General features: G+C 53.0%; 13 protein-coding genes across 13 annotated transcripts; 8 read left to right on the forward strand and 5 right to left on the reverse strand.

Annotated features, from left to right (window-relative positions):
• Positions 1-510: 510 nt before the first annotated feature.
• MIND_01287900 (uncharacterized protein) lies at positions 511-1404 on the forward strand (the record flags this gene model as incomplete). Its single annotated transcript, XM_037369344.1, has 4 exons — positions 511-669; positions 715-946; positions 1000-1098; positions 1148-1404. 4 exons carry the CDS (start codon positions 511-513, stop codon positions 1402-1404), a joined length of 747 nt encoding a protein of 248 aa, XP_037214550.1.
• Positions 1405-4289: 2885 nt separating this feature from the next.
• On the forward strand, positions 4290-5288 carry MIND_01288000 (uncharacterized protein; the record flags this gene model as incomplete). Its single annotated transcript, XM_037369345.1, has 4 exons — positions 4290-4318; positions 4364-4477; positions 4523-4933; positions 4982-5288. 4 exons carry the CDS (start codon positions 4290-4292, stop codon positions 5286-5288), a joined length of 861 nt encoding a protein of 286 aa, XP_037214551.1.
• A 3353-nt stretch (positions 5289-8641) lies between these two features.
• On the forward strand, positions 8642-10002 carry MIND_01288100 (uncharacterized protein; the record flags this gene model as incomplete). Its single annotated transcript, XM_037369346.1, has 3 exons — positions 8642-8651; positions 8703-9814; positions 9865-10002. 3 exons carry the CDS (start codon positions 8642-8644, stop codon positions 10000-10002), a joined length of 1260 nt encoding a protein of 419 aa, XP_037214552.1.
• A 1286-nt stretch (positions 10003-11288) lies between these two features.
• Positions 11289-12704, reverse strand: MIND_01288200 (uncharacterized protein; the record flags this gene model as incomplete). The annotated part of the gene is made up of 7 exons (XM_037369347.1): positions 11289-11373; positions 11421-11575; positions 11622-11756; positions 11797-11844; positions 11892-11980; positions 12189-12526; positions 12571-12704. 7 exons carry the CDS (start codon positions 12702-12704, stop codon positions 11289-11291), a joined length of 984 nt encoding a protein of 327 aa, XP_037214553.1.
• A 766-nt stretch (positions 12705-13470) lies between these two features.
• Positions 13471-15234, forward strand: MIND_01288300 (MFS general substrate transporter; the record flags this gene model as incomplete). The annotated part of the gene is made up of 10 exons (XM_037369348.1): positions 13471-13529; positions 13577-13650; positions 13685-13733; positions 13782-13859; positions 13906-14340; positions 14387-14483; positions 14534-14735; positions 14786-14843; positions 14894-15011; positions 15070-15234. 10 exons carry the CDS (start codon positions 13471-13473, stop codon positions 15232-15234), a joined length of 1335 nt encoding a protein of 444 aa, XP_037214554.1.
• A 970-nt stretch (positions 15235-16204) lies between these two features.
• On the reverse strand, positions 16205-17429 carry MIND_01288400 (uncharacterized protein; the record flags this gene model as incomplete). The annotated part of the gene is made up of 3 exons (XM_037369349.1): positions 16205-17020; positions 17071-17152; positions 17203-17429. 3 exons carry the CDS (start codon positions 17427-17429, stop codon positions 16205-16207), a joined length of 1125 nt encoding a protein of 374 aa, XP_037214555.1.
• A 3313-nt stretch (positions 17430-20742) lies between these two features.
• Positions 20743-21990, reverse strand: MIND_01288500 (uncharacterized protein; the record flags this gene model as incomplete). Its single annotated transcript, XM_037369350.1, has 4 exons — positions 20743-21390; positions 21448-21564; positions 21618-21778; positions 21840-21990. 4 exons carry the CDS (start codon positions 21988-21990, stop codon positions 20743-20745), a joined length of 1077 nt encoding a protein of 358 aa, XP_037214556.1.
• Positions 21991-23102: 1112 nt separating this feature from the next.
• On the forward strand, positions 23103-25289 carry MIND_01288600 (Laccase 17; the record flags this gene model as incomplete). Its single annotated transcript, XM_037369351.1, has 11 exons — positions 23103-23441; positions 23489-23552; positions 23609-23635; positions 23696-23794; positions 23842-24005; positions 24056-24251; positions 24302-24394; positions 24442-24578; positions 24626-24697; positions 24747-25003; positions 25052-25289. 11 exons carry the CDS (start codon positions 23103-23105, stop codon positions 25287-25289), a joined length of 1686 nt encoding a protein of 561 aa, XP_037214557.1.
• Positions 25290-27196: 1907 nt separating this feature from the next.
• On the forward strand, positions 27197-27768 carry MIND_01288700 (uncharacterized protein; the record flags this gene model as incomplete). The annotated part of the gene is made up of 3 exons (XM_037369352.1): positions 27197-27217; positions 27269-27349; positions 27406-27768. The coding sequence occupies 3 exons, from the start codon at positions 27197-27199 to the stop codon at positions 27766-27768; spliced, it is 465 nt and encodes a 154-aa protein (XP_037214558.1).
• A 12762-nt stretch (positions 27769-40530) lies between these two features.
• Positions 40531-41664, forward strand: MIND_01288800 (uncharacterized protein; the record flags this gene model as incomplete). The annotated part of the gene is made up of 3 exons (XM_037369353.1): positions 40531-40956; positions 41012-41159; positions 41195-41664. 3 exons carry the CDS (start codon positions 40531-40533, stop codon positions 41662-41664), a joined length of 1044 nt encoding a protein of 347 aa, XP_037214559.1.
• A 13641-nt stretch (positions 41665-55305) lies between these two features.
• Positions 55306-56171, forward strand: MIND_01288900 (uncharacterized protein; the record flags this gene model as incomplete). Its single annotated transcript, XM_037369354.1, has 4 exons — positions 55306-55339; positions 55401-55707; positions 55765-55915; positions 55965-56171. The coding sequence occupies 4 exons, from the start codon at positions 55306-55308 to the stop codon at positions 56169-56171; spliced, it is 699 nt and encodes a 232-aa protein (XP_037214560.1).
• Positions 56172-56559: 388 nt separating this feature from the next.
• MIND_01289000 (Cytochrome P450) lies at positions 56560-56996 on the reverse strand (the record flags this gene model as incomplete). Its single annotated transcript, XM_037369355.1, has 3 exons — positions 56560-56659; positions 56708-56809; positions 56863-56996. The coding sequence occupies 3 exons, from the start codon at positions 56994-56996 to the stop codon at positions 56560-56562; spliced, it is 336 nt and encodes a 111-aa protein (XP_037214561.1).
• A 45-nt stretch (positions 56997-57041) lies between these two features.
• On the reverse strand, positions 57042-58609 carry MIND_01289100 (Cytochrome P450; the record flags this gene model as incomplete). The annotated part of the gene is made up of 9 exons (XM_037369356.1): positions 57042-57221; positions 57271-57344; positions 57405-57658; positions 57712-57775; positions 57828-57927; positions 57976-58073; positions 58130-58262; positions 58331-58431; positions 58486-58609. 9 exons carry the CDS (start codon positions 58607-58609, stop codon positions 57042-57044), a joined length of 1128 nt encoding a protein of 375 aa, XP_037214562.1.
• Positions 58610-68786: the final 10177 nt, after the last annotated feature.

Genomic DNA, 68786 nt, shown 5'->3' on the forward strand with positions numbered 1-68786 from the left:
TGGGCTCGGCGACGGCTCGACGTCGTTCTCGGTCACGTGCTTCCCACGTGTGCGTTCCTCCTACTGGGGCGCATGTTCCCCGTCGTCACGTGCTGCGTGTTGCGGGCCCGCAATGGCCCGACACCAGCGCCCGGAGCGGACGGGCCGGGTCTTATCCGTGACACGAAGGTTGCTTGTCCTGGCTGCTGGGGAACTTGTTGCGGGAGTGCGACTGGTTTGGTGCGCGCAGAGCACAAGAATAACTCCACAGCTTGCCGGTCCGAAGAGGACAGCTGGGCGAGAATCGTTGCCCCAAGAGTTTCCATTTCGTTAGGAGCTTTACTTGGAGGTCGACGTGCATCAAGAGCTGCGAGGACACGACTTCGTTTTGAGGGCGCTGCTTGGGAAGCCATGTACTTCCACTATTCACTCACAACTGACCTTTTATAGATCGTGTCGGTCAAAGCACAAACAATTGTCTCTTGCTCGTTGTACCATTGTGACCTATTCTGCAAACCATCTCTTGCCCCCATGTCTCCTCCACCAACACCCAAGGCATTTCTTCGCAGCATCATTCCTTCGCCACCACCAGAGTTTACTGCTTGTAAGGCGGACTACGAGCACCACCTCAACTTCAATCAAGGGCAAACGCAGAAAACCCGAGACAAGATTGGCCAGTACACCACCTTTGTAAGTCCATGTTGATTCGGAGACTTGTCCTCAACACTTCTCTAGTGTCCTGGTCGTGTTGGCTGTACTTCACGTGCAACAGCACTGTTTCCAAGTGACATCCGCCACGATCTCCATGAACTCGACAGCCAATATCGGTCACTATATCGAGATGTGGCACAACCTCAGTTTGACCACGAGGCATTTCGGAAACTCAAGAAATCAGGCGCTGCATTAAAGGAAACAATCAAGGAATGGCAAGCAAATCGTCAAGAGCCTCCCGTCGTCCGGGCTACAAGTACGTGCACCAATCTAGCCGCTCAAACTTTTGCCTCTGATGCACTTGCTCAGGAAAGCGAAAGTTTGACGATCTTACACCGAGTCAAAGCGCAGCAGTCTTAGAGCAAGATTGCTTTGACCCAACAGTGTTTATCATCAACCCCGCCCACTGTATGGGATTTTACGCTCTCACTTCATAAGTGCTTAACACGTTGTTCAGATCGTAGAATCGATGTCATTATCCTCGATGGCGGTCCCAGTCTATCAAAAAATTCCCTCGAGCTTCGCCATGCTGGGAACGTCTGCCTCGGAGATTTTCAATTTGCGCAGGAGTATTTGGACGGGCCAGTCTCTTATGATTGGTTCTGTGTCGTGGGGGGGGGGGAATTTATGCCAGGGGCCTTCACTACTCATATCAATCTGCTCGACCGAGGAGATCAACTTATTTGTCGCCCGCGCAGATGTTCTAAACGATGAGTGTGAACCCTCTCTCGTTGCCTACTGGCCTTATATCAATCACTTATTCCACTTGCAAGAGTAAAAGCCACCATTATCGATTTAACCTTAGAATAAGTTCTGTACCACATTGTAAATAACGCATAATTTCTTCTACTCGTTTAAATTGTCGTCGACATAAATAGGATTCATCTTATTCCCTGGCGGCAGCAGATTTAAGTCTGTTTATATCGTAAATGGACGCTGGTTGAAATGGGCATGCATACCATGAGCCATCCGAACTACGGAGCGCATTGCGCGATATAATTGCCATTCCAACCCGACACAGTTGCTCGCATCCACAGAGTGAGCGAAAGACCATAAACTGACCATAACGTGTCAGATTCATCAGTCGAAGATAAGCGTTCCCCTTCCATCGACGATGCAATGTGTCGTAAAATACATATTGTTGGTTTGGTCGACCATCTTGGGTTACAGCGCCAATGGCCTCGAGAAGCGGCCTCGGGAGGATACCCAGTCTGAAAGCCTTGAGGCAGCGCACTTGAACCGTCACTTCGATGGGTTCTACGTGATCTTCAAGATAGAAAGTGAGATAGCATTCACGAGCTGTAACATGGTCAGTTAGCGGAAACAAGCAACAAAAACCACTTGCTTTGAGTTGGCATAATCTCGTAGACATCACTGTCATACTCGTCCTTCACTGAAAGCTGGCATTAGCAATGAAGCGACAGAGATAGAGAAAAGTACAACCACTCACAAGCTTCAAGGGTGACCTCTTCATCGCCATATGGTGCTGCGTCAGAAACGACAGATATCATATCGGCATCATCTTCATTATTGAGGTTATTGTTCGGTTGGTCCATGCTTGATTCGTTTTTCCTGTTGGTATGTTCAGTTAGCTCTTATATACTGAGGCAACGCTTGGGCCTAATCTGCGCGCTTGGGTCTTGCCCTGAACTGGTCTAAACAATTGAGGTCGACGCTGCAGTTCCAAGCGATGGTGAGCCTATAAACGTGAGTACCACCCATCTATTTCCAACCACACCATGTCCGCTTTCGAAAACGCTTACCACTTTGACATCCTTCCCGAACTGATTGACCATCCCATGTATGCTGCTGCAAAGGCTGCTCACGAGACTTTGTCGCCTGCAGAGCAGCGCATCATCCAGGCACTCTCAGAGCTTCCCCAAGAGCCTATCGAGTTTCCAGAGTATCGCAAGCACTTCGTTGCGATATGGTGTCAGGTGTGTGAAGCGCTCTGACTTTTGGTATTGCTGAAGATTGTGATTAGGATGGCGAATTCCCAGCACGAATGCTACTCGAGATGGAGCCATGTGGAGTCCGCCTATCGTTCCACAGGAACACCGTAATATTGCTTGAGAAGGGCCTGCGTCAAGGGACAGCACTTCGACGATATGTTGATGGCAAGTGGGTGCCAGTGAGTTGGAACGAGCCGATGCGCGTGGTCAAGGGTGAAGCTTTAGGCTTGCGAGTCAGGGGGGTTACGCAGCTGAGCGACTGGTATAATAACATGTATGCGTTTGAGTAAATATCTGTACACACTTGCGTAGAAGTCACGCGCACGTGACTTCTACGCAAAAAAAGTTCTCCAATGACGACGACCATACTTGATGCTGGCCTGCGCTCATACCACGCCAGCGCCACACTGGTAGACGATGCAGAGTAGAGCTGTGATGGTGTATTGCAGATGATGCGCAGATACAAGGTGCGTGAAAGGCTACACATACCTTCCCATTTTTTCTGACTATATCCGTTGCAGGTGTTTTGTCGACTTGTTTCAGCCACTCCAAACAAGTCATGCACCGTTCTGCAACACATCCTCCAACTACGATCGTCCTCTTGGCTTTGCTGGACGAGCAAAAGTAGGACTTGGGTGCTTCTCCTCCGAAACAGCCATCTGCTGATGCAGCAAAGAGCTCCGCAATGGTCGCTCGTGTCGGAGGCCACAGTTGTGGATATATTGTGTGAGTTTCGTCAACCACCGCCCACTCCCAGTCCATATTCTATTTGTGAGGAACCAACCTGACTGTCCCCTACTTGAGAGGACCCACGTTCTGCGTGTGGTCATTCCTGGAGGATGACTGTGAGGACCCGGCTTCGAGGCCCGAAGTCCGTGGTCGCACAGTTTTGTGTTTTACTGCTGAAAACCGGGTGCGTTGATTGTTTCTGCTCGCAAACTCAAGCTTACTTCAGCGTTCTTATCGTCTAGATGGACACATCCACCCCCGCGACTCTGCGAGCAACCCTCACATTCGATTTCGCCCGACCCAGTCGATCTTTCCATACTGCATTCCACACTACGTCCATGCGGAGCTTCTGGCGTAGTGCTCGGCGGAGACGGAAGACAAGGAGACTCGACTTGTACCAATCACATATTTGCTCGCTCGGGCACCCTTCCGTCGGTGTCCGTTGCATTTTCCTCCGCTCTGGAAGACGGTCCACCAACCCCGAATGTCACGTGTCTCGATTGCTGGCGCGACCGTCACGCCCAATCCTTCATTTGCCACCTTACGCATGTCTCACCTCTCGACAGTCTGCAGTGCTTTCTGGTGCCTGGACCAGCTCAAGCACCTTGTCCCAAGCACCAGGTCAAGTACCTTGTCCCAAGCGCAAACTTGTTCCAAGCGCAAGCCTGAGTGAGCGATTGTCAATGGACGGTCAAACCTTTGTGCTCTCAGGGCACTATAAAGTCCCTCCCATGCTCTGGCCTCAACAATACCACCCATGTCTGCGAACGATACCAACGAGGACAGCCGCCCGCTCTACACCATCATCCGAAAGACGAAGGGCACAACCGACAGCGAGCGCCGCCTCCCGGGAGAGGGCCGACACCATCTTCAATTATGTCAAGAGCACTAGCTTCACTCAAGTAGTTGAATGGGAGAATGCGGGAAGTAAACATCCTAACCCTGCGGTATGTTTACTTCCCTCGTCGTAATCTCGGTCTAACATTATCCAGATTACCAAGAAGATGGATCGCAAAGATTATATCGACACGGTTATCTATCCCGACCTGGACTGCCGGTTCGAAATTAGCGGGCCAAACGGCTTTCGAATCTCAAACTTTCTCCAAGTAAGTGATGCCCGGTTGTCTTACTTCCCCCTTATCGCTTACTAGGCATTGCACAAAACTATCAACAACTTTATTCGAGAGGCTCGCAAGAACAACGGGTATCTCCCCGGGATGCAACCTGAAGTCGACGAGGGCCACACAACGACGCCTGCCTCAACGACTGTTGTTCCTCGTGTCAACCGTCTACCTGCCCGTATTTGCGCGTCCTGCTACGCGCCCGAAAATGAGTGTTCGCCGCATATTCGAGGAAGATCAAAAGACCGAAATTGAGAGGCTGACGAATGCGAAACTCGAGGGACAGGAGCGGGCGCACCGAGATGGAAAGGACTTGAAAGCACGGGCAGAGGCAGTGACAGAGCTATGGACTAATTGCGACAACAAAGAAGAATATGAGAAGCGTGCTGCTGAGGAGAATGCAGTGCGTGAAGCAGAGCTTACGCCCGAGCAACTAAGTCTGTGCGTTTTTTCTCCCTATTTCTTCAACAGCAACTAAGAAACATTCAGCAATCAATCGGAGTTTGGGCGTGAGCTCTCGACTGTTGTTGCCAGCTACTTTGGCAAGCATGGCAAGCAGATTGGTGATGCCATTTTTTGTTTGCGCGTTACGCGTTCGTGGACCCCAAGACTAACCAAATTGGATTCAAGAAGTGAGTGGCAATTCCTTCGTGTTAACACTATGCTTATGGGGACAAGAATTACGGTCAACGGCTTCAGCGACGAAAAGTTTGGCGGAACAACAGAGGAGTTCGAAGCTTGGAAGACTTATGCAATGCATACTCTACAACCTGGTAGGTTCCATTTTCGACTCTGACCATACAAATCAAATCATACTTACTAATTCGTAGCAGTCTCACCGGCCTTGACTCCACAAAGTTCGCCGCCGCTTCTACCACCCATGCAAGCAGTACCTCCCCCCACCTCCACCTCCCGTTTTACCCCCGCCTCCGCCTGCACCTCCTGTTGTCCCACCGCCTCTTCCTGTGCCTCCCGTTCTCCCCCCCGCCTCCACTTATCTTCCATGCTGTGCCGGCCGGGAGCACAAACAACCCTGCACGGGTTGTGCCAATTGTGGGAACGACACAACCAGTTCCGCCGCTGCCTCCCATTCAGCCAGAACTCGCCAATCCTAATGGTCTTCTGCCTCCCGTCATCAACCCTTTACCACTACCACCTACATCACCGTCCATTCTATCCAAGACACCCAACACTACCAAGGTTTTGAAGAAGCGTCCCGCGAAGGCGAAGAAATTACCCCCAGACCACCCAAAAAACCAAAGAAGGCTCCGACAAAGGCCAAGGCCCAGCCAGTGGCTCAGGCTATATCTCCTCGTAAAACTCGAAGTCGCGGCCCTGCGTTGGTGTCAACGAAACCAAAGAAGGATCCTTTACTTAGTTGGGGGGTAACTTTGACAAAGGATGGTGTATCGAGGAAATATTCAGGCCGAGAGTACGCAAACACATTTCCAGCCGAGTTTCGTGAGAGGTATCCGGAGGAGGTGCAATGGCTAGTTTGGCCTGACCTGGAGTAGATTACTTGCCATCTTGTGCTATATCGACCACAATTAACGACTTATTTCACCTTAATGTGCTCGTGCTTGGTCACGGGCGCAGATACTTCTTGTCTCAAACCTCGGTGGCAAGATCATACTCAAGTGAGTAGCTCAGCAATTCTGTTGTGCCTCCCTTTGCTCATTGTCATTGAGAAGGATTGTCTCTAGCATGCAGCTGGGCTTGAGCTGGCAGCTTGGAACGTTCATAATCCACGACATAATCTTCATGCTAATCTCGAGATAATCCGACATAATCTTCATAATAATCCACGACATAATCTTGACGGTAATCGTAATGCAGCATAATCCCCAATAATCCGAAATATAATCTCCGCACTAATCCTCCCTGCCAGCAGTCGTCAAAACCTTTCTCAGCCTTGATCTTCCGGGGATTAATCCTAGGTCAACCAGCTCAGTACACTGCAGATAGATTAATCCTTCCCTACATGTAGGTATAATCGTGTCGTAGAACATAGCTAGGATTATCCCTCTCTGCCTCGCAAAGATTAATCGCCATCACTGAGGAGACTGGGAGAGCTCTAGGGTGGAGCAAGAGGGATCCACTGGCAGTGCTTCTCCAAGCCTTGCGGACGAATATGCTATCCAGGATATAAAGCGGTCCATGCTCAAATCCTTGATCATTTCCTGGGTATTGATGGCAACTGGACGTATCTGCAGAATATCACAATTGAGGTCAAGGAAATGGAAATCATTCCAGTGGAACTTGAATATAGTAAGGTATAGCCAATATCGTGTTGGTGCCGCCGGATATATTTCAAGTGTTACGCAACGCAGTGAGCAGCACATCCAAAGAGTGAACATGCTGGACCTCTGATGGTGGAGCTTCAGCTAGGTTAACACATGAAGCGGCACACACACCATAGTTTTGAGGCCCATTCTTAGCGCAAAGTAGCAAGCAAGTATCTGTTTTCTGTAAAATGAAAAACAGTGGTCCAATTTGCAATTGAGCACCTTACATGGAAGCTTTGATCTTGGCATAGGATTAGTTAATATATCGACTAGCCATAGACATGCGACGCACAATATAGTATTCATAGTAAAGTGTAGCAAAGGTAGATCTTTCTTGAAACATTTGTTCCAGTGGAATGAGGTCTGGGAAATGGATCATCCGAAGGAACATCGCATCATGACAGTACCATACGCTTACTATCGTGAAATACCGCGACATAGTATGGCGCTTGAAACGGGGGAAAAATTCCCCCAGGAGAGAAACCTGTATCTGAGAACTTACCTGTTGCAATCCGAGAACTTTCGTCATTTTATATGACAATGTCTCGGAAGACTGAGTCCCGAGAACTTGAACCCTCCGACGGCTCGGCATTCTGAGACATGGGAGTGACTCCTGACAACTTGTTGCTTCCGACAACTCAGTAATGTCGAAGATTTGACCATAGGCGCTGGCATCGCAGAATAGACAAGGTATTTCTCAGCAGCCTCAGCCATGCCCGCACAGACCGCAAACGGCAGCGCGTCGAGGCTGGGTTGCGGCTGGCGGTACATGTACTGGCACAACAGCTCCAGTACGGCCGATTGCTCCGAGTCTCCGACAAGCCGTCCGTCTCCTCGACTTTGTTTGTCGCCGCCTCGAACATGTCGCCGAACACCTCTGAGTGCACCTCCAGGTTCTTGCGGTGGACCGTGAAGAGCACGGTTGTCCGCCGCGCAAAACGTCAGGTCAGCATCGGCCGAAGAGACTATTTTAAGTATTGTAGTCAAATGCATATGACAATGACGGGGGAGAGAAGAGAGGGTGGTTCAAAGGAGATCGCCGTGTTCGCTTGGGGCATCTTGGGACTTGAAGCTGAGGAGATGGTGGCCAAGATGAAAAACGTGGGCGGTGCCGCGGTATGACTCCCTCAGGCTGAGCATAGGGGGGAAGACTCAAGACTGAGCAGACACGCACCTTGCCAGCCCTCCCTTAACGAGTCCCGTCTACCACCGCTCCGGTCCTCCTCCCGGGATCTTGTCCATTCAGCCCCCTACACGTCGTCCAGTCAGCCTACAACGGTAGTAAACCTCAGAGACACAAGATACCTACTGGGCCTAAACCGACACAGTGTCGTATGCACTCTCCGCGGCTATGGCTTCCCGGTCACCAGAGCTGGGCCCTGGCTACAGCCACATTCTCGCTGTCGAGCTGAGGACGATGTGATGCGGAAATCACCCGCCCACAGAGGCTGTAGAGCGGCCACGAGTCCACAGCACGCCACCGCTTCGGAGGTGGTGCCGGCACTGAGAAGAAAATCGATTTCCTTTTTTGGGAACGGCTTGGTTGTTCCCGACCATCACCCAGGAGTATGCCATTTGGTGCGTCTGCCATCGATAAGACCTTTCCCGCGTCGCTCACAGTGTGCAGATGCTCTGTCGCAGGAGCTCGTCGACCTCATCGTTGACCATGTCGTGGTCAGCGCGACATTGAAAGCTTGCGGGCTTGCCGGCAAGAAGCTGCCGTGACACCACTTGCCGCCCGCAGAGGCTTCCAAGCGGCCACGACTCGACACGCCACCGTTTAGGAGGTGATGCCGGCAAGACTCGAATTAAATCGATTTCCTATCTAGCAACGACTTGGTTGCTCCCGACCATCACCAGGAGTATGGAATTTGGTGCGTCTGCCATCGATACTAGACCTTTCCTGCGTCCCTAACAGTGTGCAGATGCTCTGTCGCAAGAGCTCGTCGATCTCATCGTCGACCATGTCGTGGACAGCGCGACATTGAAATCCTGTGCGCTTGCCGCGAAGAAGCTGTGTCCCGCCGCCCAGCGCAACCTATTCTCCTCGCTACAGATCATGGCGCCCGTTAAGCCACCGATGGCGTCCTTGGGCTCGTTCCCCACAATCGCGCAACTCGACAGCATGCTTTCATCTGCGGCACATCTCCCGCCTTACGTCCGCTGTCTCACCTTGTGTGGCGACCCTGAGCGCCAGGTCGTCACGTGGATCCAGTCCGCCGCCCCCGCGGCCCTTATCGCTCGCTTCGACCATCTTACCACCCTGGTGATTGACTGCGAGGTGTTCCAGATGCATCCCACTGGGAATGCCTGGGCGGACCTCGTCCATCTGGCCACCAAGACCGCACTGGCGAGCCGGCTGGCGCTGCCCACTATGCGGACGCTGGCGCTCCGATATCTGCCCCTCGCTGAACTTGTCGAGCTGCTCCAGTTGATTCCAGAACCCTGGGAGCGTCTGTGCATCCAACGCCTGTTCGTCAAGATCCCGGGGCTGCCAATTCACGGGCGGCTTGATTCCCCGCAACTTGATATGCCTGCCAATCTACAAGGGCGCAAGCTTACGCTCGACTCACTCGTGCTGGATGGCCCTCTTGCCCACTTCCCACCGTGGACCTCCGACTTGATCGATGTCTCCGTTCTTCGTCAACTCCACATCGTCGTCCGCCTCGTAGCGGACGAGACATTCGCGCAATCCGTGTTCATGGAGCGTGCGACTGCGCTGGAGCATTTGCACATTGTCCTCAACCAAAATCTTCTCCGCTTCGACCTTGGGCGCCCGGACCTTTTGCCTCCCCTCGCCACCTCCCTCGGGATCGGCGGCCTGCCCAAGCTACGGACGCTCCGACTCCAGTTCGCGCTCTCGACCGAGCTGCGGCTCCTACACCAGGCGCTCGAGTGGGTCCGCAGCGTGCTCTCGTGCATCACACCCCCAGCTCCGTGCGCGGCGCATGCGCCACGTCCTCCTCGACATTACGGTAGCGCTCGCACTGGGGCGGCTCGGGCCAGAGGCACCCGGGTATCCCGACTTCCTCGTCAGGTCCGTCACGCCGTTTCTGTGGCCCTTTTCTCTCCTGGGCAGCACGGAAGGTACCCCTCGCCCCCACACTCACTGTCCGCCTCCACCTGGCTCCCGGCGCGCCGGAGGCTTTTGTTCTGGCCAGATCCGCCTTGCTGGACTTCTTCAAGGACCTGCCGCGGGATGTCGTCGTAGTCAAAGCGGCCTAATTGCGCCGCTGGACAGTTGAAACCGTGCTGCTCTACGGTCAATTTGTTTGTTCTGGAATCTGCATTACTCAACTCAGACTCAGGTTGTTCACGCTTGACGCCGCTTCTCAATCATCGACTTATGTAGTAACCTCCCCTGCCAATCCTGCTCTCCGAGTCGTTGACCGACTGCCATACTTGCTCCAGGGAGAATATATTATGGATATGAATAAATTGAGAAAATTTCGTATTTATAATCATAATTGAACAGCACTACCGCCGATTGCGCTACCTACTAGTAGTACTTAGTATCGATAGTATCCTCCATATGACTGTTCTGCAGCGACTCGCTCCGCGTGCTGTCGAGCAAAAAACTCCGCCACACGCGCCGCCGCCTCCGGGCTGCCGGACGCAACGGGCCGGGCGCCGGGGCTGCCGTCACAGTAGTACGACGGGATGACGCCGGCGCGGATCTGCTCCCAGTGCTCGTCGCACTGCCTGCCTCGGAGTCAGCCCGTGGATGCCCCTAGGAATCGCGACGCACTTGTCCATCTCCTCGGTCGGCGGCGGCTCCTCCATCGGGAGCCGCAGGTGCGCGACCTCGAGGTGGTCGCACCATCACGAAAAGGGGAAAGATGTTGACATCCACTGTGTGGTAGCTGGTAACCCAACACAGGGCTCTCGAGTCTGTGCAAGCCCAGTTTTGCAATTCACATGAAGTCTCAAAAAATAAAATGTCTGATGGACCCACTTGTGAATCTAATACAGGCTGAAGTAAAGTTATAAGCTCTCAGTGCATGTTGCTAGGTATTGCTATTTGTGAAATAGCTTGCAATTCCAAACAAGGATTGCGAGAACTTATCAGCCCTTGCATCGAGTTGCAAGGCCCTTGCAGGTCAGTCCCAGCCTGAGTTATCTCAAATACAACTTATGACCACACCTGAATCCCAATTTGTTAGTCCAAATACAGCTTAGTTCATCTATCTAATACAGAAGTCTATACAGAGCGTCCGAAAACAGTTTTGATGCGATTTGATACACTTGAGAGCATAACTGTAATTGAATTAGCACTGGGTCGTCACCACTGCAAGGACATACCGTTGAGCCGACAGCAGAATAGCGTGCAAAGTTTATAGCTGGCGAAGGAAGCATCAGTAGATGGTGAACACACTGAAGCACACATACCAGAAGGGAAATAGACAGAGAAGCAAACTGCAAGGTAAGTTAGCGGAGGACCGATGATATCTAGATATATACCCAGCCAGTTAATTGGGAGCAGCCGCAGCCGCAGCACGTCGCGCCACGAATCACACGGAGGCCAGCGGGGCCATCCTCGCCTTCCGAGTCATCATCGGGGGCAGATACGGTGTTGCGCCAACGCCAAATGTATTGCTGTCGGAGGTCAGTCAGATTGGGTCCGAGAAGACGAAACTACGAACCTCTGCCACCAGCCTAACGTCTCCTCCGCCCATACACGACCCTCGGGTGTTTCCTCCTCGAACAGCGAAACAATGGTCTTGAACATGTCCTTGTAGTCGAACAGGCCGTCGTGGCCTTCGTGGTTCCAGTCGGACGAGCTGAGCATCGTGCGTGCCTGCAATAGCAGCAGTCAGTAGTCGACAACAAAATATGACAAGTACCTGGACGCAGGCATATGCTATCATTGCAGGTGTGACTTTATATGTCTTGTGGAGGCGCGCATTGCAGTTTGCGGGCAACGGACCTTTCGGTGGCATCTTCGCGCGGCGTGGGGAGCACCAGATGTGGCGGAAAACCTTTCAACACATCAGTACCATTAAATGTCGGTGGTTAGACGTACAGTGAGTGGGAGACAGCCGCGAAGAAGCCCATCATCATATTTTCCTTCGTTGTAGTTGCTCCAGAGCATACTCGGAAGGCCTTCCCCGTACCGTCAAGTGGCGCCGGCGGATCTCATACGGTACGGCACCGTATGGCCGTAACCCGTACCGTAGACAGCCGTTATATGTCAATGGTTTACCTGGAAAAAGTTGGTAAGCACGGATTATTGTCCCCATTCAGCGGATTTCCTTACGAAACTTGTTTGACTGGCTCAAATAGGTCCCAATCTTGTCCCAATTACCTAAATAAGGTGGGACGGCGCCGGCGGCCCGTATCCGGGCTTCCCACGTCCGTCACCCGTCCCGTACAGGAAGGGACCAACACCGCCGACGGTACGGGTCCCGTACCGTAAATACGGCACCGTAGACCCGTCCATAGACGGGGACGGTTGGGAGCCCTATACAGATGGCGGAAGGGCAGCCGCATGAACGCCGCTGGGAGCGGCTCGGAGTCGGTGTAGAGCTTGTCCGTAACGGAGAGGAACACGTTCTCGAGGGCCGGCAGCTTGCCCAGGATGGCCAGGACGGACGCAGCGGGGAATATGCTGATCATGCTGCTCTTCACGCCGGCAGCCACGTTTGGACTGAGCTGGGGCAGCCGCTCGAACGGGAAGAGCAGCCCAAGGTTGTTGTCGCGCGTGATTTGACTGTCAAAAAGCAGCGGCTGGTACATCAGCGGCTCGATCCTGATGACTCGTAAACGCCTTGCGCGCATGCTTGAGACACGCACCATTCTTTCACCCGCCAAGCGACGAGCATGAGCCGCGGTATGCTCCCCCGATCCTGCGCAGCCGCAAGCTTGAAGATCACATATTCGAGCTCCGGCGGAAAGATCGCATCCGAGGAATGGTCGATATCAGACATGGTGGTTTCCCGCAAGCTTGTCACACAATCCAATCGGGATGTCACCCCGATTGTTGACAAATTGATCGCAATGAGTCATCGGACGTAAGTAATCATGATCGCACGATTTTCTTCCTCTCCTTCACGACACGTCACACCATTTCGATGCGGCGCTCCAACTCATATCTTCAAGGCAGTATTGGGGCATAATGCGGCCACATCGTGATCTTTCTTCTTGCTTTCTTCTTCTCGACGACGACCGACAAAACGCGCACTTGCTTCAATCTGCCCGTGAGCCGCCTGCCCAGCATTGAAGCCCCACGCTAGTGCCTCTTTGTCGTACGCTACTCATTGATTCGAACTACTCCTGTTAAGAAGGACTTTCGCTGGTTTCGAGAACCAGGTTTACGGACTTTAAGCCCGCCGACTGGCAGTATGATATGCAATGACCCCCAAGAACCTGGATACACACGAAGAACATCGTCAAGAACTACCTCCCTTCCCTTAAGATGGGCAAATAGTAAGGAGATACAAACGGCTTACCCGTTCCGCCTGCTTTCCGAGTCGGCCCTCGACGGACCCTGCTCGGCGCTCGCTGACGGCCAGCTGCTGACACACACACGTGCTCGGGCGCGCATCCGCGCATGGGCCAGAGTCGCGCGTGATGGCCGCCGCGGCTGCGGGGGAATGTATTCCAGGACACGCCAGCGCTCGTCAGGCAGCGTAAACAGCTTACGGTGGCTGCTCGACGTATAAAGGCTTCGACGTCGGGGGTGGTTTTGAAGATATGGCAGCAGTGGCATTTCCTGAGGGCGGTGCCCGGGCGTGGGCGACCGTGGGCGGCGCGTGCGTGCTGGAGTGTTGCGCTGTGAATGCCACTGATCTGGCGATAGGTGGTGCATCCAGTTTGTGGGCTTTGGCTACATGACTTCGTTTGGAGTCTATCAAGGCGCGTCGTCCTTTCTCTGTCATTCTTCGTTGTCACTCATGCTTTCTCTCAGATTTCTATACCCGAGATTATCTCTCCGCGCGCTCGCCATCGACGATCGCGTCCGTCATGCCCTGTCCTGCTCTCTGCCTTCATTGATGAAGTTATAGGTGGATTGGCAGTGTCAATGCCTTTCTAATTGTCTTTGGTGGATTGGTATCTGGACGGCTGTTCGACCGTGGCTACTTGTGTGTCCGCTCCCTCCTCTTCGCTAGTACTCTGACGCATTACTAGCTACCACCTACTCTATGGCGGCTGTGTCCTCCAATGCTTTAGTCTCTTCATGCTCTCGCTCTGCCGGCCGCAACAGCTCCACCAGATATTCCTCGCACAAGGCGTCGGAGTCGCCGTCGGCGCGGGCGTCGTCTACGTCCCGTCCGTTTCTGTTGTCTCTCACTACTTCCAGCGCAGACGCGCACTTGCACTGACAATTGTCGCGAGCGGGTCCTCACTCGGAGCAGTCATACACCCAATACTCCTCAACAATCTGCTGAAGACGCGCGGGTTTGCTGTCGCCGTTCGCGCGAGTGCAGGGCTCGTCTCGGGAATGGTGCTCATCGCGTGTCTGCTGATGCGCTCGCGCTTGCCGCCCCCGCTCAAGTCGGCGCCGCTGTGGGCATCGGTCAAGCGGCTCTCCGGGGACAGGGCGTTTGTGCTCGCCACCATCGGGTACCTTCTCGAACCTTGCGTTTCTCTCTGCTAATGCGGTTTGGAGGATGACACTGTTCACGATGGGGCCCAACTTCCCCATCTTCTACTTCCAGCTTGACGCGATCCAGCATGGCATCGACGAGGGCCTCGCGTTCTATGCCGTGAGCCACACCGTGACTTTCACCGGGTATTTTGAGTAACAATTCGCAAGCTCGTCATTATGAACTCTGCGGCTGTGCTCGGCCGTCTCTCGCCCGGCGTGCTGCTCCCGCAAATGGGCCAGTTCGGCATCGTGTACCTGGTCACCGGCGCCGCGTTTTGCGCGAGCATCTTGATCTTTGCGATGATTGCACTCAAAAGTGTCGCGAGTTTTGTCATCATCGGTGTCCTCTATGGGCTGTGCGCCGGGCTATGTGCGTCCTATTCTCCTGCTACATCTCCTGCTGGCGGCTGATGCAGACAGACATCACCCTCAGCCCGCCGCTCGTCGCGTTTTTGACGAAGGACATGGGCGAACTGGGGTATGTTTTCGTCCCAGCGGTTGGATGATACTGAGGACATTGGCCACCAGGCTCCGGATGGGCATCTTCTTCGCCGTCGTTGCCCTCGGCGGGCTCGTTGCGCCGCCAATCAGCGGCGCGCTCCTGACGGGCGGCTTCCGCTGGTGGCGCGCGGCGGTGTTCAGCGGTGTGCGTCTCTCATGCTGTCCCTGGTCGTCTTGGTGTTCACGACACGGTTCGCTGGCAGGTCATGGCATTTGCCGGCGCATGCGTCTTCGTGCTGCTCGTGGTTGCTGTTCGTAGAGATGCACGGAGCAAGCTGGACGCGGACACGGACACGGGAGGGGGGGAGAAGGCCCAGGAGCATGGCCTAGGGTCACTTTCGCGACCACTTGAAGTAGAAGGGCCTTAATTTGGCCTTGAAACCAACTTAAAACTAACACTGCGGACACAGTAAGTATACTATAGCGAGTCTAGACATGAACAATACTCGTAATAGATCGACCCTCCTCTCCGAGCTGTTTGTACTCTGAGACCTGCAGGCTTTTTTTCAGGCTTGGTTGGAGCCTCTTGCAGGGTAGCCTGCGTCGGGCGCCCGAGCCGCAATATTAATTAATCATGTCGGCCTCCGAGGTGGGCACGGGTTGAGCGGCTGCGGCCATGATGACGGCGGAAATAACGGAAATGGCGAGAGCGGTGCGCACTGCGCATGGCAGTGGGCTGACGTGAAAACCAATAACGCATTGACGCATAGTGTTGGTCCGGGAGCCTCGGAGAATGGAGCAGGACTTGCCTGGAGAATGCTACGTTCCTGCAACAAGCAATTTTATACCAAGGGCGAGTCGGGACTCTGGGAACGCTGGCGGAGCACTTTGACTGGCAATCAGAGACGTATTCACTACTAGTATCTTGAAGATAAGTTGCACGCTGTTATCTCAACAGGCTGTGTAATCTGAATCTTTTGTTAACTTTCAGCCACTGGCACAAGACAGATTATCGCCGCACGCGCTCGCCCATTGGTTGGAAGTCGTGCAACCAGTCCCACCGGCGGCCAGGGTCCTACTAGTAGCACGGCTCAGGTACCGTCGTGCTCGACGATCATGGGTTCAAGGTTCTCAGTTTCCACGGATCCATTTAGTTCTCAGGCCAGACTTCTATTTCTGCGTGTTTAATAATACAGGCCGACTACGTGTCCATATACATACGAAATAAGTAAGTCACAGCCACAACGAAAACGAAGGCGAGCCCAATTTGAAAAAGTACACCGATCGCCCCAAAATTTTTATGAGTACATTAAACGCAAAGAATGTGACAGAAAGAGTGTGGCAATATCATACAGGGAAGGAGGAAGGGACAGACGGAGGGCGTCAATAGATAACTTGTCAGGCAAATCCATAGCCCACCTGCTCCATAAGGTGCTGACTGTCTGCGAAGTAGTCGGTTTGGATTGAAGGGAATATGGTTGATGTGTCCGCCAAAATATCTCCGTAGGCATATGGTGCGGGGAGACCAGATTCCAAAGGACTCTCCGGCGGGCTTGAACATGAGAAGCTCGCCGGTCTTGGAGACAGCTCGTAATCAAGCCCCTGGCGAGCTAGTCCATCCAACGACGAGTCCCAAACGGTGCGATAAAACTCGTTCAGAATCGCCGTGTCTTGCTCAACCGGCGGTGCGTCTTGTGGTTGGCGCATCTGAGCCAGGATCGCAGCGACAATCGAATCCACCCCATTGCCTGCGGCAACATTATCCGTTGATGGGGGGACAGGAAGATCAATATGCCCAACCGCCGACCCGAAAGGATTCGGGAGGGCGCCGAGGTTGGCCAGGGAAGTGGGCAAAGGGAACGACTTGGAGTCGGAGCCTGAGGTGGGACCCGCATAAATAGCATAGAAAGTGTGAGCTGATCCATTGGCATCCGCGAGCTCAAGCTTGTAAGGGAATGTAGCCGGTGTGATTGCAGATAATGAGACGGTCGACGAGGAGTGGGCGGCCTCCGTTGACTCTGTAGCAGGCCCAAGGGTGATCTCTTCGTGCGGCGGCGAATCACGAGTAGGCGAAGGGGACTTAGATTGTCGCTCTGGACTCGACCCTTGAGGCTTTCGGCCGCGAGCACTGGCCAAAATGCTTGCATTGATGGCAGAAAGATTGCGCATCATGCGCTCGTTGAGAGGCTTGTCGTCCGGATCCGAATGCACCGTCTAGAGAAGGTCATCGATCATAGATAGGAAACAATATAGCAAGAACATACCTGAACATGCTGACGCAGATTATCGAGTCTTGAGAATTGCTTGTCGCAATGGCAAGTGAAGGGGCGCTCGCCCGTGTGTTTTCTACCGCAGATATGTGAGTGTGGAGCTTGACGAGCAGAATCGTTACACACCGAATGTGACGCGCGAGATGCTCACTACGGGTGAAGACCATTTTGCACTCTCCATAACCGGTGCAGTGGAACTTTGCAGCCGGTCGACGGTGTCGTCTGGGAGGAGTTGTGGGCTCTGAAGCAGAATCCGAGGCGTCCTCTAGAGATATGATGACCGGGGGCGACTGGAAAGCGGGGACTGCCAAATGGCATTCCTCAGAGAAGTGATAGGGTTGGAGGGCGAGCATGGCTTGGACTGAGGACCGACGACGGGGACGTCGACAAATTGAGAAGGGGAGGGGTACATGGGCGGCCGATATCACGTTTTATAGCGGGGCCAGAGTCGGGATAGTGTGGGTGAGAGAAATTACACCAGTCGATGCATATGCGTAATCCGCGGTTATGGTGGTTGTCGACAGAAGAAAAAGGAAGCACGTGCCGGAAGGGGCGCCGGTGTACGGCATCATTCTCATCTTCCCACGTCCGATCTGGACAGGCGATCGACGGGCGAATCGAGATCCGCGCAAATCGTACCATTTTTCTGGGTGCCCCAGGGATGCCCCTTCTGCGTCCTTCTGTCTGGGTCGCTGACTTGCCACTAGTGACGAAATGAAACAGCAAAACGGGAACACCGCCGGCCTCGGACCGGCGGCCGGTGAGCAACCGCACTGCCGGCTCCACTATGACACCGCGAAGCCCACGAATCGTCCGCTCAAAACTCGGCGATGGCAAGGTGGATCCTGGACGATGTTGTGGGCCCGCACGGCGTCTTACCGGGGCCTTGGGCATGTAAGTCGTCGAGGTGCCTTCATGACGACTGACACCAACTTCAAACAACCTGTTAGGCGCTTGATTATCGCTCGCTTTGGCGGAGTGCCCACCCAGGCTGTCCGGATGGGAGTTCCGTGTGATGAGCTAACAGAATTCCAGGTCTCTTCCGCCGCGGCCGCCAGGAGAAGCCTTGAATGCGATGTAGAAACGGCTCTGGATTTTGAGTCGCCATCTCAAGTTGGCGTTGACCTTTGATGTACTATTGGATATTGCGCTGGAGGATTACGGTGCTGATTGCCAGTGAGGAAACAGATGTATTGCCCCAACTGGACCCGAGGTACAGGGACGCGAGTCTGAAATAAGTGAGATAGATCACGATGGCGGTGGGCGGGAAAAGATGCGCCATAGATAAGAACCGTTTGCCGCCGATTAAATGAATACTACTAGTCTAAGACGCATAGTATCAGAGGACCCTACCGGAATTCCAGAAAGGTCATGAGTTGAGGGCTATGATAGTAAGGTCGCACATTTTATTGATGCGAACTTGAGTTTCAATGAGCACTGTACTAGTACCACATTAGATAAGAGTTGACTGTGCACATATTAGGCATAGAGACATACTGGATGAAGGGAAAGAGACAGAAGCAAATATTGCATGCGTTGACGACGGCTGCACGACGCGCGACGTGACGCGGTCATGTGAGCTAATGACAGTGCCCTCGGCCATGGATCGGGGTCGTACGTTACCTTGCAGATATTATACAGAGATACCGTATCCACGGATGTGGAGTGGTGCGCTGGGAGAAACGAAAGAAAGGGTTTACGTCGATGGAAACTTGGAAGCACCGGTTCTGATGCGGCTTCAAGTTTAGACCTAATCAAGAATTTTTGGGGGTTCTGAATAGTGCTTGCGACTCAACAGACCGTAGCCAGCGCTGGTCAGCGCCCAAGGATGAGCGCCAGACAATCGAGTTGGCAGGACATTGTTGGAAATCGTTCCCATAAGTTGTCCGCGCAGAATCCGCTCAATCGTAATTTCGAACCAGGGACGGAGACGGCCTCAAATAGAACTTTATTGGAGCTCTGCCATGGATTCGGGCCAGGGCGGAGGCTCATACCACGGTAACACGCCCATCATAACAGCCCGATGGAGTGGTAAATTGACGGCCGAATGCAAACAAGACCCGTACCCATGGACAAGCGACATATCCATTAGTTCGGCATCGAGGTACAACCCACGGGCTTGGGACACTGAAGCCGATCGCCAAGCGGAAGTTGCCAAACGCTGCCGTTAATGCTTGACGTCTGGCCGCAAATGGTAAGAAGAAGGCTTAAAGTGGAATGACAGACGAATATGCTGTTTTTAGCCGCAAAAGAAGTGATTGAGGCAAGATTGAGGCTTGTCGTGTGGGATGACGCAGAAGAGTCGCTAGGTACACTCCACGCCGCCGCCGGCCTCGCGGTGTTAACAAGGCTGTTATGGTTGGCAGTATCCGAGCTTGAATTGCCAACAGCCTGAAATACTTTCATGAGAGTTATCGAGGCTTGACATGGAGTAGGACTGGGAACGCAACTGAATGTCGAGGTCGTAAGCTCCCACCCGTTCTGATTGGTTAACATGTGAGACAGTGCATCAGATTATGATGAGAACCTCGAGGCGCAACTTGGAATCTATGGGTTGGGCTTGGCTTTCGGATCCAGAAGATGGAAGCGCATGGACCTTGACGAGCGCGGGATGCGCGCACTAAATGCAGAAGTGCCCCATAAGTCATTCAAGTCACTGTTGTTTGAGCGACTAGCCGCAATGGGCGACTTACCCGACAGCACAGACGCCTCAGAAGGAGTACCCTCTATACAGTCATACCAGCCTCGTGGGGATCGCGGACCCACCACAAGGAATAACGACGCTAGCAACAAGTTTGAAGAAAACACGAGTGATGGCCCTCAAGATGTACTCGAGCAGCGAATGTGGGTTGATGTCCGAGTCGGAGATGTTGATGAAACACCAAGATGCCGATATCGAGTATGCGGACTATGGCCGACCACGAGTACATAGTTGCAGGAAGGTTGCCAATATCAAGTGTCTGGACCAACGGCACAAGCGGAAACGCACCGATATTTCGCGTTCACCCGCCGGCGCGAAACCCGTCTTCCGCTGAATGGAACCAACCCGTGGTTCAGTGGAACGAAGCTGTCGAGATACCGCCTGCCGAATGGGATCGTCGTGGGCAACAGCGTAGACAAAACCCAAGCGAAGTCCGAAATACCTGGCATCGCGGATGTTGAGTATCAAGACAACGGTCAGTCACTAGCGGAAGTGTGCGAACATCAGGGATACGAGCAAAATCTGGACCAGACGGGCCGGAATTTCTCGTTGGCAAGTAAGCACAAATGCTTATCTCGATGTTCCGGCTTTGTGCAGCGTGCTTGCAGATCACCACTTCCTAGACATCGAGACTTGAGAGCCGCCGAAAGTCCATGCCTTCCTGCCAGTGGATTGGATAATGCAAGTCGAGAGCCTGGGCAAGTCCCTGAAATCTCGTCAGCTTCTCGTTGCTTTTTACGATTGGACAGGATACCCGCGCAAAATTTCGATTATAACCACAGATGGGCCTAGGTTCTTTGGACACCGCCCCGGAAATGGCAATTGCAGAGGTGGAGCGATGCCGAATATTGCGAAAAGATAGTTGCGCCCGTCGCAAACAAAAGGAAGGAGTGATTTGAATGAATTCAAGAGCAGTTTGATACTAAGCAACATGCTCGACGGATGGCAGTGCCTTCGCAAAAAAGTCATAAACGCCGCGAAAAAAAATCAACAATGGATTCAGCGATCATGGGACAACTACTGCCCGAGGTCGAGTCCCGAGAAACGTGGATAAGGAGTTGAAAGGCTTGGGCGGGCGATGCGTAACCGATGGTAAATGCGAAAAAGAAATAAAGCGCAGCCAGCGCGACATGGCGGGATTGTAATTGTAGGAGGATTTGTATGGCATGTGTCGACATTGTTCGGGTCGGTGAATACAGATGACTTCGTGGAAGAGTGTGTGTGAAAGGAAGGCCGCAGAAAAATGGAGGAGGCCTCTTTTGTCTTTGGAGCCGCCAGAGAAAGCAATGGGTTTGCCTCCGGCGATATCCCCTCGTAAAGACGTAGAAACGGGGAGCAGATGGTTCAAACGAGATGTGAACGTTTCCGGACGGTGTAGCTAACGAGACATATCCGTGATCGAGTCCCTTCCAGATGCGTTGCTGAATGAGAGGAGCGACATCGCAGGGTACCCGGCGTTGGACTCGCTTTTGAGTCCGTACCTGGAAGACGTAGGAAAGCACGCGCTGCAGCTCGCGGATGACTCTCTGAGAAGCCGGCAAGAGTGTTGCTAAGGAGGATCCGGGTGGGTGTGGGTAGGTGAAAACCGAGTAGTGGAGTTCTGGTCGGGAGTTCTGGTCGGGAGAGAATAGTAAGCGAAATACTACGGACAAGAGTCGGTTAAAACGCACCAAGTTCCACCTCCAGGACATCCCGCCGCGTCTATTCCTTCGCCTCCTTCCAAGTTCAAGTCGGTCAATGTGTGTAGGTTCCTTGCTCGCGCCGACAAGCAAGGACGAGTCTGGACTCTGGAACGGTATTGAGTGGTGAATGAATGATGGGTGAAAAGTATAGTGCTGACCGTGAGTGCATTGCGAATGGGATGTGTGTATTGTGGATCTGGGCGAATGCGAGAAAACAGGCATTCGGTCCGACATGGCCGTCGGGAAGAGGGGAGTGTCACGGCGTCACGGTGACGCTCATGACGCAACTTCCGCCACTCTGTCGTTCCGCCATTTGACGCTACGTTGATTCTCAATTCTCTCACCGGTGACCGATGCCAGTGGCTGTAGATGGTGCTCACAGTCGTCGTCAATGACTACCCGGGTGACCAGCGACAACGGCTCGATTCTGTCATTGTGATTCTGTTGCTGGATTTCTGGCAGAGTCACTCTATGACGTGAATGCTCCTCGGCAGCCGTCCACCAGAAGGAAAAGAAGCGAACACGATCCATGACGCTCATCCCCAAATCCGCTTCATCGACTCGGACTTCGCTGCTGCAAAACGTTTTACAGCCCCAATTCCTGGCTCCTCAGGCTCCCGCGCTTTCGCCCTAGGCTGCCGCGCCCGCCCTCCCCTCCCTAGCCCGCCAGGAGCCGAAGCAGAACGAAAACCTCCAGCCAGGGCCAGCTGCAGGTACGCCGACACTTGCGTGCTAGTCCGCTCTGCTCTGGAGCGGAGGAATATACCGACTAACCGATGTCGCACAAACACTGTACCCTTTACCCTTTGGCCATTGGTACGACCAACAACTCGCTGTCTGCGCCAGTGACGCGTCTGCCTGTGACGGGCCGATTGTCCAGTTCCTGGTTGCAAGTGCTTCGCGACTCCACCCCAAATGCAGACACTCGTCTGACACAGCTGCGTCTTGCTACGCGCCAAGCCGCTTCCGAGTCCTGCCGTCCATTTTGGGTAATAAGGAGGCCAATCACGATGCGCTACAAATGCGCTATACAGACCAAATACAGACGCGACGGGCGACATATTTTGGCGACATTGATGATGATGCGCATTTAGCTCAGCGCTATCGGCCTTCATTGCCGCTGTCCATCGCTATAGCTCAGCGGAGTCAGCGCTGAGAAGTCAGCACCGGCCATGCGGAGCCCGATACTGAATGCGCTTCAAACCGGAAGAAACGTTCACCAACCGTCTTCTGGAACGAGTCGGGCGCCAGCGACTTTGGACATCGAGAGCCGAGTGCGGAGCCCGGGACGGTCTCCGACGCTGACGAGCCTGAGAAAGGACCACCCTGACGACCATTTCAAGATTTGCCAAGAATCGGACCCAAATTTACCTCCGGTGTGCCCCTACCTGCCCGCGGCAACAAAAAAGACACCAAATCGTTTGCGTAGACGCGTACGCGTGGATCCCGAAATCACCTGCACCTGCCGATGTCGTCACGCGAGCCGTTTCTGCGCAGGAGCCAAGCTGCCAGCGACTGATGCCCAGCTCCTATGCCTCAATTATTTGCGGACGCGAACGCGCAATTAAAAACCAGGGGTACAACCCTGGGAGCGCGCAAACTTGGTGCGGTAAGGGCGCGCGAGACATATAAGCTGCAGAGTAATGGTGGAAGGAGTCGAAGCCCCAGCTCGCCCTGTCTCCCGCAATGGCCTTCCTCGCCCGCCTCGCTACCCTTCTCCCTTTAGCACTTCTCGCTGCGCGTATTCGCGCCGCGGATGTCTATGTCGACTTACCGGTTTGCAAAATACTGCTCTGTCGATTTTTTCGCTGACCGTTTGGAAGGTGACCAACGTTAACGTTGCCCCAGACGGCTTCTCTCGGGCCACAATCCAGGCGGGGGCTTTCCCGGGCAAGCTCATAACCTGCAACAAGGGCGACACCCTCCATATCAATGTCACCAACTCTCTTGTCGACCCGACGATGCGACGCAGCACATCCATTGTATGCCCTCCTCCGCCCGACGTTGTCGCTGATGTGTATTTTTGCAGCACTGGCACGGAATATTCCAAAGCCGCACCTCCAGCGAGGACGGCCCGTCGTTCGTCAACCAATGTGAGCATTCCATTCCGCCCTTCGTTAACGTTGTCGGTGTCTCACGGGCGCCGCAGGCCCGATCCCGCCCGGAATGTTCTACCGTGCGTCCTCCACTTCAACAGCTGTTGTTTTGGCCTCAATCTGACATCTGCCTCGGGCAGAATACAACTTTCCCGTGCTCGACCAGACCGGCACTTACTGGTACCACTCGCATCTGTCCACCCAGTACATCGACGGCGAACGCGGCACGCTCGTGATTTGTCTGTTCTTCTGCCGAACATATCATTACCGTGCTGATTTCCGCCAGACGACCCGAATGATCCGCATAAGGGCTTATACGACATCGACAACGCAGGGACAGTGATCACACTTGCGGACTGGTACCACGCGCCGGCTGAAGCGCTTATGGAGCAGTTTGTGCGCGACGGACACGAGCCTGTGCCGGACTCTGGGCTGATCAACGGGGTCGGGGTGCGTGATAGCCAGCTTTCACGTACTAATGAGATTGACCGCCGCAACAGCGCTACAAAGGCGGCCCGGCAGTGCCGTGGGCGGTCATCTCCGTCGTCCAGGGCAAGCGGTACCGCTTCCGGGTTGTCAACATTGCCGGCTTCGCCGCGTTCACCTTCTCCATCGATAACCACCAATTCCAAGTCATCGAGACAGACGGCATCCTCACGGTTCCGCTCACGACCAGCTCCTTCGAAATCCATGCCGGTACGCCCTCTCTTTTTGACCTCGGTATGGTGTTGATGATGTGTTGATAGCTCAGCGCTACAGCATCGTGCTGAATGCCAACCAGCCTGTGAGCAACTACTGGGTCCGTGCCCCAATGGAGGTCGCTGGTTCGAGCAGCACGCGTGAGTCCCGTCTCTTGGGACATTGCCTTTTGCTCACGTAGATGTAGTCGACAAGGACAACGTCAAGGCAATCTTGCGGTACACCGGCGCGCCGATCCGGGACCCAACGACGAGCTCGAAGCTGGCTGCGGATCTAGTTGAGGCGAAGAGCGGCGGACAGATGATGGAGGAGTACCAGCTGCAGGTGCGTCGACTAACATTGCATTGAATGCAGCTGAGCTCTGGCTAAAGACCCTCATCAATCCCGGCGCGCCAGGGGGCAGCGGGCCGGCGGACCATGTGATCGATTTGACCTTCGGCACCGTGAGTGTTGCTTTTCTTTCCGATGTAAACCCTCAACTCGTGTGTGCAGCTTGGTAGCGGCATCTGGGACATCAACGGCATTGCCTACGCCTCTCCACGGCTGCCAACTCTCCTCCAAATCATCAATGGCGCGACGAACGCGTCGGACTTCACCACCTCGGAGCACACGATCATCCTGAAGCCGGACGAGGTAGTCGAGCTTCGCATCCAGGGCTCAAACCACGGCATAACGCACCCGTTCCATCTCCACGGCCACGTATTCGACGTCGTCAAGGGCATCTCCGGGCCAACCAACTACGTCAATCCGTGAGTCCATCTCCGACACCGCAGACAAATTCGCTGACAAACCGGCAGCCCGCGCCGGGACGTTGTCGGCGTCGACGGGGGAGGCGTCATCATCCGCTTCCGCGCGGACAACCCCGGGCCGTGGTTCCTCCACTGCCACATCGACTGGCATCTCGAGGCGGGACTTGCGGTCGTGTTTGCTGAGGATCCCGCGGGAATCCGCTCGGGGCCCAAGTCCAACATCATCCCGGCCCCGTGGCGAAACCTGTGTCCCGCGTACTATGCGCTCGCGCCAGAGTTCCAATAGAGCAGTATTTTTTCTTCCTTACATTAGTGGTTGTCGTATAAAGAATGAAGAAAGTCATATTTAGCAGCCGTGCCATCTGTGCCGGATTTTCGATGCGCGTGTACCCGTTGTCAGTGCGATTGAGAATGCGGCGTCCAGCGTGGGCGTCGGCAGCCCGGAACTGCTGTCCATTGTCAGATCCAAGTCCTGCAGTGTCGGGCAGCGGGCAGCGATTGCCAAGGCGTGCAAGCTTAGCCCGCTACCTGGGAATGGACGTAGCTGGCCAAGGTGGAGCCGCTTGAGGTCGGGTAGTTGAACAAGAAACTCGGTAGATGTGCCGTCGTCAAGGTCGAACCCGCCAGGTGCGTTCAGCTGGTCAGGCTGGGGAAGCAGCCCAAGTTGGCCATGGCCGTTCCGGTGACCTGCCAATCTCCTGCCCAGGCCTCCTCTTCCTTGTAGGGAATACTGCCGAAGAAGAAGCGGTGTAATGAATGCGCCGCGGGGAAGCGCTGACGTGCCAAGGGCGGAGAAGACGGCCGACACGAGTTCGGTAGTCGTTGAATAATCTGCGGGATCAAACAATATGAGCCGAAGGGGCGAAGCAGCAATCGCCGGGAGAAGTCTGAGGACTTCATTTAAACTGACGTTGGTCAATCCGAGGTGTTCTAGCGCAGGGAAGAACAGCCAGAAGGTAAGCTTGACCAGATGCAGGAGCGAACCCAGATAGGTGAACAGTTGCTGATCCACAGGCGACGAGAGCTTGAGGCGTTCTAGGCGACCTCAGGCTGGGGACCGGTCACCGCAAGAATACAGCAACTTTTGACCGCGTTCTACATGGACTGCTGCGTCTCGACAAAGTCAAGTCACGGATGGGCAGATTGCGGGCGGTTATGTGCGGGATAAAGGATAGCGAAATCGCGCCGAGCACGCGCAGCTCTCATCTGCTGAGTTGCGGCCCCAGCAAGGAACGGAGGAGATTTATGACTTTGGGTTTATCCCCATCTTCAAGTTTGGCCCAATCAATGCCAATCATTGGGCCAAAGATGGCCCCAATGCGAATAAGAGTCTTCTATGCTCCATGTGAGGCTCTTGAGGGAAGGGAATATGCAGTCCCATGGTAGCCAAGCCGATTATAAGTGCCAATGTCCCTTGGCAGTCGTTCCCCGCTGGGCTCATGGGTGAACTCTTCGACCAGCCGAAAGTAACGCTCTGGGCGCTCGAAGTCGGGGAGCTCGAAAGACCGCGATTGAATCTACAAAGTCGCAGCGTTAATGTCTAGCGGAAGCCAAGTATACGCGGTGCTGACCACTCCCATTCCGTTTTCCGCCGTCTCCGAGCCTGAGACTTCGACCAAAATTACCAAATCGTGGGGGAAGCAGCGCAACAGATTCAGAAGTGGCTTGTCGTTGAATATCCCGTCGCGCCAGAGTTCTTCGAGTGCAAAGCCGGAAAAGAGCCGACATGTACGCGCCAGACGTGCAAGGTCGGCGGCACTAGAGTAGTCTCCTGACGTGCTGAGACTGGCAAGTTGCTGCACTACTTGGAGGGCTATTTCGGGAGTCGCAAGACAGTGATGCGTTCCACAGGCAAAGAAACGCGTCCAACGTATGCTGTCGAACACAGAGCGACACGAGCGCGTAAGACAAGTCTCGAGAAGTGTGATCATGATCGATCACATTTTTCCTTCTCTTCTCTAAATCACTACCACTCTTCCCGCTTCCCTCGTCTGCAACGCACCGTTCGCTCAGAGGGAGCAACGGATTATACCGAGAATGTGGTCCCTGGGTGTACTTTCCATACACTAGCTTCACTGACTCGCTTGCAAAGCTTGCGCGCTATTGGGCTGCAACCGATTACGAAGCTGAGAGCTCAAGTTTGGCTCAAGTAAGCCCCGCATAGCGGAAAGGTGGTCGAAGGGGCGGTTCCATATGCAGTGGGACAAGATTGAGGTGCGTAACAGTCGTCTTCTCGCCCGCATTGTCTAATTTTGCCCCACCCAGTTTTTTTCCCTCCCATCCTCATATACACCCTCCGCAACAGGCGGTTTCCGCGTGTGCGATGACAACGACAAGAGAGCTTCTGTAGGCCATGCCATCGCCGTTTGCGTGTAGCTCCTACCAGCTCACGCTTCGGCTAGCTGCGCTCGAGGGGGCATTCCGAAGACAAGCTGAAGACGGTCGACAGGCGTCCTCCACCCAAAGCCCAGCGAACGTCAGCATTCGTTTCGCTCGTCTCTCCCCCAATTCCAATGTCCCTCCGCCTTACTCTTGAATTTATACCCAGCAACCACAATTGCCGACCCAAATGTCTCTTCCGCTCCCACTGCGCCTCGTCTCATACACTTTCTCCCTCTACCTCCCGTGCCCGCGCATGCGTTTCCCTCTCCCAACCATGCCGCAATCGTGCACCCTTCCCAAAATGGCAAGTGGCGCGCCACCGAGCGAAAAACTACAATGCCACTAAGAACCACGACACATATGGCGACCGTATCCCGCACTGACGGACACCGAAGGCTCCCCACTCAACATTTTTCGCGCGGGCATAGCCGAGAGGAAGACGGTCATTGGACGCGTTTTCTTTAGACCTTGGCGCTATCGAGCTGGAAAAAGGGAGATGCTTTGCCGACACGACGCATTCCCCGCCGCTTACAACCCCTCTTGCTTTAACGCTCAATCCCTCTCATTTGTCGGCGAAATCTGACTCCTAATACACCCTCTATGCTGTCTACTCTATCGCTACCTACATGGTCAAAACCCATTCCGCACTCTGCATTCGTACCGTTTTATTTTACCCCTCTCCTCCACATAAATTATAAGTAATTCCACTCTCCCCCATTGTCAATTCAAAAAAAAAAAAAAAAAATTACCGCACAACTCAATCTCTGATAAAATGGTCGGCCAGTGTTCGGTCCAGCTCTCCGCGGATGGCCTTCACTCGCGCTATCCACGCTGGAAACCTCTCTGCACAGCAAAACACGTCGGGATTCGTCGCGCCGCCCAGATTCGCCTCCTCGAGGAAGCCACGCAGATCGGGGCCGTACTTGTGCGCCAGGAATGCAGTGTATTGCTGGCTGTCCCGACACGGCCCAGGTCGATCGCTGACAGGACAGCTGCCAATCGCCCACAAGTCCTGCGCCACGCGGCGAGTGCAAGAGAAGAGGGAAATGTAGCCGCGAAGGAGACGGTGCTCGTGTTTCTCGCCGAGCCCTTCGGCAGTGACATTAAGGGCTGTGGGCGGCGCACTGGTGACGGCGGCAGCAACGACCGTGGGGCCGGTGCAAAATTTGCTGCAGAGTACCCTGTAGTACAGCTCGCCGAGGAGCCGCCGGAAGCCGTTCGCCTCCGCGATATCGAGCGCGTCGCGGACCGAAATCACGGCGCCTCGTGATGGCCAAGTCCGGTTCGGTCCGGTTCTTGGCCCTTTTCGGCCGAACGCCGGACCGCCGGTTCGGTTCAAAACGGGATTTTGCCGAACGTGAACGCCGAACGTCGGTTCGAACCGGCCCCGAACCGGCGTTTTTGGACCGAAAACGGCTGAACCTGGCCGAACCGAGGGCCAGGTTCGGTTCGGAAACGGCCTTGGCCGAACCTGAACGCCGAACGCGCGTTCAGTCCGGTCCGGTTCGGGTTCGAACCGAAATCCCGAACCGGACCTGGCCATCACTAACGGCGCCGCTGGAAACAAGGTGCAGCCAGGTTGCTTCCAGACGTCGTATGAGGATTTCTCCGTCCGTCTCATACCACCACCGCCAACTGGATAGAAGTCCTCTTCGGCTACGATTGTGTATGAAACGAAGGATGATGATGCAGAGATGTGCTGGTAATTCATCGAGTGGGAGAACTTCCTTCTCGCCCCACGCGAAGTGGCAAAGGACATACCCGATGTTCGCGAGTGTCCAGCCTGCCATATCGCGGAGCCCATATTTCTCAGCAAAGTCGTGGGCTTTCATGAACGCCTCCAGGTCGATGGCCTTTACTTGATAGGTAAGCTGAAGTCTGCGCCTGGAACGTGTTCTCAGTATTCATGCAGCAAGACGCAGACAATCCGGCTTGCCTTCCGTACACCAAATCCAAAAAGGCCTCAAGACTGCCGCCGTCCTCATCATCCAACACGAGCGGGCTATGCTCGCTGGCCGATTCGCGGTCCGTAAAGACCGAACGATCATAGTCCGGGACGAGATAATGCTTGTGCACCTGAAAAATCAGTCGGCACAAAGCATTGAAAAGCAAAGGCAGAGCGGCTGACTTTGTAGAGCGTAGATTTCACGCGTAGGACAACTTTTCCGTCTTGCCTGAAAAACCGAGGATGGCGCAGCATCTCCCCGGTGGAGTCTACTAAAGAGTCAGAATGATAAGAGAGGACGTGTGTGGATTGAAGGAAAAACTCGCCGCGACGCCGTTTGCCGAAAGGGAGCAACAAGTTGGCAAACACTAGTACTTGAAGCCATCCACTTAGATTGAGAAGCGCGATGAGCGACAGGACGATGTGCATGAAGGAGCTTGAAATGTTGGTATCAGACGCATCGTGGTCCAGGCTTTGCTTGTCCGAGTCGAGGTTAACGATGCCCTGGTTATCCTCAGTTTCAGATGCCGCAGACTCCGAGTCATCTTGTGCAGGGGTGGCGGGAATCTGACTCGTCGCAGTCAGCCTTGGAACATCGAGTTCGGTGGGTGATGGATGGCTAATGCTTCCCGTAAGAGTGGGTTGAACATCGTTTTGAGCCCGCAGGGATTGGAAGAAGGCGTCTAAGACCTCACGAGGCGTCATGTCCGGCTTCTCATCTGTCGTTCGTCAACGTTGGATAAAACAGTGGCACAAAGTGTATAGGACGCACCCGGTGGCGAGCTTGCCTCGCTTTCTACGCACAACGTCTGCGAATCCGAGTTCGAGTCTTCACAGCTCGCCTCTGACTCGCTTCCACGACTAGTATCAATAGTTGTCGCAGTAGTACTAGCATTAGCCTGCGCGTTGTCGGGGACTAGGGCTCCAACTATTTAGTTTTCATTTACACCGCCAGGTAAACTAAATGGAAATGGTAAGAAAATGTTTAGTAAAGATTTATTACCATTTAAAAACGGTTAAAAATGGTAATATAATAATATAAAATGATCAACAATTTCATGGCACATACTTGAGTTTATGTGAAAGGAAGGCAATATATTGGTCTGGTACAACGAGAGAAGGGTTGATAATGAGTACATGAATGTTAGTAAATAGGAGTCATACCTGGTACAACGAGAGAAGGGTTGGAAGCCCCTCTCGTTGACCAGGTTCCAGTCGTAGTCAGATCGGTATTGAGATAAGATGTGATCAAGAGATAATGGGAAGACTCGCGTCATTCTCCGACACCCCCCCTTGACGCGAGTCCAGCTTTAGCATCTTTACCCAGCGTGCGTGTATTGTGCGGTGCAAAGGTTTCGTGAAAAGGTCAGCAACATTGTTGTTGCCTGCTACGTGCATAACATCGACGAGGCGGTTCAGCACGCAATCGCGGATGAAGTGTTCGCGAATGGCAATATGTTTCATTTTTGAATGTGAATGTGGATCATGGGTGCAGGCGACCGTTCCTTGATTATCGCAGAAGATGGTCGTTGGTTGGCGTTGTGGGAATCCGAGCTCGTTCATGATGTTTCGGAACCAGAGGACATCCTTCGCACAGTGTGTGGTCGCGAGGTATTCGGCTTCGCAGGGAGGAAAGAGCCACAACAGCTTGTTGCTTTGAGCTCCACGACACCGGGGGGCCACCATAAATTGGCGATTCACCGCTTCTAGCGCTTCTTTTGGCGCTGCATCGACGCATTATCTCCGCGGTTGGCGCTGCATTACGACATCTTGGCGCACCCATCAGATTGATGTCACGCGTGGATTTTTTTTTGACTCTGGACCACCATCATCAACTGGTTCCCTACTTCATCGACACTCTAGTCTCTGGACAATCACCATTCTTGACTGGACAACTACCATCTCGCCTCCGCTGGCGCCCGACTCCGACGGCTCTACTCGCAGGCTCCGCTTCGAGAGTTTCCTCACGGCTTGTTACGGCTCATGGTCTTGCGGCAGCTTGACCGCCACGACTGTTGTGTCTGGGGACTTTGCGCAGGCTGTCTACAAACAAACACCAGTGCGATACGTACAGGGCCCCGTGGAGCACTCTTGTTCTGTGTTCGAATCGCCGTGGTTCACCGTTCGGCTACGGCTCGGGGATATATACAGCATCTAAACGTTGAGGCAACGTTGGCTTGAATGGGCGCTATGCACAGTCATGACCCGGTACTGCGTTGTAAGCTTGTGCAGCTGGTGGACCGGCGGGGGTGGCACTCGTCCCGCTCGTCGTCAATACGCCGGCACGCGCGCTGGCCGAGCTACAGTTCCATGTGCGGCTCGCCGGCGCTTCCCGCGCAGCCCGCTGCCGCGGGCGGGCTATGGCGCTGGGTTCGACCCGGGGTTGGCTGATGCAGAGGACGATGGCAGCGATGCGGGGCCCTTCTTGCTGCCGATGGCGCTGATGACAATGCGGACGCGCATACTGCGGTATATCTCCCTCTTGCGAGCCTTACTAGTAGCGGGTGCTGACCTGCGCTTGGACCAGGACCATTAATCTTTCAAGCAGCGCGTTTGACCGCGCCTCGTCTTTCTTCCCCATGCCCATGACCTTCGCCACTCTCCGACGTCTTTGCTTTCTGTCTCACATTCCAGCCCGACCTCCATACATCCCTGCACAGCAGCCCCCGCCAAACGCGCGTGACAGCGCATCCCTTCGTCAGATCGCCTCCGCTCTCTGGCGGGTATCCGAAGAAACAGGCTCACAGGAAGGGACACAGGATTCCTCCTAAATGTGCGTCGCGTGAACATCGGCGCCATTCTACATCGCCGCCGTCCGGCTGCCGGTGCTCTCGATAACGCTCTGAGCGTACGTCGGCAGGCATGGAGGTGGGATGGGGATCCGGGCAGTCTGGACTCTGCAGGGACTGGACCCGGGCCAGCGCAGCATTCGGGTCCACCAGATCCGAGGACGCGATAGCGTGAGCTGTCGGCGTTCCGCGTTTAGCGGCCAGCAGGCCTCCGGTGGCGCCATCGTCGTCCGCAACAATCGACTGGTAATAGGCATCATACTGCTGGTGGGATTGGGCAGGCACCCAACCTGTCAACGTTGCTTCGAAGTTCGCAGGCTCCCCGGATGAAATTCAGAGTTAGAACTCCATGTAACTACCGAAAATTCCACAATAGTATTTACTGTCATTGATCAATTGCAGCATTCAGGTTTTCCAGTAGAGCCAACTTGAAGTTAGCGCCATGCACAGTGATGCACTGCCGGAATGTTGGCGCTGCGCCATGGAATATTGGCGCAGCAACATCTGATACTAGCGCTTCAGTCATGTCATGCTGGCGCTGCTTTGTTCCGTCGTACTGACGCTGCTGTGACGCCGCATTGGCGCTGCACGTCACACACTTGACGCTGCATGTCACAAATCTGGCGCTGCAGGGTGACATGTAAGTCACACTTTGGCGCTGCAGCGTGACAATTGCATGAAGTCAAAAAAAATTAGGATTGGAATAAATAAGCTCCCAAGATCCCTACTGTACTAATACATGTAGCCCAGATGAAATTTTATGGAAATCTTCAGCCCTTTGCACAGAAAATAACATCTAAGTCAACTCCAAACACTCGGTATCGGTTGATTATTAGACGATTTTTTACCCAATTATTGATAAAACACCTCATATTACTGGCACTCATATATATGTTTGTCTCCAGCATTCCCCTAAGGCAAAAGAACTCCGATCTCACAAGTTGTTCACTGGTTTTTGTTCTATCAGTTCATATTGATGTGTGTGTGAAAAAATGTGTCACGACTTTGGCGCTTCAGATGTCACAGTGTGGCGCTTCCAGCGTGACAAATTGGCGCTTCCAGGAGCGAAGCGCCAATTTCTGGTGGCCCGACACCGGGGAGTCGTTTACCAAGATGACAAAACCCGATATGGATTTCCTGTCGTTTCCCATTCCCCAGTCTGAGTCGCTCAGTGCTGTGACCATGGGTTCCGACAAACTCTTTCCCCCAAGTAGTATTCCGTGGTTTGTCGTTCCCCGCAAGTATCGCAATAGGTGCTTCGCCGCTGCCACATGCGTAGGGACCGTACTTTGCCATGAATCGGGCCAATTCTCGCACCGTATACGAGATGTCAGGTCGTGTGCAGGTAGAAAGATACATGCACCGTCCGACTATAGCAGCATACGGAAAGTCCTTTGCTTTCTGGACGTCCGCGTCTGTAGCCGGTGTCAATCTTGTGCTGGGATCCATCGGGGTTTGTACCGAATTGCTTTTATCGAATTTGAAGTCGCGAAGGATGGATTCCGTGAATGCTTTCTGGTGTAAACGAATGGTGCGGTTACTTCGATCTCGCTCCACTGAGCATCCCAGATGTAGTTTCGGCTCGCCGTTGTCGGTGATTTCGAATTGAGCAGATAGAGCAGACACTACAGCATCTGATTCGGTTTGGGAGGAGGAGGCAATTAGCATATCGTCCACGCTGGTCGTTATGATACTGAGGTTATTGTCAGTTCTCCTCACGTAAACGCTCCAATCAGATTCGACGCGTTTGAAGCCTATAAGCTCGAGTCTTGAGTTGAGCTCGAGGTACCATTGCCTCCCAGCCTGTTTCAGACCATATAGGCCTTTGAGCAACCGCCAAAACCCCGGGCCCGCAATTTCAGGCTTACGCATGTATATCTCTTCATCGAGTGGGCCATTCAAGAAGGCAGTTTTGACATCGATTTGGCGCAGAGTCATGTCGTAGGTGGCGGCAAGTGTGAGGACAAAACGAATGGATTCCCATCGTGCGACGGGTGCGAATGTATAGGTGTAATCTTGACCCGGAATCTGGGTGAATCCCTTTGCGACTAGTCGTGCTTTGAATCGGGATATACGACCGTCTCGGTCTCGCTTGATATGCAGTACCCATTTGCAGGCAACAGGTTTGCGTCCTTGCGGTACCTCATCTACTTCGACATAAACGCCTTTTGCTCGCAATGACTCCAACTCCTCGAATATGGCGATTAACCATTGTGGCCAATACATCGAAGCTTTGGCTTCGGGTATTGAGTTGGGGTCTTTGGCGTTGGGATCGTCGATGGGATTGGTGAGGGTGGAGTATACGTGTTCTGCTTTGTCAATTGCCTGTACCAGATCGACCAATTCTTCGAGTTCGCATTCTATTTCGAGTTCATCGCCCGATAGCAGGACGGATAAGAGGTAGTCTTCAGAAATGACTAGATCCTCCCCCCCTTCGTCCGGCATCGCGTGATTGATTATATGTCGTGCGGGAACTCTGCGTACACGAGGAGCCTTCCTTTGGGCAAGAGGCGTGTCGTCTATCTCGTCCGCATTAGGCATCGGCACATCTTGGTCAAATAGCGGTATAGCTCGTGGCTTTGAAATTTCCTCGATCACTTCGTCTAGAAGACGTTGGACGGGTCTAAGTTTCGTCAGTTACTGACTCCCATGCGGGTTAGCACGCACTCTGGGGTCGTACCGCGTTCAGGTTGTGCCTCTACCAGTATGGGAGGAATCCTGGTTAAACAGGTCAACATAGTTTTCATCGTCGTTAGCGACGGACATACGGGTTAAGCTCGGTGGCTAAGTTACGCTCAGAGGCGGAGTTACGCTCAGAGGCGGAGTTAGGCTCGATGGCCATGGGTTCGCTCAGCAGTTTGGCTGGCTCAGGAATCTTATTCGGCTCTCGTTCGCGGAAATGTTCTTCAAGCTCGGAAGGAACATCTTCCCAGAGAAGTTCGGAATGAGAAGGTGAAACGACGAATTCAGGGAATCCATGGAATTCGATGTCTCGACGTGGGCGTATAGCTCTGGAGTGGGGAAACCAGATAAGATAGCCCTTGGAATCGCGTGCGTATCCGACAAATTTCCCTTCTTCTCCTCTAGCGGCAAATTTCATTTGTTCTGTCGAGTTTGGTTTTCGAGCGGTTACGAGAGCGCCGAAGGGTCTGAAATGCGACAGATCCGGCTTGTGTTTGAACCAGCTTTCAAAAGGCGTTGATCCGTCTGGGTTTGCTGAGTGTGGGACGCGATTTTTTATATGGATGCACGCTTGGACTGCAAGCGGCCAAAACCATGTCGTTAACGATGCGTCCACTAACATGGCTCGAGTCATGTTTTCGATGGTCTGGTTGAGGCGTTCCGCCACGCCGTTTTGTTGCGAAGCGTCGGGTACAGATTTTTCATATGCAATCCCGTTGTCGGCGCAGTACTGTTGGAATTGGCCGTGTATGAGCTCGGGGGCGTTGTCGATTCGCAAGTAGACGAGCTTGGTCCCCAGTAGATTTTCGGCTCCGACTCGGGAACTCGTGGAAGCACTTCAAGGCCTCGTCTTTGGTCTTGAGGAAATATACTGAAGAGTAGCGCCGAAAGTCGTCCGTGAATGTGATAAAGTACTTGAACCCCCCGTAGCCAGCTGGGAGAGGTCCACATATGTCGGAATGAATTCGAAAAAGGGCGCGCTCGGCGCGGTTGGAAGCCGGCAATCCTTGACTTTGACCGAGTCAATGCTTTGGGGCAGGCCGACCGTGGCGCGTTGGAGCCCTTTAACGTCTAAATGCCCCATTAGACGGTGGAAAAAACCTGTTCCTTCGACGTCTTGTCGCCGTCAGAACCAAGTATTGCCATAGTGGTCGGCGTTGTCGCGGCGATCAGATTTGTGCCAAAATTTGCTTCCGCGGAGGCTGATGTCGAGTTGGCGAGATTTTGGGCCGAATTTGGTTCTGTTCCGTTTGGATTGTCATTTGCGACAATCTTGAGTCCCATCTTGTAGAGTCCTCCCACTATCTCGCCTGACGCAAACGGAAAGCCTTCCGGATTGTAGTACTGGATGCGGCCACCCCCCGTTTCCGTTTGCACTCCCTTCACGTCGAGTTGCGTACCGGATATAAGGTTGCATCGAGCAGTGGGGATGTGTAAGACATTGCTCAGCGAAAAACTCATATCTCCCTGGTGAGTTCCTTCCAAGAAGATACGTCCTTTGCCTAAAGCCTGGGTAGTCAAATTCGACCCGAAACCATGAACATTCACCGGGTTCCTGAACGTTTTGTAATCTTGGAACGACACTATATTGTTGAAGACGTGGCGCGAGGCACCCGTGTCGTGATATATATTCTCGGTGCGTGTTGTCTCCTCGTTGGGCATAACGTTTACAGCGTTTACCCAGATGTCTCCTTCATCGTCGTCGATTTGCATACCACTCATCATGAACGCCCATCGCCGCGCCCGTCTCATTTCCTACCGCCTCCATCACATCCTCCTCGCTATCTTCCGTGAAGTCCAGCATTCCAGCAAAGTGGTCTCCTCCCATGGTAGCAGCAGGGCGATCTCCCATCCTTGGACGTGGGAGACCCAAGTTTTGTCTCGCTTGACGTCTTTGTGCAGCAATTCTTTCCGCGGGTGGCAGGTGAACGTTTCGTGATCCTCGATAACCTTCCGGATACTGACCCTCTTTACCGCCTTTGTAAGCGAAACAGTCCGCTTGACAATGTCCTATGGGAGTCGAACATTCGATGTTCTCGCAAAACAGTCGACTGCGACCCGATGCGCCCGCGTTGGGATTTGGGGCGCGGTAAGGTGCTGGACGTCGGTCCCCACGTTGGTGAGTGCGTTGATATTGGCGTTGGTTGTGATTGTTTGTATGGACTAACGATGCGCTTGCGACAGCACTTGTATCAGGATCAGTGCTCGTCTGCAAGGCAGTCGTCGTTGAAGCAGTTCCCATCTTGAATGCTTCTTCGCGTTGCAATCGTGCTACCACCGCCGCAGAACTCAATGGTTTCCCATTCCTCTCGGCATTCGTCATCTCTTCAAGTAATGAGTCACGACAATATTGCCATTTTTCGGTTTGCGGCATGTTGGTGATGAGGCATTTGGCAAATTCATGGTCGGGGAGCATGTCGGGGTCAGCGCGGCGTAATTGCCCAAACTTGTCACCCTCCACACAATGGGATTCCCCGTTCCGCACATGAGAGAAGATATTTGGCCTTTGAGAGTGATGGCCGTCAAAGTATTTGTTGGTTCGTAGGCTTCTTTCAAAGCGAACCAAGCTTCTCTTGCTGACTTGCAATGGTCGACAACATAGAGTTTCGCTATTGGAACAGCGTCCACTATGGTGGAGAGCGCTTTCTTGTCTTGCAACAACCAACTTTCGGCAGCCTTCTTCGCTACATTCACTTCGACTTCATTGCCTTTGGTGGTTATTGTCACTGTGGTCCCGGTAGGATCTACCCCTGTATACATTTGGCTGTTGACCAAGACAGGGATTACTGGAGGCTTGTATTCGTCGCCGTCAATGAACTTCCAGTACCCAGCAGCATCGAGTTTGCATTTTGCTTTTGCTCTAAATTCCGAGTAGTTGTTGCTACCGTCGGTATTTTCGACAATGGAGGTGAGTTTCAGTTGTCGCCATTCTTTCTCGTTGTCGGCTGATGACATTTCGAACAGATATTGATATGGATAAGCCGTGGTTCCTGTTAGCAGGGCGAGTAGGACGGCGGACGAGTAGGACGAGATTGGTTAGGTTGGTTAGGAGTCAAGTACGTTTGGCTGAATTGTTATGTGTTGCACAGACTTCAGCCGGGGCCCATAACCTGTGAAAGGAAGGCAATATATTGGTCTGGTACAACGAGAGAAGGGTTGATAATGAGTACATGAATGTTAGTAAATAGGAGTCATACCTGGTACAACGAGAGAAGGGTTGGAAGCCCCTCTCGTTGACCAGGTTCCAGTCGTAGTCAGATCGGTATTGAGATAAGATGTGATCAAGAGATAATGGGAAGACTCGCGTCATTCTCCGACAGTTTAGAAGGTTGATTTAACTGAAAGATGTTATTTTATCACTTGCAACACTGTTCTAGATGAGCAGGTAGGTCAAGATTCACTGCCTTTGACTTATTTGATGTCAGATCATGTGATGGATTCCTTCCAGAGGAAGCCTACAAATGCAACCACTATCCATATTCATGTGGAATATATGTCCTACACTAGTATGCATTTGGTAGCCAGACATATTCCTAGTAGTAACATAGTCATAAGCTTTTCTAATATTGTGATTAGGGAATAACCATTTAAACTATTTGTTTTCATTTGTTTACCATTTACATGCCATGGTAAACTAAATGAAAATAAAGACGGTTATAACCGTGTACAAACGTTTGTACACGGAAATGATTGGAGCCCTATCGGGGACACTGTCGGCGCCCCCGTCGTGTACACCAAAGAAGCGAACTTTTCGAGGGGGGCGCGGGTTGTCCATGCCAGTGAGGAAAGATAGGTATGCTGAAGCGGAACGCGAGCTGACTGCCAGTGTCTAAATAGTCATTTCAAAGAGCAAGCGACATAATGCACCTTTCGACCTCCGCGTGAAAGGCCCCCGCGCATCGGCAAACGACTACCAAGGAGTATATGGCCACGTATGTGCCAAGTGCCAAAGGCTTAGAAAGGCGCTTTGCAACGCGACGCGCGTTTTGAAAGGGAAAGATAAGCTGAGTGGTCCATGGTGCCGTTGATTCTTCGTCATGTGGTGAGTAATACCCGGCTCAGCTAGTTGTCCTAACGGCGGAGAGCTCGAGCCTTGGTGAGAGTAGAAAGGAGTGAGCATGAAGCAAAGACGATTTGTGATCAACAGTGTGACCGCGAAAATCATCTTTCATTCCGCCCACCACAACGAGTCCGGTTATCCCCCATCTATCTTCTCCAATCTTTCCTCTTTGTCGCCACTCGTATCGACGGCCGCGCGGACCTGCTGTTGGACCACTCGACAGAGCGCCCCGTTGGCGTCTTTGACACCTCAAAGCCACATGGCAGACTTTTTTCGCGGAGGCTTGGCTTGGACGCGGGGGGACGATGTGCGGGCGGGCTTTTCTGCAGCTGTCCGGGTCGAAGGACCGCAGAGAGAATGGGCTGAATCAATATGGGCATGGTAATGGTGCGTGTAGACTCTCTTCTGTCTATCTCTTGCTAAATCGCGGGAAGATAGGCGGGCTCAGCTCCACCACCTACGCGTGCACCGTCAAAGCCCGCTAGCAGGGAGGGCAAGGTCCTGGAAGCTGCTAGAACATCGAGGGGACACTGCAAGCGTGTGTGTCCTTGGCGCCTCCCTACTCGTCCTTTCACCTCCTTCGTCAGCTTTGCTATCCCCCGCCTGAAGGCTCTTTGACCATAATCTATTCCCTTCACCTCAGACGATGTCGGCTTGTGCCAAGGAGTGGACGTTCCCTTCCCCTTTCGCCACGTCTGCACAGTCGTCTCAAAAGGATGACCCCAGAGCTTCCCGGACACCCATTTAGACAATAACTCTTTCGTCACCGTTATATCGATCCCCTCGTTTCTCCCCGTGTCATTTCCAGGCACTATCAGCGTGCCTCGCCCACTCCGCTTCACGCGCCATACATGCCTTACAACAACATTATGATTGACAAGGCTTTCGCCAACCACTGGCAAATGCTCATCCGACACCGCATCTCCTTTCAAATGGACCCTTTCTCCATCATCCCGCGCTTACAAAATACTGCGTCAACAGTCCACAACCTCCACCCGCAACGCGCAGCTCCTGCGCTTTCTGTCCCAAGCATAGGAAGTCACGTGCAACCTTGCCCACGGAAAACGACGTTATATCGCGGCGCACACGGAGCATATAGCCTTATCGACTACATCTCGCCTTTCCCCACTCCAATACCGAAATGCCCATTTCTTTTTGCCCCGCTGGTCGACGCGGAAGGTCGTCGTTGCACGCGCTTACGGTGAAGACCGGTTATATGACGGAAAGTGAGATGAGGACCGGTGCTGGTGGCTCTCCCGAGTGTGTAGATGACGCGGAGCGTTTGGAGTCCGTCTCAAGGCGGTCTGCGTGGTCGTTGGTCCTTTCACGCTTCTCTGTGTGCTTCTATCGCGCTCGCTAGACACTGTTTCTTCCCCGTGTCTATTATGATATACTTATACTCCCATTGTTTCCCCGCCTTTCCTCGCTCCCTGCTCTGTAATGCTCCCTCCGTCCCTCATATATGCATTCCTCCCGGGCCGTGCCCGTCCTAAATGCACTACATGGTCGTATTTTTCTTCGTGCGTTGGTGTAAATTGCTTTTCCCTCTCTCTCCCTCTCCCGGTCCCCGTCCAAAGTCGCCAGGGACAAACCATGCATGGGATGCTCGTGACTCTTCCTATGTATGCATCGTGATCAGCACGAATGCGGCAGCGGCCAGCCACAGACGATGCCCAGCGACGATACTTACCTGTTCCGGCGCCGGCGTTTCAGCGATGTGTCCACGTTGGTTGAAGTCGAACGTAGCGAGATCGAGGATGGCGATGGCGATGGCGATGGCGATGGCGATGGCGATGGCCGTTCTTCGGGCGCGTTCGAGTCGGAAGCGAGGGAGAGAGATCGGCTGAACAGCGCCTGCATCGTCTTCCCTTCATTCCAGGGTGACAGTGACGCGGGCAGGAAGATTGCTCGTGGGCCCGGGTGCATTCCCTCCCGAGCTCAAATAGGCAGACTAGGGGGAGAACGTCCACCTAGCTCCGACATGCGTCTGAGTCTCTTGGTTAGCATCGCGACAGTGTGCCTTTACCGCGCCGCGGCTGCGAGTGCGACCCCCGTGTCGGTGCTCAGTCAACGCACTGATGCCAATATCAGTCTGGTATGCCGCACCACGCTGGGACTTGCACAGCGAGGGGAAACTGACGTGTGTCCAGACCGCGGGCCAGCAGGCGCTCGTCCTGGCCGCCGCGTCCCTCATCAGCCGGGCCAACAGCGCGTCGTCGCTCGCCCAAGCCCTCGTCAACGCGGACACTGGCGGCGCTGCCAGTGTGGGCACAGGTGGCGTGCTGGAGCAGTTTAATGGTATTTAGGAGGTCTGCAGCGTCTGCCGATCGCAGCGTTTACTGAAAGCCAGAAGACGCTCTTCCCCACCAGTGGGAACGAAGGCGTCGCTGCCGCGGCCAACGGCCTCCTCGGCGCAGCCCTAGCCGGCGCACTGCCGGACCTGCCGGGCACGCTTATCACCAGCGGCCTGCTGCCCGTCCTGACCGCGGCCGCAGACGCTGCAACCTCTGCCCTCGCGCCCGTGCTGGTCGTCGCCACGGCGATCATCGCCGAGCTGCCCGCGCCGGCGGGAGACCCGGCCGCGCTCCTACTACGGGCGGTGGCCGGCTTCCTGTTGCAGGCGGCGCAGGTCCGCGGCGCGGCGGATGCGCTCGTGCGGCAGGTGGTGGGGGCGGTGGGGGCGGTGCTGCAGGGTGTGGTGGATGTACAGGTGCAGGGGCTGGAGTGCAAGTGTGTGGACGCGCGGGTGGTGGCGGCGGTGAATGGGCTGTTGGCGGGGCTGGCTAACGCTGTTGGAGCCTAAGCAGCGCAGATATATGATATTATGGCCGTTTCCAACACCTTGTTCAACGATACTTATGTGCAGATTATCAGGCGAATGCGAGAAGTTGATTATTAATATACGAAAATTCCCATCATGCACTGTGTGTATAATCGATCGAAATGGGCACTGTTTATTCCCAAACTCCCACCGTGATGGGATTGAACAACCACACCTGATTTAGCAAAATATATCTCGCCGCTGAAACGAAACTGTCAGGGAAATTTCTCCCGGGCCGAATATGCCGTTCTAATCGGGTCGCTTCCGGGTTTCCCCGACAATTTCAGCGACGGTTTCAGCGGCAAGATATATTTTACTAAATCCGGTGTGAACTATCAGCCATCCGCCGCCGGCGTAGCTATACCTGCACAAGGAGGAAAAAGCGGGGCCTATGGGATGAATCCCGCAACCCTGATTTGATCGGGGGGGGTCAAGATTCTTGTCAGGCACATGGTGTCTAAACCTGAGTTTTGTCTTATTCAGTAAGCAATCATTAATTTGTCTTTGGGTACAACTTGGCTGGGAGAAATGAGTTGTTGTTCTAGCTATAGAACTGAAAAAAGTTGTACCCACCTTCCGGAAAAGTTGGCCTTGTCTTAAATCAACGTGGCTGAGACTAAAGTTGTCACTTTCCAAATTGTCTAACATTTCTGCCAAGTTGTCTTCATATGGGAGACATACTGTAAAAAAAGATTAGAGACAACTTGGGTAAAATACAACTAAAACTATGGTACAAGTTTATATTGACTACAACTACATGTTTGTCAGATACAACTTGGCTGATAACATGTACAACTTGCCTGAGTACAACTTTCCAATATGAGACAACTTGTTTGAGAGCATGTATAACTTTAGGGGGATAAAACTATCTTGGAACTATGTACAACTACCAGAATGACAACTTTTCCAGAAACAACCTTTCATTTGGCCAAAGACAATGTCAGGGGAACCCCCGCTTCGGCCTCCTTCTCGGACCCTCCGAACGCATCCGAGGCGCATCCGACTGGCGCCCCCTCGGACGCTCCGACCCACCCCGACCATCGTCCACGGCCTCCTTCGCCCGCACAATCACCGATCCGTCAAGACCCTCCCAACGATCACCTTGGGACAGAGCCTGCGACGCCGCTCAGGCCTTCTGCGCTCTACGTCGGCAGTTACGGACGACCAGTATATAGTTGGCGCCCTAGCAGGCGGACCCTTAGAGTTTCTTCTCTTTGGATCCTCCCCTGCTAGGTCGGTCCCCCCGTGTATTTCCGTAGCTTCTATTCACGCTTTGGATCCTCCCCTGCTAGGCTTTTGTATGGGGGACATACTGTAAAAAAAGTATTTGATACATGTTTTAAACTGGATACAACTTTTTGAAGGTACAACTTTTTCAGACAAGGTACAACTTCAGTTACTGCATCACTTGCCATCAGCGGCCATCAAAGGTGATCATAAAGGCAGTGGTAGAGCAAAGCATGTTTAATGTGTTTATCTGATCCGCTGATGATATCAGTGATGGCCGGCCAAAAAGTTCAGATTGCATTCAAATAAACTGCATACAGAAATAAAGTTGTCCTATGAAAAGTTGTCCAACTGGCTAGTTGTATGCCCAAAAAGTTGTACTCAGGAAAAGTTGCATTTTGGAAAGTTGTACATAATGACAGGTTGTCTTTGCCCAAGTTGGACTTGTCACAGCCAGACTCAAGTTGCCCCACCCAGGAAAAAGTTGTACCTGAATTAGGGCCAAAGATGTCTTATTAAAAGTTGTAGTTGTCTTTGGCCAAATGAAAAGTTGTTTCTGGACAAGTTGTGATTCTGGCAGTTGTACATGCTTCCAAAAAAGTTGTATCCCCCAAAGTTGTACATGCTCTCAAAAAAGTTGTCTCATGTTGGAAAGTTGTACTCAGACAAGTTGTACATGTTATTGGTGAAGTTGTATCTGACAAACATGTAGTTGTAGTTGATATAGAGTTGTATCATATTTTTAGCTGTATTTTACCTAAGTTGTCTCTAATCTTTTTTTACAGTATGTCTCCCATACTTTTGCTTACAGACAACTACAACTTCTAATAAGACATCTTTGGCTCTAATTCATGTGCAACCTTTTTATGGGTAAGGCAACTTGAGTCTGGCTGTGACAAGTCCAACTTGAGCAAAGACAACCTGTCATTGCATACAGCTTTCCAAAATGCAACTTTTCCTGAGTATAACTTTTTGGGCATACAACTAGCCAGTTGGACAACTGTTCCTAGTACAACTTTATTGCTGCATACAGCTTACTGTAGCATTTTATTCAGTTTGGCGGTGACGCGTCACACCGGCCTCAAAATGCCGAAATTTTTTCAGCGGTCACACCCCACAGCCCAGATGCCGAATTCCCTTGGCTGATTTACCATTTTTGGGTGCCGCGGCCCACAGGGCCGCGCCGTAATATGCCGAAATTTTTCAGCGGTCACACTCGGAGCCACCGGACGCCGAAAATTTCATTTCGACGCCGATGTCACACCCAATTTGGGTGCCGAATTGAATAAAATACTACAGTATTTGAATGCAACTTGGACTTTTTTGGCCAGCCATCACTGATATCATCAGTGAATCAGATAAATATGTTAAATATTCATTGCTCCACCACTGCATTTACAATCACCTTTGATGGCTGCTGATGGCAAATGATGGAGTAAATGAAGTTGTACCTTGCCTGAAAAAGTTGTATGTAGGCCCAGAACAGTCAGAAAGGTTGCACTTGCAGAAGTTTAACATGTGTCTAGAAAAGTTGTTATCAAGTATAAACTTGTCACCAACCAGAGTAAAACATGTCCGCAGAAAAGCTGTCTTTGAGGTTGACTTGTACATGTACACAGGGTGAAAAGTTGTATTTAATTTGCAAAGTTGTATCTAAAAACTCTAAAGAAGACAAGTTGTACCTTCAAAAAGTTGTATCCAGTTTAAAACATGTATTAAATACTTTTTTTACAGTATGTATGGGAGACATACTGTAAAAAAAGATTAGAGACAACTTAGGTAAGATACAACAAGAAATATAGTACAACTTCATATTGACTACAACTACATGTTGGTTAAATATAACTTTAGCAATAACATATACAACTTGTCTGAGTACAACTTTTCATCATGAGACGACTCTTTTGAGAGCATGTATAACTTTAGGGGATGCAACTTTCTTGGAAGCATGTACAACTTTCAGTATCTCAACTTTTCCAGAAACAACTTTTCATTTAGCCAAAGACAACTATAACTTCTAATAAGACATCTTTGGCCCTAATTCAGGTACAACTTTTTCCTGGGTGAGGCAAATTGAGTCTGGCTGTGACAAGTCTAACTTAGGCAAAGACAACCTGTCATTGCATACAACTTTCCAAAGCACAACCTGTCATTGCATACAACTTTCCAAAGCACAACTTGTTCTGAGTACAACTTTTTTGGGGTACAACTAGCCAATTGGACAGCTTTTTTTTAGTACACCTTTAATTCTGTATACAGCTTATTTGGACGCAACTTGGACCTTTTTGGCCATCCATCACTGATATCATCAGCAGATCAGACAAAGATATTAAATATGCCTTACCTCACCACTGCCTTTATGATTGCCTTTAATGGCTGCTGATGGCAAGTGATGGAGTAACTGAAGTTGTACCTTGCCTGAAAAAAGTTGTATCTAGGCCCACAAAAGTTGTACCAGAGGCCTTGACAACATGTATCTTGGAAAGTTGTGATTGCCAAAGTTGTTGCATTTGTCGGAAAAGTCAGAAAATCCATATAAGGACCTGACGAGGCCTGATAGGATCATCAGGCCGAATAAGGTCGACTACTGAAGCCTATAAGGCCGAATAAGAGGGCATAGGGTATTATCAGTGCCCTGTTTAAAGCTTATAAGGACATGTAATGATAAATTTTTGAGTTGTTCAAGCATGGCCGCGCGGTAAGTTATGACATCATTACCGGTCCGTGACAACAACTCTTTTTCTTACTCTCATGCCTCCCAGTCGCCGCCCCATTAATTTACTTACGCGCCCCCTCTCTCCTATGAGCGAGATCCCTGACTCGGAACCCGAGCGACTTGCAGCGGCCAACTCGGACTCGGAAGACTCGGACACAGGTTCTGGCACAGCCGGGAAACGGCCTCGCTGGACTCGAACCCAATCTTCGACATACAACCAGGCCTTCTCTCATCTCAAGGCTGCGGAGTGGGCTTTGTGGAAGCTGCGAGAGGACTTAAAAGGTGTGCTATCAAGTTATAGTCCTACGACATTCAACTGAAAATATTGAAGTAGCTCCATCGCAACCTCCTCGCACCCCACATCACCCAAATCGAAAGCTGGCGGACAAATCTGTTGGTCCAGACAGCCCAATCTCTGGTGGCGTTGAAGAGCCGCTCGTCGCAAAGGGAGAAATGGATCATCTTCAAAATATGCGCGATATTATGTGGCAACAGTTGGACGAGTTCGAGTCTGTAGTCAACGCTGACGAAAGACGCCGGCAGAAGGATAAACGTAGGAATGAGGAGATTCGGGAGAAAGTTAGGCAGGAGCAGCAACGTAGGAGAAGTAATTTGGATTGAAAATTACAATGATTCATTATCTGCACGCAAAAAAATATCGGCATCAACAGAGTCTACTAGAATATGTGTTTTCTCTCCCTTATTCAGTGACACAGGTGCCATGAGTGCCCCCACGGACAACATACGCCATTGAAAGAAATGAAGATTGAGTGGTCTCGTCGCGTACCTGAATACCTGCCCATACTGTTCGTGGTTTCCACTTGCTGGCTTTGAACATTCGAGCAATGGCGCAGTCGACACGCCGTCCCCCTTGTAGCTTGCACCGAATAAATACCCGTGCTCGTGCAAAATACAAGCCCTCCTCGGCCATATTGACGAGAAGACAGTCGTAGCGTTCACGTTGATGGAAGAGAGGATTGGCACGGATGATATCACGGGCTGCTCGCCAGTCTTCGCGCGATTGATAAGAGACATAGGCAGTCTTGAAGGTTTGGACCTGTTTGACCGTCAAGTCAATCTGCATATAAGAAGAGTAGTCTGACCAAAATTGTATCCTCAAAAGTGATGTCCTCTTCAGGATACTCGGCCACCAGGAATCGACGTAGGTATAGATCAAATCCTTTGAATTCTACCTCTCCGCGATGCATAGTTTCGATAGCACGGGAGTTTACCCATCCTCCGGGGACGACGGTGCCAAACGACCAATGGTCAGTACCTTGTGGATCGACTGGTGCTTCATCAACCTTGTTGTCGCAGTCAGAAGCTTTTTGTGCAGCCTCATCAGCCTGGTCAACGAGCATTCGAATGCGAGCAATAGCTTCTTGTGTTTCGTCGATACGATTCATCTATGCATCAACGTAAGGTACCAGAGAAAGACTCAAAAAAGAAGAATATACCTGATGCTCTGCATCCTTTCGATTTGTTTGTGAGTATGCGGCCCGCGCTTCCTGTTGGAAGCCTTCGCCTGGGCGCGTTGAGCCATGATTTGTTGTTCCCAGCGCCTGGATAGTTTCGACAACATGGGAAACGGCATGTTGCTTAAAGAAGTCAAAAGACTTTCCATACTTCTCCGAGACACACTAGCAGCACGTCAGTAATGTGTCTGACATCAGAAACAATCATACCGAGCACCAGAACTCATAATCCTTGATGAATATCTTGAGCCGCGCAAGTCGGGTCTGGGGCATGCAATGCATCCCAACCATGATCCGAAAGCGTTGATACGCACGTATACAATGGATAAGAGGGTCGTTGTGGGGCAGTAGCTGCACGATACATGGCAGGATACACTGCATCACTGAGCAAAAGAAATCAATAGGAAAGATAACGACGCACCTTTAATATATCATAGAAACTCTGACCGTCCGTAAAGTGGACTGTGGTGACATGGTTAAAATGCTTGAGGTTTGGCCACCGTGGAAAGTTTCTCATACTGGTTTAATCGGTTAATGACAGTTCGACTCGGACAGGATTTGAGACCTACTTCTCCGCAAATTTAAGTTTCATTTTTCTTTCCTCGAGTGTTGGCAACACGACCGATTCCCAAAGATGAACTCGCCATTTCCCGAGGTCGTCTGAGTGGAGTGTGTCGTACGCGTAAGCGTTGTACGGGTCAGAGAATCGAAAATCCCAGAGAAAGTGCTGTCCGACTCGAAATTAGCCTTCTCCTCCCAGGAGAAACCATAACATACCTCGACATCATGCAATCCATACTCCTTAAGCAACTCCTCCCGTTTTCCCTTTGTCGGAAGCTTTCGTACCTTCTCGATAATTGCTCGCATTGTCTCTGGAGTCCGGAGCGTGAATTTGGAAGTGATTTTGTGAAGCATCTCTTTTTGAGCTAGACACTTGGGGCAGGAACAATTCGCTGTCGCAGCACGACACGCGTTGAAGTAAGCAGCTTCTTTTCCGTCAAGTGAGCTGGTATGAAGGCCGGGATGGAAAACTCGAATGATGCCATCTGCACATACGACTGGCTCTCCCACCCACGAACGCTCCTTCAGTGATGCAAAAATCTTTGCCAGGATTTTCTGGTAGATATGCATGCGGAACTGACTGTAAGCCAAGTTCTCCGCGGCTGTTCGACCAGAAGACTCCTTCGAAACATCAGGCTAAGCTAAAGATCAGCAACGAGGAAAATTAAGCAATATAAGAATGTACTGCGATCATGTAGCCAACGAGAACTCCGCCTCCATTCCCACTTGCATTGCGGATATTGCTTGGTTGCCAAAGAGCGCGGAGGACCATTGGGTGGACAGTTACTCGTTTTGTGACAAGCCCATCGTCAAGCCAAAAATGTAGCGGGAGGAGACAGTGCTCGAAGGGATCTTTGTTGGGTAGTTCGGACTGTCAGGCTTTCGGTCAGTTAATATCATTTAGATTGAGAAAAACGAAGCATACATCACATTCATACCAGGCATTGGCGCTATTTGGCTCAGCGATGAATCTCTCGGCAGATATTTCTTCCATGTCCCCGACGCAATAGTATTTCCGCACCGCGTGATACATAGCCGTTGGATGTAGAGTAGGGTCATCCAATAGGTCTGTTGCCCAGGTCCACGGATCGCGATATTCGAATTTGACTTCATATTCCTTCCCCAAGAAGCAAGAGTGGACGGTGTCCGATTGGAACTGCAAGTCAATGATTAGTGAACAAAAAGCACATTTAATCAACCTACCCGTATCCCATACCTCCGTGCTGTCGCAAGGGCATTCTGGAGATCATCATAGCTCTTCAAAGTGACCTGGCTTCCATCGCGAATCCAGACACTATTCGCGCCAGAAGGTAACAGCTTCTTGGCCATGTCGGCGTTCATGCCCGTCTTTACAATGACTTCAGTGACTTCGAAGTCTGCTCGAGTTGTGAGAGGAAACCACGGAGAGCGTCCAAAAGATTGCTCAGCGCTTGCAGCAACTGGATCAGTAGGCGGTGGTGGTGGTGCCCCGAGCGGTACAATGGTCGCTGGCTCTGAGCTGTGGGGGTGTGGGACAGTTTTGATGTAGACAGGTGGAAGGCGGGGTCCGATAAAAGTGGTAGGAGATGGATCGTCCAGGAGCTGAGGTTGGAATAGCTCTAGTGGAGGTACCTCCGGCTTTCCAAGTCAAGTCGAATTCAAGTAGCAATGAGTAACACACCTGTGAAGCCTCCGCAGATAACGTCTCAATATCTTGCATTCTCTGATCTGCCGTCTCCCCTCGTATGTCTTGTTCATTCAGTTTCTTCAGCCTTCGCTGTTTGCATAGCAGGTAACGTTGATGACAGAATTCGACATGAGAGTCGAATCGTTGGGGGTTACGGTGTGATTTGCACCATTTGCAGTATGGACGAGTAAGACCACCCCGCTCACAGGCCTTGACTCTTTTCTGTCTGGTACGAGTCATGATGCATTGGTCGAAAGAAGAGATAAGTCTGTGGAGATGTGCATGTGACTACTCAATACGGTCCAAGCCACCTTGCAACTTCCCTCTCACCCTCACTTTTCATTGTCGGAATGGTCGCTGCGTCGCATTCACCTGCTCCGAGCCTACTCTGGTATTCAATCCTCACACGCAACGGCTTACACTCATTTGCGAATCACAAAAACAGCTCCACCCGCTAAAATTGTCACCAACTCTTTCACTCTTCACCCACTCTTTCACTCGTCACCCCACCACCTCTCTCAACGCGCACCAACAGCGGCAATGTCCAGCCATAACAGTGATGATGATGAACCAGGAATAATGGATGTGGGTGGGATGAGCGAGGACGAGCTGCGGGCAGTATGCACTTTACTTCAATTAAACCTTTTGCTCTTGGCTCACGATAGTCATAGAACCTCTACCGCATGATAGCTGAGCAGGAAAAAGCTCAACGTCACCAGCGAAAGGAACTGGGCGATGTCAGCAACATTCCCGACCGCTCGACAGCCACGAAACGGGCACGAGCTGACTCGGACGCACTGTCACCACTGTGCAAGCGTCCACGCACTCACCCGCATGACTCCTCTCCACTTGATGAAGAGGGAGAGAGCCCTCGGAATAATGACAACTCGTCCGACAGCGAATCTGGGCCGAATTCGGATGCACTAGCAGCGGAGAACAAGGGCTTCATGCGTGCTGCGCAGGAGTTTCTCTACACGAAGGGGCTCTGGGTTGAGGGGAAGAGGAAAATATTTGCCATCCCGCTTGACAAGGACTTCGACGTCAAGCAGCGCTTCAAAGACCGCGAGACCAAGCAGCAAGCCCAGCTTCACGAAATTGTTGATATACTTCCTGAGAAGTATGACCTCAGCGATAGACAGACACAAGACACCGTCTCGAAGCTGGTGCGTGGTTTATTTTCCTAGTGTTTTTTACTACTAATGTGTTCAATACAGTTCATGGATGCAATCGGCGACCAACGACCCAATCTCAGCACTCGTGTTCGACGACAGGCTGGCGCAGACATCTTCAACTGCCCTGCCTCTGACCTTCGCACACAGCAAGCACGAGATAAATTTCAAGAAAAGATCGGCTGGCTCACAGGTAACGATAACGACGGTGCTCGTTACAGCAGCCTCGACATCCCAATCCTACATGAAGACGAATCTAGTGAATTCAATCTCAAGACATTCCTTCTTCACCCGTGCCTCTTTTGTGTCTGTCTCATCTTTATCTTTGGTTTGGCTGATCCTTTTTTACAGCTCTACGCCGCATTGATTCATGGTCCATCGACTGCAGGAGTGATGACCGACCAATACAAGTTAGCCCACACCAATAATCCTCGCGAAGCACCTGTCGTCGTCGTTCCACCACCATCCAATGATGATATGGCGTCCATTCTTGATCTTCAAGAAATCACTGCTGGTGGTATTGCACTCTCTGCTGTCATGGTGAATAACATTCATTATGCCCGACACTACACTAATGTGCTTTTGCGGGCAATCTGGGCTCTGTCTGCTGACGAGCAATTCTCCGAAATAGGGCGCCAGACTGGAATCAATTACGGCGACCGCTTCGAAGAATACCTTGAGATTCTCGTCACTGGCCTGCGCAACAGAAGCCCTAGCATTCTCAACATCTTCAAAGTATGGAACGAGACTATCTTCCCTCGCTCAACATGTGGGCATCGTGGTCAGGCCAAGAGTACGGGAAACCAAGCGGCTCTCGCGGCGCTGATGGAGGAAGTGGCCAGAGTCGGAGGATGCCGATTAAGTATAAGTAATCACAATGTTACCCTTTAGCATATATCGACGTTGTTCAATCTAATAGTCACTCCACACAGCATCGATGAAGTCATATGACGCTCCACTGGAGCATCATATATGGAGCTTAAGCACTATAAATTATATAGTCGCGTAGTGTACTGGTAGTTCTCTGTATCTTTAATTCTCTTGTAAGTGTTCAAATACCACTGTGATCTCAGCTCTGACCTCTGATAGCTAATGAACTACTTCTGCAATTGAAAGAGTGTGAGTGCTAGAAGCAAGTACAAAAAATGAAGATTTTTTTGTATAATTCCTATTTCTAGGTGAAATCCTGATATGACCTTATAACCTAGACAAGCTCTGATAAGGTCCCAAAAGGATGGTCAGGGCAAATTGGATCGCATTGGGAGGTTTTGCAGCTGATATGCACACGAAAATCTGATGATCTTATATTGCCTGATTGGGCCCTACTGGTGCCGATAACCTATTTCTCAGTTTTCCGACATTCTAAGTTGAAGTAGCTCTTAAGAAAGTTGTACCTCAGAAAGAAAGTTGTACTTGAAAAAAGTGGTACTCAAAATGAAAAACCAAGTTGCATCTAAGAAAGTTGAAGATGCTGCTGGAAAAGTTGTCTGCTCATTATAAGTTGTCAATAGTCAGAAAAGTTGGACTTGGTAAAGTTGAACATGTCTTTGGGGGGTTGTCATCAAGTATAAACATGTCACCAGCCAGAGTAAAACATGTTGCCAGAAAAGTTGTCTTTGGGGTTGACTTGTACATGTCCACAGGGTGAAAAGGTGTATCTAATTTTTAAAGTTGTATGTGAAAATTGTAAAAAAGGCAAGTTGTATCTCCAAAAAGTTGTATTCATTTCAAAACATGTATGAAATACTTTTTTTACAGTATGTCCCCCATAAGTATGTCCCCCATACACTAGTCAGACTAAAATATATCATTATATATGTCACCAGAAAAGTTGTCTTTGAGGTTGACTTGTACATAGGGTGAAAGGTAACAAAAATTGTATCTAATTTGCAAAGTTGTATTTTAAAAACCTTAAAAAAGACAAGTTGTACCTCCAAAAAGTTGTATCCAGTTTAAGACATGTATCAAAGACTTTTTTTACAGTATGTTCCCCATACAAGTTATTGCGCCTTCCAGTGAGAATGCGAGTATTGGGAGACGCCAAACTTAATCGGTCGGGTCGCTCTCATATCGCGGGCAGTTCTATTTAGTGATGCAAAAAGTAAGGACTAGGACTAGCAGTATGTGCATGTAAATGATGTAATCGTGAACATTGAGTAATAGTAAGTATTGCAGTCGGTCAACGACTCGGAGAGGAGGATTGGCAATGGAGAGCCTGAGGTTACTGGATGATCGAGAGGCGGTGCTAGGCAGCGTGAACAGCCTCGGGGAATGTGCAATGCAGATACAAGAAAGAACAAATCGACTAGAGCAGCACTGGCACAGTTTCAACTGTCCAGCGGCGCAATTAGGCCGCTTCGACGACGACGACCCTGTGCGGCAGCCTGAAGGGCTTGAAGGTGTCTAGCAGGGCGGATCTGGCCAGGACAAGAGCGTCCGGCGCGCCGGGAGCCAAGTGGAGGCGAACGATGAGGGCGGGGACGAGGGGTACCTGCTGTTGTGCCCAGGAGATGAAGGGCACCAGAAACGGCGCGAGCGCGCCGGCGAAGAGGTTGTGTATGTCGGGATCCCCGGACAGCTCCGGCCCGAGCCTTTCCGATCCAAACGCGAGCGTGACGTCGAGGAGGACGTGGCGCATGGGACTGGGGGGTGTGATGCACGCGAGCACACTGCGGACCCACTCGACCGCCAGCTGCACGGTCCTCAGGTCGGTCAAAAGTGCGAACTGGAGTCGGAGCGTCCGTAGGTTGGGCAGGCGGCCGATAGCGAGGGAGGTGACGCGGGGAGGCATAAGGTCCGGGATCCCAAGGTCGATGGGCATGAGATGCTGGTCAAGGACGATGTGCAGGTGCTCCAGCGCGGTCGCACGCTCCATGAACACGGACTGCGCGAATGTCTCGTCCCATACGAGGCGGACGATGATGTGGAGTTGACGGAGAACGGGGACATTGATGAAGTCAGGGATCCACGGCGGGAAGTCGGCGAGAGGGCCATCCAGCACGAGTGTCTCGAGCGGAAGCTTGCGCCTTTGTAAATTGGCAGGTATCTCGAGCTGCGGGGGGTCAAGCCGCCCGTTGATTGCCAGGTCCGGGATGTTGACAAACAGATGTTGGATGTGCAGACGCTCCCAGGGCTCTGGAATCAGCTGGAGCAGCTCGACGAGTTTGGCGAGCGGCAGATATCGGAGCACCAGCGTCCGCATAGTGGGTAGCGTAAGCCGGCTCGCCAGCGCGGTCTTGGTCGCCAGATGGACGAGGTCTGCCCAGGCATTGGGAAACATCTGGAACACCTCGCAGTCGATTACAAGCGTAGTAAGATGGTTGAAGCGAGAGATGAGGGCCGCGGGCTCTGGGGAATTGATCCACGTGACGACATGGCGCTCAGGGTCGCCACGCAATGTGAGACAGCGGACGTAGGGCGGGAGATGTGCGGCAGATGAAAAGATGCTGTCCAGTTGCGCGATGGTGGGGTATGAACTCATCGGTGGCTTAAGGGGCGCCATGATCTGCAGCGAGGAGAAGAGGTTGCGCTGAGCGGCGGGACGAAGCTTATTCGCGGCAAGCGCGCAGGATTTCAATGTCGCGCTGTCGTCGACATGGTCGACGATGAGGTCGACGAGCTCCTGCGAAAGGGCGTCTGCAAAGTGTGAGCCACCCAGGAAAGGCCGTATCGATGGCAGACGCACCAAATTCCATACTCCTGGTGATGGTCGGGAGCAACAAGGTCGTTTGCTAAATAAGAAATCGATTTAATGCTCTTGCCGGCATCACCTCTGGAACGGTGGCGTGCTGTCGAGTCGTGGCCGCTCTGAAGCTTCTGCGGGCGGCGAGTGACAGAGTCACTGCAGCTTCTTGCCGGCAAGCGCGCAGGCTTTCAATGTCACGCTGTCCGTGACATGGTCCACGGCAATGCGATCGACGGCAGAGCATCTGCATACTGTGAGCGACGCGGGAGGGGCCGTATCGATGCCATGGAACAACCAAAAGCTCCTGCAACTGAGCATCTACACACTGTGAGCGACGCGGAAAGCTCAGTATCGATGGCAGACGCACCAAATGGCAAAATGGCATACTCCTATGGTCGGGAACAACCAAGCCGTTCCCAAAAAGGAAATCGATTTTCTTCTCTTGCCGGCACCACCTCCAAAGCGGTGGCGTGCTGTGGACTCGTGGCCGCTCTACAGCCTCTGTGGGCGGGTGATTTCCGCGTCACATCGTCCTCAGCTCGACAGCGAAAATGTGGTTCTAGCCGGCTCTACTAGGAGAGCAATCCGCGGAGGAGAGCGCAGACGGCCTGGTTTCCGTTGACCCAAGCAATACGCTACCGCAACAGATATCGGTTTAGACCTGGTATGTGTCGCATATCTCTGAGTTCTACTACCGTGTGGGCTGACTGGACAACGCGTAGCTGGCTGAATGGACAAAATACCGGGGGTCCGGGTCTCCGGGAGCAGAACCGGAGGTCCGGAGCAGTGTAAACGGGGGGACAAGGTGCGTTCCCAGTCTGCTCAGTCTTGAGTCTTCCCCCCCTCATCTTCCGCCCACAGTTCTCCATTTACACCGAAAAAAGTTAATGCTATTTTTCCCCGGGTGGCAGTTGTTACGCACGCTCTGGCCGGTGACGTTACCACCCACGTTTTCGTCTTGACCACCATCTCCTCAGCTTCAAGCTCCACCGGGCTACTGTTGGATTTGGCTGCCTCACAGTGACAGACCTTACGAAGACAACTACTCGCGCTCGCCCTTGCCTTTTCCTCCCCCAGAATCTCCTCCATCCTCCGAGTCGTTCCAGCAACCACAACTTGACAAAATGCCCGAAGCGAAGACGATTTCCTTTGAACGATGTGCGTCTACCTCTCTTCTCTTCGCCGTCATTATCAGTGAATACCACAAATTACTAATTAGTCTCCTCGGCCGATGCCGACCTGACGTTTTGCGCGTCAGACAACGTGCTCTTCAAGGTCCACCGCAAGAACCTGGAGGTGCACTCGGAGGTGTTCGGCGACATGTTCGAGGCCGCGACGAAGAAGAGCGAGGAGACGATCGGCTTATCGGAGCCATCGGCCGTGCTGGAGGTGTTGTTCCAGTACATGTACCGCCAGCCGCAGCCCAGCCTCGACGCGCTGCCGTTCTCGGTCTGTGCCGGCGTTGCAGAGGCGGCTGAGAAATACCTCGTTTACTCTGCGATGACGGCGCTGCATGCTCATATGCGGTATGCCAATCGACAACTCCCGGATCGACATCTTTCTAACGTGTTCAATTACAATAGTGCGAATATCACGCGCCATCCGTTGGTCGTGCTGAATTTTGCTGTACCACACGACTTCGCTACTCTTGCAAACGACGCTGCGCGGCACTGCTTGCAGTTTCCGCTGGAAAAGGCCGTTGGAATCTTGCGACCGGACGTGTTTGCGCGATGGGTAACGTTTCACACTTATATTCCTCTTATTTTCTGACGTCAACTTACAGGCCGTGTTTTACGACAAGTGGCACAGGGAAGCTAGCCGCGTCCTGACGATTCCGAATGTCCGCAAATGGCCCAAATATGGGGAGCTTGAAAACTTCCTACGGCGGAACCCGCACAGGTGCTTCACTGAGGTCGACAAGTGGAACCTGCTACGCGATGAAACTGACCAGCTCCACGAAATGCAGTTTGTTAACGATGTGTTCATGTAACACGGATCTGGTCTATGAACATCGAATGACCAAACTTGAAACTGTCTAACGCTTTACTTGAAATCATAGATTTTAGCCCCCGAACTTGAAGTATTCTGATATCTGGGGCCCTCAGGCTCAGGCTAGTAACAAAATAATAATATTTCATATTTGTGTCGACACATCTGAAGCTTCCCTTTTCACTCTCAACAAAGCACACTTCCGCCCGGTCGAGTCCGTCGGCATGAGAAATGTCCCTAGTCGCGCGTGAACGACGCCATCAGCAGCGGGCATGAAAGCGAAGTTGCAGATCAGCTCTGCGGCGATGATGTGCATTTCCTGTATCCTGTTGTGCTGTGTTCAAAACCCGGTAACGCCCACAAGTGAGGATACTCACGCAAATCTCCATCTACAGTGTGCATAAGTAGGGCAAGTTAGCATTTGGGCTGTAGACAAGAGACTGGGCGACTGACCCGAGACAGACATGCGGGCCGGCGGCGAAGCTCAGCCTACCTGCCCTCAGCTTGCAGTCGCGACAGAAGACGATGGTCACGTACAAATTTGCATATGGGCCCATCCCATCACCCTGCACCACGCGCCCCTCGATCCAGCGATACGGGTCAAACTTGTCGGCGTCTGCTCCCCAGCGTGATTCAAGCCTATATGTATGTAGCATAATCAAATGGCTATGGTGACCATGAATTCAACTCGCCGTTGGAAGGAGCCGATCGACAGCACCAGCAGCTGCCCCTTGCACCCCTCGATATGGTCCACCGTGCTGCCGCTCGTCGTCGTGATAGGCTGGGAAAGCGGTATGACAGCGTCCTGGTCGGCCATCCGATGCATAATTGGGAGGGCCGGATACAGACGGAGTGTTTCCTGCGATGACAGTCACTTGAAAAGCAGGTATTTAGTAAGGGCCATGTAACTGGCCTTGATAGCCGCATTGAGCAACGGGTACTGCTCGAACGGAACTTGCTTGGCGCGCAGCTCAAGCGCCTCCGTGCGCAGAGCGTCCTGTAGCGCTGGTTTGCGGGCGAGCTCGGTGAATAGCCACGACAGCGCGATCGCCTAGATTGAACGATCAGCTTGAGGTAATGCCGTCTGGGCTAGCCCATACGCTCGTCTCCTGCCCCGCAATGAACAGCGTGGATGTTTGCTGTACAAGATTCTCTACCGTCAGATTTCCGAGTCCTGCAACAGTGCTCAGCCAACTTGATTATTCATAGTAATTATCATGATGAGAATACATACCTTGCTTGTTGTCAGAGAGAAGCGCGCCATAGAGGGTTTCTAGCGCGTTCGAGTCGTCGAGTCCCCTCTCCATATAGCTATCCACTGCTTGCCAACCAAGCCGCTCGGTATAGCGGACTTGGTCCCTGATGCGCTTAAAGACCTCCCCGATGGCCAACTTGGGCATGGCGCGCAGCAGCCAGCCGGGCAGAAGCTCGAGGTTCAGTATTTCGTCCACGATGAGCTGCGCGGGCCTGCGCGTGGCGGATTCTTCGCTGTTATGGTAGTAGTGAGTAGAGCATTCGAGCATTGTATGTGTTTGACCCACACAATTTGGCGATTGGTTTCAACGACCTCCGGCGGGACTTCTTCCAGTGGTACTCCTAAAGCAGCTGTACTATGTGAGTCTCGGCTGATCAATATCGACTGACGGCTTCAATTCACCTTCACTAATGCTTGCCAGTGCCGCTTTGGTCAACAAAGGGACGATATCAACGACTCCATGTTTGTTCTCGTCCATACATGCGGCCAAACGATCCACAAGCTACACCCTAGTTTAAACAGACTATTCGTTTCGTTGACTGTTGCGTACCTTCTGTGCAACGCGCTCAAATATCACTCCGTAGTTCCGGATAGCTGCTGGGGAAAAGCCGACGTTGAGCGCCGAACGCAGCTCCCGGTGCTCCCGTCCTGAATAAATGGAGTCAGTCAACCTATTGGCACAGCGCATTAAAAAATACAAGTACCCATTTTGCCGCTGACGCCGCCCTCGCTGAGCAACCAGACGATAAGTGTCCCATACGCAGGCGTATTCACGAATGCGGCGCTGTTATAGATGTATTGGAGTGCTTTGGGGTCCGAAATGGCCAGTCTATCGCGCTGGAGAAAATGCAAAGTCAACGCGTTGCAATTGGAGCGATTCAAAGATATAATGATTGATAACTTACACCAAACCCGCCCTTGAACCGGTAGACAAGCCCATATGCCTTGCGACAAGCGGATTCAAAGTCGCCGTAGATTTGCGGGATTTGAAGCTCCACGAGATTGCCTAGTGGTGAGAGTGAGTGCTCCCGACGACAAGTAACGTGAAGCAAAAGCGCACCAAGGAGCCATGAGCTGGGAAGTGGGCCTTGGATATGCTGTATTGCGCGCCGCCGACGGGCCTCGTTGAAAAGGGCGCGAGTAAGGTAGGCGGAGAGCAGAAGGAAGACGATTGCAGATAACATGTGAGGGTGGGCGACTACATGCTCCCACGTCGAGCCATTCGTTTATACTTAGTAGACCCGGGACCGCGAGAACACACCTGCATGGCATGAGTTGCCGAAGACAGAAGAAGCGGTCTTGTGGCTCTTGTCCGTCCTCCCTCCACTCGGGAGCGAAACTCGTTCGCGGACGTGAAAGACGACATTGAGTGGCGTAACAATAGAAAGCTATCGGCGCTGCTTCTATCTCTCTCATGGAGACGTTCAAGTTCTTTGGATTAAATCGGCCCATCGAAAGTTGTTTGCTGGCTTTGGGTCATTCAGGAGCATGAGATTTGAGGGGGACATTGTGTCTGCAGAGTCAATTGTGAGAGTCAATCGTCGTCAGCTGCAAGAGAGAAGTGCTGACTCATCAGCATGACAGCTTCTTCTTCTTCTTGACGACAACCACCACCTGGAACGTCCCCAGCCCACAAACACTTTTTGGACCCTCAGGAAATCGTGCCACAACGTATTAAACCTCTCTGTTTACTGTCTTCCAATCCTTTTTCATCCATTTATAGCCGGTGCCGATGCTTTGCGGCCGTACTCAAGCGTAGACCATTCCCAACGAATTCAGCGACTCTCATGATGGTGTAAGGGCAACCCCGGAGGCCTGAGATCAAGGTCCTAGCAGGGGAGGATCCAAAGCGTGAACATTGGTAAGCGAATACAAATGAAGCTGACCTAGCAGGGGAGGATCCAAAGAGAAGAAACTCTAAGGGTCCGCCTGCTAGGTAGCTGACTATATACTGCTTGTCCGTAGCTGCCGCTGTCGGGCACAGAAGGCTTGGGCGGCGTCGCAGGCGAGGTCCCAGGGCGACCGTCGGGAGGGCGTTGACGGATCGGTGATTGTGCGGGCGAGATGGAGGGCCGGACCGGAGACGGAATCGGAGTCGGACCGGAATCGGAGGCGTCTCCGAGGGGCCGAAAGGGAGGTCCCCTGACATCACCCCCCTTTGAATGCGGCGTCCCGACGCATAGACCGGAACGGAATCGAGTCGAAGGTCGCGGAGGCGATGTGTCGTGGCTTGCCAGGGTACTTACGATAGAACTCCGCAATTTTCTCCGGGGCGAAGACGCGGTCGAAGCGGACCCATTGGTCGTGCGATGCGTCGTAGCCTTTCCATCTGACGAAGTAGTTCAGCCGCTTATACCTCACCCTTGCGTCCAGGATTTCCTCTACTTCCCACTCCGGGACTCCGTCCTCGAGGTCCGGAGGGGCTGGTCGTAGCCGGGGCGTCCGTCGAAGGGGTCGTCCTGGGCGAGCTCGAGCTTGACGACGGGGAAGACCGGGTGGAGCTTGAGTAGCGCGGAGGGAGGTCAAGCTTGTAGGCACCTTTGCTGATCTCCGCGACTATCTTGAACGGTCCAAGGCGGCGATGGGAGAACTTTTCCGAGGGGCGAGTCGTCCTGATGTCAGAGGCATCCAGCCAAACACGGTCGCCAACCTTAAACTCCGGAGACGGAGTCCGTCTCCGGTCGTAGTAGCGCTTGTACTCCTCTTTGGCCTTAGTGAGGCGGCCTTGGCTTCAGCAACACCAGTGGCGATCCGGTCGCGGAACTCGTTCACTGACTCCATGGCGGAACGGACTCCGGGTTCGAAGCCCATGCGCGGGAGCCGTCCCGTGTCCGTCATGAAGGGGACCTGCTGCGTGGAGGAGTGAACATGGTTGTTGTAGGCGAACTCCGCGGCCGGAATCAGCTCATCCCAGTCGTCCTGCTGGTAGTTGGTGAAGATCCGCAAGTACTGCTCCAGCTCCTGGTTGACGCGCTCTGTCTGACCGTCTGTCTGCGGGTGGTACGCGGTGGACGTGGCGGGCTTGATGCCGATTAGACGCCAAAGTTCTCGGGTGAAGTCTGCGATGAACTGCGAGCCGCGGTCGGAGACGTACTTCTCCGGAGTCCCATGGTGCCGCCAGACATTCCGGTAGTAGAGGCGGGCTGCCCCTACTGCATCGACCGTCGTATGACACTCCGAGAAGTGGGCGCGCTTTCCGAGGGTGTCAACGACGACCAATGATCGCGTCGTACCCATGGGCTTCGGGAAGCTCCACGATGAAGTCGACGGAGACGGTATGCCAGCGTTCCCGGAGGCGTTTCCGTGGGGTGCAGTTCTCCGTGGGGCAGTCTCCGGAGTGCCTTGGTGCGACAGCACAAGTCACAGGTCGCAACATACCGGCCGATATGGCGAGACATCTGAGGCCACCAGTAGTTCCGGGAGACCAACTCCAGGGTCTTGAAACGACCTGCGTGTCCGGCGACTCGGGTGTCATGGCAGAGCTCGATGATGCGTCTCCGGAGGTCCTTGTCTTTTGGTACGACGATCTTTCCTCGGAAATGGAGAAGACCGCCGGAGACGGCCCACTCGTCAGAACGTGAGGAGCGGGGGCCTCGAGCTTGACCTTGAACCTTAAGAAGTTGCCGGGCCGCTAGTGCGACGGGCTCCTCCAGGTCAGGCTCACCGGAGAGGGCATCACGGATGTCACGGAGGAGTTCAGAGCCGGGACCGGAGACGGAAACGCCCTCGAGTGCGCGGACGTGGAAGAGTTCAGGCCGCAGAAGGACGACGCCGGAGTTGTCGGAATCGACTCCGTGGTCGGGTCTCCGGGAGAGGGCGTCAGGCCGACCCATATCGCGGCCAGGCTTGTGGTGCAGCGTGAAGTCGAACCGGGAGAGGTACAGAGACCACCGGGCCTGTCTCCGGTTGAGGTGTTGCGTCTTCCTGAAGTACTCCAAATTCTTATGGTCAGTCCAAATCTCGACAGGGTGCGCGGCGCCCTCGAGGAAGTGTCTATACTCCTCGAGTGCGCGGATGATCGCGAGCATCTCCTTGTCGTGGATTTCGTAGTTGCGCTGGACATCATTTAAGCTTTTGGAATAGAATGCTACAGGGTGCCACTTCCCGTCCGGGGCGGATTGTGAAAGAACCGCCCCCGCCGCATAATCAGAGCTGTCCGCCTCGAGTCGGAAAGGCCGTGTGTCGTCCGGAATCGCCAGGACCGGTTCCGAGGTGACCGCGTCCTTGATCGCTTGGAACGCGGAGGCCTCCGCGTCGCCCCAAGTCCATTGCTGGTCCTTCTTGGTGAGCACGAAAAGAGGCGCGCAAGGGTCGAGAAGTCCCGAATGAACCTGCGGTAGAAGTTAGCGAACCCGAGGAACTGCTGAATGTCCTTCTTGTTTTCCGGAGTCGGCCAAGCGGAGACGCCTGCGACCTTGACGGGGTCCATTTCGACGTGGTTGTGGGAGATGATGACTCCGAGGTACTCGATTGACGATTTTTCAAAGTCGCACTTCTCCGCTCGGAGGTACAACTTGTGCTCTCGGAGTCGCCGCAAGACCTCCTGAACAATCTGCCGGTGTTTCCGGAGGTCGGAATGGGCGATCAAGATGTCGTCAAGGTAGATCATGACGTCTCCGGAGAGGATGAGGTCCTGAAAAATGTCATTCATCATCGTTTGGAACGTCGCGGGAGAGTTTGTCAGGCCGAAATACATCACCAAGGGCTCGAACAGGCCTCGGTTAGTCCGGAAAGCCGCTTTCCACTCGTCACCTTCCTTGATCCGGACGTTGTTGAAGCCCCAACGGACGCCGAGTTTGGTGAAGTAACGAGCGCCTTTGAGCCGGTTGATGAGGTCGTTGATCAGCGGAAGGGGGTACCGGTTTTTGACAGTCATCGCGTTGAGAGCACGGTAGTCCTGGACGAAGCGGAGTCCGCCATCCTTCTTCTTGACGAAGAAGACCGGAGACGCCATCGGAGACTTGGAGGGGCGAATCCGGCCCGTCGAAAGCCCTTCCTCGATGAACGCGCCGAGCTCGCGTTGCTCGAGGGGCGAGATGGGGTACACCTTGCAGTTGGTGGGCTTAGCGTCGGGGACGAGTTCAATGGCGTGGTCCCAGGCTCTCCGCTCCGGTAGCGTGTCGAAGGACTCCTTGTTGAAGACGTCCTGGAACTCCTTAGCCCAGTCCGGGATCTCGGAGGGCGGAGGGGCGGAGTTCCTGGCGAAGGCTTCGGCCAGGCGTTGCGAGACAGTACTGCCAGCGCGTATCTCCTCCGAGGGGCGGAACGAGGTGTAGAAGATGCGGTCACCATCTTCAAGCTGACCATCGTCTTCATCGTCGTCGGAGTCCGGCATCAGATCAGGCAGGGCGGAGTCGTCACCGGAGACGGAATCGTCTCCGTCGTCAGGCCCAGAGAGGTCCATGGCGCAGACTGAGGGGAACGGGCCGGAGCGGAGACGCTTCTGAAGCGACCGGAGTCGCCGCAACTCGGTCCGTTCGACCCGCTCTTCCTCACGGCAGGTCGAGCAATTGCGGGGGCACCGTGTCATCTTGACCTCCTTGGTTTCCCAATTGATCTCTGGGTTATGTTTCCGCAACCAGGAATACCCCAGGATGAGGTCTTGCTTGCCAAGATGGGTGACGGCCAGCTGAACTCGTTCGGCATGGCCCTTGTAGCGCAGGACCAAGTCCGCGATCTGTTTGATGGAGCCAGCGTCATTGGGGGTGCCATCGACATTGAAAACCGGAATCGGCTGATCGAGGGTGCGGACCGGAATGCCATTCCGAGCAACATAGTTCGTGTCAATGAAGTCGGAGGTGGCACCACAGTCGACAAGCCCAGAGAGTGAGAGCTTCAGCGCGCTGGCGGTGGACTCGAGCTCTAACGGGAGGTGGAGGGAGTTCGCCCCAGGGGCAGCGGCAACAGTGTACTGCTTGGGCAGTTTCTTTTCCCAGGCAGTGAGGCGGCGGAGGACGATGACCGGAGTCGCGGGCGGAGTCGGAGACGGAGTCGAGGCGGGGGCAGGAGAGGGTGTGTCTTTCGTTTCGGGCTCATTGTAGGGCAAGGAACTGCATTCATCATACAAAGAGGCAAAACGATTTATAGACGCGAACGAGGGCACACCAGTCACTCGTCGCGGGGGACAAAATCCTCTCCGGCCATCGACTCCGCTGCCGTCTCCGGCAGGGCAGCTGTGTCCGTGTAGCGGGCGATCAACTCCGCTAACATCTCGTCACCGAGTTGTTGGATCACCTCGTCGAGGATGTCCATTGAGCGGACATCGGCGGGGAGGGGGCAATCCCGGGCGAGATGGTTTGGGTCGCCGCACCTGAAGCAGGCGCGACGAGGGGCACCCCGAGCCCTGGTGCGATCCAACTCCATAGGGACGGGAGCTGGAGGCGCCGGAGCGGGGGCGCGGGCCGCGGGTGGCACGACCGGAGCCACCGGGCGGAAAGGGGCCGGAGCCGGGATGCGGTTGACCGGAAACGGAGTCCGAATCAAACCGCCAGGCGTCTTGGGGGCGGCTGACTTGATCAGCTTGGCCCGGACCAGGGCCTCGTATTGACGGAAGGCCCGGGTGCGCCAGCTAAGGTAATCCCGGAGGTCCGGGGGTCGTTCGAGGACGTGATTCCGTTATTGATCAGGGGGTCAAGTCCGTGGCGGAACTTGGTCACCTTGACCAGCGCGTCTTCGAATCCGGCGAGGTCCATCAGGTCCTCGAAGTCGTCGGTGTACTGGTAGACATCCTTTGTACCCATGTGATAGGCGGAAGTCTCCAGCTTGGAGAGAGCGTGATCTTGCTCATTCTCCTCGACGAACCGGAGTCGAAACTCGGAAACGAACGAGCCCCAGGACGGAAACGGAAACGGGGCTTTGCTTCCGTGGCGCTCCGCCCATTGCTGAGCGGGTCCTTCTGCCATAAACGACATGGCATAGCGGACAGCCTTTTCCTCGCTCGCCTCTCCGTTGACCACGAAGGCCTCAGGGGCAAGGCGGGCGTAGGTGCGGACCGCGTAGAGGAACGCGCGGCCGCGTTTCCGGTCGCCGTTGAAGGTGAACGGGGGTTTGGTCGCAAGACCAATTTTGAGGCGAGGTTGATGTCGCCAAAAAGGGCTTCGGAGTCGCCCTGGACCGGAGTCGGAGTCGGAATCGACGTCTCCGGCGATGGTGTTTGGGGTCCGCCAGCATTATTAGCGGCGGCAGCGGCAGCGGAAGCCTGGTTGGTGAGTAAAGCAAGGGCCTCAGTTAGGCTATCGATTTTCGCCTCGAGTGAGTCCAGCCGGGCGTCTGCGGTAGGAGTGACTCCGGACGGCATGACGGGTGCGGGGACCACAGGAGTAGAGGAGGAGGGGACAAGTGGCAGGGGCGGTGACGAGGGCGGAACGGACTCGTACTCCGAGCCTGAGTCAGCGCCGAACCTGGCAATCTTGTCCGGTTGATCCCGTAGAGAGTTTCTTCTGCTGTAAGGGCAACCCCGGAGGCCTGAGATCAAGGTCCTAGCAGGGGAGGATCCAAAGCGTGAACATTGGTAAGCGAATACAAATGAAGCTGACCTAGCAGGGGAGGATCCAAAGAGAAGAAACTCTAAGGGTCCGCCTGCTAGGTAGCTGACTATATACTGCTTGTCCGTAGCTGCCGCTGTCGGGCACAGAAGGCTTGGGCGGCGTCGCAGGCGAGGTCCCAGGGCGACCGTCGGGAGGGCGTTGACGGATCGGTGATTGTGCGGGCGAGATGGAGGGCCGGACCGGAGACGGAATCGGAGTCGGACCGGAATCGGAGGCGTCTCCGAGGGGCCGAAAGGGAGGTTCCCCTGACAGATGGCCGCGACTTCACCTAGCGCTGCGGTATATCCAATTCGGCACGAATAGCGGCTTACCACAGCGGATACATGAAGGACTGAGGCGTTGGGGAAACGCTTGGCTTGAAGGTGTGTCTTCTCCTCACTCCCCCTTCCACGCTTTCTTTCAGCTTAAAACTATTCGTCAGTACTCACCTCCACTTCTTTAATGTGTCGAGCCACTCTATCTTGCACCGGCGGCCACCATTGTCCTCATTCGTCCTTGTATCTTCCTCCTCCTCCCCCCATCCGCTGTCAAGACACGCTGAAGGCCGGCGACTCGACCCAGTCACCAACGTGGAGGCTATGAATGATGCTAGAAGGATGAGTAAAGACTCCTTAAAGACCGGGACGGTCTCTTCAGCGCTAGCGGGCAGAAACGGGGAAAGGCGAAAGTGATACTGTCTAGTGAGCAGTCCGGGAGCTTGGGACCACATGTGCGTTATCCTCAATCTCCTCCTGGAGCTGTGTGTGTGCTTAGCAACACCAAGAATCGTTTTTTCTCTACCGCTGTTAACTTCATCTCACCGAATGACACTTGTCGGCGTCAAACTCTATTGTGGCTATCTTCAAGCTTCTACACGCCCTCTTCAGACCCTTCGGAAACGTCTGAAACCGTGCAAAGGCAAACGCGAGGCAGATTCGCTGCTGTCGCCACTTTCCTAATTTGGACCGACTTTTTGGTCCGTCGGAAGTTTTTCTTTACCTTGTTATTCTTCTCTCTGACACTTGCCCAGATGCTTTACGACGAATATTTCACCTCGATATCCATGTTTTCAGCCATCCACGACGTGTTTCTTCATTCCCGCCGATGTCCGCCTGTCGATGCATTTTTGTATACCCCCGCCACTATCTATTCCCTTACGCCCTCGAAAATCGAAAACACGGGCCCCATCTTTACCGCATAAAACCCCCCCTCATCCTACCATCGACATCTTCGCTCGCCATAACTGTCGCGTGAACTGCCGTCGAGGCGAATGAAGGCGACTTTCCCCCCCAGCCAACTTGGGACTTGTCGCATCTTCTCCTGCGACTCTATATACGATGAAATGGAACGGGAAGCCACTATATGCGGCACAGAGGCATTCGCAGGCCTCACAATGGTCGTTCTTGGTGGACAAATCGAAGTCGTAAATACGGCAATTCCTCGGCCGTAACTGTTTCTAGGGCTCTTCGCATACGATATCCCCATCGCTGCTTTCTTCGTTCCTTGCAACGGATAAGCACAACGGCAGACGACGCAATTTTCGCCACTTGCCTAATTCGGAAGATGCTTGTCAGTGAACGCGATTCATCTCTTTCTTTTCGTAAACTCAGTCATCCTCGTACAGTTCTCTTATACAACCAGAACTACGCAAGTCCTCCGTCTCGACAAAATCCTTGTCCTCTGACAATAACCATTTTATCGCAATCCAAGTAATCGTGGTCCTGTCGGCGTTTTCATCTCACCCAGCTACCTCCCACACACCCCCCCCCTCCCCTTTTAACCTCGCGATAAACGTTCAAATATATCGACAGAACTTGCTCCCATCGTGTCTCCGTGGCCATTATAGTTTACTCCACTTGCTCCTCAGCACACCTTGAGGGATACGCCGTAGAATTCGCCTTCCCAACGACGTTCGACTTGCTTACCTGGCTCCTGCGGCTTTTTGCGATGCACCGACAATGTGGAGCGCTTTTTTCAAAGCAAATTCCGGGTCGCAGGCTCTGTCCACCCAAATCCCCGCCATCCTTCACCACTTGCACGTTTGTCGACAGATCTATATCCATGGCTTTCCTCATAATAGCGGCCAACTTCTCATCAACTTTATCGCAACGTCCTCCAAATGGTGCTGTCAACGAATTCGCTACTTGCATCATTTACTGAACCTCCTACAGGCTTACCTTTAGGCAAGCCTCGCCATCCTGCCTGGTTCTCCTACTATAACTGCGGGTTGTCTCTGGTTTTCTTTACCTGCTCAATCATCATTCGATTCACGCCCCCGCTTCATCCGAATGACTTCAAATGTAATGACCTCTCCCCATCTTCTCAAATTTCCCCTTTGATATTTCTATATGGTTTCTTCTCCTGTTTATTCCACATCCAACTACTTACTGTACCCACTCATCTCAATTTGCTTCTTCCGCTTCATTCTCTTCGTATCACCCATAACTATCAGCTATGTAGTATATTTTCCTCCACTGTTCTCTATCACCGCCGATCATCGTGGCTCATTTATGTACTCTGACTTTCTAGCCTATAGAATCAATAAAATTTGTTACCGCGCATTGGTTGAAAGTTTATAACGAATTTAGTCCTGAAAAAGATGAAGACTTGAAACGCCGGTGCGGTACTCTGGAACTCACCTCGTAACTCTTCCCAAGGTGGAAGATCAAACAACGATGGTATACGCTCCCACAATTCTTGCTTCCCCTCCTTGTGCGATGCCTTTCCGGCAGCAGTGCAAAAACGGCATAGATTTTTGCACCAGGAAGACCGCCAAACCCAGGAGCTTGTCTTATGCGACGGGTTCCAAAGCGAGGCGAAGAGCTCCATTCGAGCCAAAGCACAGGTAGACGGATGTTTGCATTCATCACTGCCCTCCTTTTGGATCCATTTTCCGGTCGTTTGTTGCTGCGCCGCCACACGCTTGAAGACCGCCTCGAGTATTGTTCGACGGTCAGCTTCCGTTAGCGAGGCTGCCTTGGGCGTGACGAGGAGGGGGAAGCGGTTGGGGGGAAGCGAGCACCCAGAAGGCGGTTGGGAGCAGCTGCGGCAGATCCAGCTCTCGTGCAAGGACACTGACGTCGAGTGCTCGGTTATGTACGGTGAACCAGGCTGATTCGGTGTCTGAATCGGGCAAAATATAGGCGTTGACACGTGCCGAGTCCAGCCATTCATCAAGGGTGGATGGATATGCGGCCGTCAGGCGCTGCATGGCGCTGTTAAACAGCCAATCTATCTGGTATTTCTTTCCAATGCGCGCAAAGGCTTCGATGACAGGAAACGGCAGGGGGTCTTTGTCCGGATAACGACTGGGGAGTATAATCAAGATCATTAGCCTTGGGTCGGTGCAATAGAAAGCCACACACTGATAAAATAGACGTTTGAAGACGTAGTCCAGATCGACGGGGTTATCCGGCACGACTAGGATTGTGGGTGGTGGCGCATGATCCATAAGAGCCTTGAACTTGGGAGAATGCAGCGCCAGTTGGCTACGGAGAACCCGGAACTGCATTTTCTGCGCTTGAATGACGATGTTGCCATCATCGAACCACACCGGACCGGACAATGTCAAGCTCGCCGACAGCGTGAAGGTCGATCGGGTCTTCGGAGTCTGAACTTTCGTTTTTGCTGGGGCTCTGGCATGTCAAGCGGACGGCTATTCGAGTGAGATGACGAGTGTAGTAGTCCTGTGTAAGCTTCGACGTTGCCCTTGTCTCGTTGAATGATGATGGAAATGGTAAGAAAGAGAGGAGTAACGGCGTGACTTTCTTCCTCTTGACTTCCACTTGTTATCTACCACCCACAAAAACGGCAAGGAAGATACGACCCCAGGCGC

Source organism: Mycena indigotica, assembly GCF_014461135.1.
Source record: "Mycena indigotica strain 171206Taipei chromosome Unknown Mind.scaff0013, whole genome shotgun sequence".
NCBI lineage: Eukaryota > Fungi > Basidiomycota > Agaricomycetes > Agaricales > Mycenaceae > Mycena > Mycena indigotica.